Consider the following 72089-nt stretch of genomic DNA (forward strand, 5'->3'; position numbering starts at 1 on the left):
ATTCAAACTATTCCCCTCTAAGTCAAATGCCTCTGTTAGGGCGAGCTTAAAAGCTGGCTCCAATCCTCTGCCAGATAATACAATACTTTTCTCTTGCGATATTGGTTTTGATGTTGATGGACTCTGTGTTACCCCTCCCACTAACTCTGGTCCTCTTACCGGATCTGTAGCTACAACATCAATTAGCTTCTGTACTTCAAGTCATTCTAGACCATCAAACACAATCTTGTAGGAGGAGTGATTTGATACAGGACAGTTGAACACTGCCTGCGTTCGTTTACGTAAGTGCATCTGATTGGGAGCACTAATTTTCAACACATAGGTGCTCATTACGACTTCAGCGGATAAGACTGCTGACCGCCGTGCTGGTGGCCACCAAAAGACCTCCAGCACTGCGGTCATCAGACCACCATATTACGACTGCTGGTGGCTTTCTGCCATTTTCCAGGCAGAAAACCGCCAGCAGTCGTACTGGTGGTCTGGTGGCAGTTGCACCGCCGACACAGCCACGCCAACAAAACACTGCCCTCCATATTTCAATTAGAAAAATGGAGAGGTTATGTTATGTTGATGGGGCGCTTGCAGCGGTGCAAGACCCAGGACCCGTTCCCTCCCGGACAACTACATTGACAACCAGGTAAGGTGACCGTCTGAAAGAGGAGGGTGGGGGGGTGTTGTGTGTGTATGCGTGTGTGAGTGTGTGTATGGATTTGGGGGGGTGTTGCATGTGTGTGCGTGTGAGTGTAAGGGTGTTGTGAGTGTGAGTGTCAGGGTGTGTGTGGATGCGTGAGTGTATGCGGGGAGGTTAGTACAAGGATCAGGGGTGAGGGAGTAAGTACGTGTATGCAGGGGGTTCAGGGGTTACTGGAGGTTTAGGGGTGGGGGTGGGACTGTTGTAAGGGACGGGGGGTTGGGGGCTCTTTGGTGGATGGGGGGATGGGGGAGTCATCTACCAGCAAAAGGAATGCAAATTCCTGTCACAGGTAGCCTTTCCGCCAGTGATTTCATGGTGGTGCTACTGCCATGAAATCCCTGGTGGAAAGGGGACTCATGATACCTCCAGCATTCTTTGGTGCACCTTCGGGTCGGAGATGCTTATCTCTGGCCCCGCAGTCCGACAGCCCTGGCAGAAGGAATGGGAAAGTGGCGGTTTGGCACAGGCCAAACCGCCACACGCGTAATATGGCGGTCCACACCACTGGCACATTGGCGGTGGGACCTCCACCTCGAGTCTGGCAGTCAGAACATTGCCAGACTCATAATGAGGGCCATAATCTTGGGGTTTATAGAAGTAACTCAGTGGGACCTTGAAGATTTGAGAAGACATTTAGTCTAGTAAATTCAACCTCTTCAAATCCATTTCTGCCAGGTTTAGGGAATTTAAGATTCAAGACGACTCAGACTACCAGACAAGATTTTACTTCTCTCTCCACCCAACTCACTCTCTGTACCATTGTGGTATCATTCCAGGAAGGAGCTTGAAGTGCATGAGATTTTTATTTTGGAGGTGTTGTAAAGAGTTGTAACATGGTGCCACTAGGTAATATATATATTTGAGATGAGTCAGAGATTGCAGCCATAGGCAGACATGTGAAGTATTTTCAATAACAAAAAAATAATTACATACTTGTTTGCATTTTTATGATGTCAGACATATGCATATATGTTGTTCATAAATCTACATTACCACAACAGAATCTCTCCATGAGTAGCTAACTCAGACATTAATTATCAGTGCTGCCTGAACTTTTATAAGTTCCACAGCAAAACACAACACATAGGAATAATGCTACCTAGAGGCGAGCCACTGCCACCGTAAGCACACTGCAACTCAGGTTGGATCACAATTGTAGGTCACTGACAGGCACGAGACTGACACCTAATCATCCAGCATCTGTGAGATGAGCCTCACGAGAAATCTTTTTAAAGAGATGTTTAGGTCATCACCTATGTTCCCTCTTGGCTGGTGATCATAGTCCATTTGTTCCAATATCTGTCCATTGTCCTCTTTTGTAGGGTGTAGAGAACTTACGTCTTGGAAGGCTGTCTTTGAGCAGCAATGTGTCCCCATTGTAATGTCCAGGTTACAGCTCTCCTGTACACAAGGTTTTACCATTAGTTTGTTCTTGATGATTTTGGCTTGCTCAGGTGCCCAGTCTTCCAAGACGCCACTGCGGTGCACTTGGGAATATGTCTGTTACCTTCCTACCAAACAGCAAGGATGCTGGTGTGCACTGGGTAACACAGTGAGGTGTGTTTCAATAGGCTCTCAAGAAGTTGTGAATCACCTCCTCTGGGTTTTCCCCGGATCTACCTCGATGCTAAGGGGGAACATTTATTTAATGGGAGCGGTGAGGGACAAAAATAACCTTATCCCACTCTACAACGAGTGGGTGATACTAGGCGATGGCCACTTATGCTGCAGGAGGCCCCACCACATGAATTCCTTGAAGTAAACGTACCTTTAGGTACCAGGTAACATGATCACTGGTAATAAGTGACTCCTGTTACGCCATGGAGTATATGTGTCCCTTAACAATGCAAACAGTACCATAAAATCGTATAAAATTAGATGCACATCACATTACAAATACAAAAATTAATCTTACCCCACAGGAGGTGTCCTTCAAGGATCTTGCAGTGTGTAGGGTTCTTATCAGTGCTATTTGCTCATTTACCATGACTATGCCCTTGTATGCCCCCTTCTTGCTTTTCAGCAGTAGCTGGCTCTTTTCTTTCATGTTTCCTTGCCTCCTTTCCTATGTGTGTCATGTTACCTAAGCTTACTCACAACATCTTACTTAAACCTGTATGCCTTATTGCCTTGCTGCAGTTGATGGGCCCTCATTACCTGGCAGAGAGTGGGAGGTTGGTAGTAGGAATTTATTCTCGCTTCTTTACCTTATAGTGTGACTAGACAATGTCTTCTTACCTTTCAGTCAGGTGTTTAAAGTGGATTCCTGCCGCCCATAAGTTAAAGGAACCCCTCAAGTGCTGCTTACAGAGGGCCTTGCCCAGCCCCAGTCTTTGTACATCTCTGTGCGATGCCCTGACTTGATTAATATTTAGGGATCCCCTCGCCATGTTTTGCAGTTCTGAGGGATGCAATCGTTTTGCTTCATGTGACTGAAAAAAAGGGAGCTGCTCAAGGAGGGGGGGGGGGGGGCGGAGAATAGGGGCAGGACCAACAGGAGTGGGGGGGTGGCCACTGGTGTTTTTTTTAATTCAAGCAGAAGGCATGGGGCTTCAGTCTTGATAAATGGGAGGGCACTACAGGGCGACAGGGGCAGCTGCAGGGAGACAGGTCAGCAAAGTTTAAGACTGGGTGGCCTGGAAGTTGGCCTCTTACACTACTTAAACACACTGCAGCTGCCTCATGAAATCACACCCCAGTAGGCACCTTGACATCAGTCATCCCAGAAAGTCAGCTGAATTCTGGATTTAGCTCTTTTTTTTACAGCAAGCATAGGCAGTGGACCTCCGTTGTTCAGTAGGTGGTTGCAAGTGGGCACTGCTGTGTCTCTCCCTGGCAGTTCACAGGTACTCCATAGTACTGCTCTGCAGAGGTGAGTAGACCAAGTTGTGGTCTGGTTACCCAGGCCCTTCTCCCAAAGGGTTCCAGAGGGCAATCCTTTATTATGGTTGTCTCTGGCATTGTGGTTTGTGGTGCACTTTCTAGTTGGCACATTTACCGGGTGTAGGGCAGTAAGTGAATTTGTCCTGAATTAAATTCAGTAAGAGGTTACAAGAGTTAGTGGAGAGGGCCCCTTTATATTCTCAGGTGCTGGAAGGGCCACCTGGGTGGTCATCTTCGACTTTAGATGGAGAAAGTGTGATTGGTGTCTAGTTATCTGCACAGGGTTTGAATCACTGATGTAAACAATCTGTATCATTGATAATTTTATATGCACTGTTTATGTTTTATCTATGGCCTGAGAAGTGTTTTCGTAAAACCAATAAGATGCGTCTCTTCTAACTTTTGGGTGGGAGGTATTCTTGTGATGGATCTTGTGCTTGGCTTTCACCACTCTTCTCAGAGGCGCCCTCACCTATGCTTGGAGTAGGTGCACTCTCTGTCCCTTTACATGAAAGACGGCTTGCCCGTTTCCCGTTTAGTTAAAAAGATGAGCTGCCGTGCCTTGCAATAAGTTTATTGTTCATGCCCTTTCACTATGAATTAGGTTTGCCCCATGCACCCTCACCTTCCACTGGGTATTTCTCTATTCCCACACTGTTCAGAGGTTGTACCACGTGACTGCTCACCTTGCTTTAGTAGTGCCCCTGGGGGACCCTAACTTACAGTAGATGCACCGCTTACATGCTCCCTACTACTCTCACCAAAGAAAGTCAGTCCTAATGTCTCTTGCCTCAAACAAGGTCTACATTCTTCTCTTGCTATATGTGTGCATGCAAAACTTATCTACCCATCAGCAGTATGGTGTTCACATGCCTTCCACAGCAGCAGGTAAAGTCAATATAAAGGCCTTGTAGCCTTTAACTTTAAAGTGTCATGGGTTCCCTTTAGTATCTAGGTTCTGGACCCTTATTTTAGCTCTAGGCCCATAGCCTGTGCCCTTTAACATGCATACGCATTTTTATTCATTTTATTATATTTTAGCACAGCTTGCATTTTAGCTTGCTGTTTTATATTTTATCAGCTGCCTTTCTGAGAAGGCATAGTTGTTTGTGTTTTATAGTTATCAGTTCTTTGCAAGTACTTTACTCTGTGCCCTGCTTAAGGCTGTCATGTTTTGTATACAATAGTTTACTTAGTATTGTCGCGTCAAGAGTTGCGGAGTTAACCCTCAGTTATAGACATATTATCACATCAGACCTATTCTTAGAACACAACATGTTTTGTTGTATGAGGTGGGTAAAGGGCATTCCAGCAATGGCCATCTAAGGGTGTATACCATTTAGTTGACAGCTTTGCTGATCCTGGCCTTGTCTTTCCAACCAACCGGGAGGATTGCCAGCAGACAACAGACAGACCCACGTCTGTCTTTCAGGTATGGGGTCGGCTCTCTTTCCATAGACCAAGTCAGGCAAAAGGGCTAACACAACTATGCTGTTAGGTTTAGACATTAGGTTGCAGGTAGGAATCACTACATCTTACTAATAGATCAAGATGGTGGGACTGTTTATATTTTTTTACTCTAATGGTCAAAATCATCACTGTATTATGTTTTATCTGTCGAATAATCGCAGCTCATGCTTTTCGTAATCAGATGCAATTGCTTCAATAAATATATTGAAACCTATCTTGCATCTCTTTGTCTGCCTTAGCATGTGTGAGACTTAGCGTAACTGAGAGAAAGGGGTTTGATATTTCCACTACGACTTCCCTGAGAAGTCAGAGTGTCATGTTTCTAGGCTGCCACAAATCACATTTACTTTTGAGGTTTGAGTGAGGTGCTGCTAGCTAGCCAACTAAATCAGGCCGACTGCTTCCAGTCGGTGTGTGACTGACTCAGTCACCCACACTCTATGATGCGGCCACTCTAAACTAAGCTGTCTAACCCCTAAGGTAAGAAACCTTTGACATGGCTCCACCTACATTTGGTCAGGCACAAACTTAACAGACCTCCTGAGTATCTCTCTCTTGCTAGCCAAAGGTACCTTAACTACCTTTACAGCTAAACGTCCGTGGCGTTAGGGAAAAATCCCCCTCAGCTAAATCGGTAGTACCTATCTTACAGGGGTGGCCCCTCCACGGGAGACGAGGAGCATCACCCTACTACACAAATGCCCCCAAAAAAGCACCAGAGCTGGCAAATAAAATGGTAATAAACTTTGTTTTATCACCATTTCATTTTTCAGCACCCCGTTCTGAATGGAGTATCAGAATGGGGTGGGGTGATTTCTGCTCTGCTGATGAGTGACAGGAGCAGGGAGCTGTGCACTTGTTTGAGACGGCCATCCAGACATGCGCACTTTAAACATCTCTAACCCAGCTGTCTCAAGACAGCTGGGTTAGAGAAGGCACATGCATCCAGCGCTCTGGTGAGCTCTGAGAGCAACAATCCTGACGCTGGTTTCATGCTGGTTGCCAGCATGAAACCAGCATCAGGATTTGGTAGCACTGCTTCCTGGCCCCCGCGCCAGAGCCACGAGGACGAGGATGTTGTAACAGAGAGGGAGACCCATTGCATCAGGTAAGTGCTTTTTTGTTTTTTTAAATATTATTATTGTATCTCCCCTGTGCCCCCCTGCTGTAAATACAAACCAGCCACCACTGCTATCTTAGTCTGTAGGTTGTTCAAGCTTGAACCCTAAAAGTATTCCCCTGTTTTGATGTTTCCAACTCTGATCCCTATCTATTGATATGGCGGATGCGAAACCAGTAAATATAACAGTAAACTGTAGAGAACCGTCACACAGTATCTACTTGCTAATGGGCTTACAGATAAGGGTGGCGATGTTATGTTAGTGGTAGAAGCACACGATGCGTACATAACAGAAATGTTTTACTCATGGGTCACTTTTCCTGCAGTCAACACAGATACACATACATTTAATGCATAAAAAGCTGCAACTGTAGCTGCACAGTACAGAGCTTACCATTATTTGGAATACCTGTAACTTATCAAGCATATCAAAATTAATTTGAAGGCGTCCTCCCACATGTAATTCAACATGTTAGGTAAGGTCCCTTAAGCAATGATGGACCTACATGGCCAGCGTTGGCTACATATACAGCACATCTCAATACACAAAATATACCAGTGGCATTCATAAAACTATCTTGTTGCTATATATAGTCGTTTAATACAATTTGTAATGCAGACATTAAATGCAGCTCCAGCAAGGCTGGTCCAGCTGTACCTCAGTTGGCTGTAACAGGGATAAATCTGGCTACTGTCCATACAATAATGAGTAAAGCACCCACCAAAAAAGGGGGGAATTCCGTTTGCACAAAAAACAAATCCGCTCGAGGCAGGGTTTCCCCATATGGGACCGCATGATAAACACTGAATTCTCACAGTGTGCTTGCCTTTTGGATGGTTCCCTCCATAGACGAATGTGCCACTTGGGACTCAGTATTTGCAGCAATTTATACCACCACGCATGGTACTCCGACACTTGCAAATCTTTCAGAAGTGTTAAAACAAACTCAAAATGAACAAGAGGCAACCCCTGCCCTGGATTTTGGGATGAACTATGCCACAGTTTCCTCAATTATTTTAAGTAATTTCAAAGGGAAAGCAGCAGCCTTGGCAATACGCCAGTGGCTCAGAGACGTTCCTCAACAAGATCAAGAACGCAAGCTGCCGAAGATTAATTCTGAAACTTATACCAGTATAGGTCAGGGTAGTCTGGGGTTTAGGCCAAACAAACCACAATTACAAAGTAAGTCTGGTAATGATAATACTAAGCAAGCGCAGGAGGGCACTAAAAAACACTGGGATAAAGAAAAATCTAATAAGGATAAAAGAAAACAAAGAGGAGAATCCCACAGTCGGAGACCTCAGACAAAAGAAACAATCTGAGAAATCATGATAATTTAAAATCTCCTGATTGATATCAGTATACTGATTTGTGCCTATCTTGTTTCTTTCAAGATTCACTCAACCAACTGAGCGAAAGAAGAGGACAGTCATACCACCAAAACGAGTATGTGAAACCAAAAAAGGAGTCTCAGCACTCTTCAGAGATTTTGGTTAAAAAGGAAGAGAAGCTTTCACAACAAAATCTCCAATTCCAAAAGAAAAGGGTTGTGACAATTTTGGCTAAACTTGACACACATTTTGAGAACATTAGTGAAGAACAGGATGAGGGCAGTGACTCTTCTGGATGTGACAGCAACTAAAGACTTCCTTGAAGTTGAAACAGGGGACAGGCTGTCTCTCCACCCGACAGGGTTTATAAAGTAAAAATACAAATTGAGGGAGACATTGAGCGCACCATTAAAGTAATCTTCTGGGGAAGAGTAACACTAAGTTATGACATACTATTTGCAGAAAAAGATTGGCCACCTTATTATGTCCGTATGTTTCCACAAGGGGAAGATGTCACTATGCCTTCTTTCTCAGTCCTTGTTTCTGACATAGTAAAAGAAGCCTACATCCCAATACTGTAGCCAATCACGTGGGGTGGGATTTGGATTCTCCATACCACTTTATTCTGATACGATCCACTCCACAGATACAACATAAATATCCCATTAAACATGTAGCTAAGGCACCAGTGAGGTAAATCCTCTCACATCTTGAGTACAAGGAAGTAATTGAACCCTGTGTATCTCTTATGAATAACCCTTTGTTTTCCATAGATAAGCCAGACCATTCATATTCAATAGTCTTAGATTACAGACACTTAAATAGTCAAACATGCACATTTACGATACAAAATTCACACAGTCCAGCACTAATCAACAACACAGTCTGCAAAAATTACTTTGGATATTTCGAGGTTTTTTTTCAGCCAAAATCTAGCACCTGAAAGTCGGGATCTAATCACATTCTCCGCGTTGGGTTTCCAACTGAGATTTTGACATTTACCTCGGGAGTATAAATACAGAACAATCCAGGATTGTTCTCAACCCATGTGCCATCAGTATTGAATCACATTGATCCCAAGGCATCTTATGTAGATGACATCTGTCTAACAGATGACGACCTCAACACACACCTAGCCAGGGTGGTTTGCATTGTTTTGGGATTGACCAAACAGGGCTACAAAATCAAGAAAACAAAGATTGCTTTTCCAAATGTCCTGTTTTTATGCTATGAACTAGCAAATGAGGGAAAGAGCCTGGCACCACAATTCCTAGAGAAATGTGCACAGTTACAGCCACCAAATACCATTTGAAAACTGCAGTCATTGCTTGGTTTCTTTAATTTTGGCAGAACTTACATTCCAGAATATGCACAGCGCATAAAACCACTTTACAATTAAATTTGTCCAGGCTTCTCAAACAAACACCGGACACCACAACATACACAAATTCTTAGAGCATTACAGATTGATCTGCTTGACATGACAATAAAACAAATTTGGTAATCAGGCTCATTAGGATCACATATGTCACATTCAATGAAGGTATCACTGTACCCATAGCATACAAATCACACCTGTACTTTAACGCAGAACAGCGTTTTGCATCAACAGCAAAAATACTGAAAGCTGTTCACATTACAGTCATAAAGGAGAGGCCATTAGCCCAAGGGAAACGCACTATTGTTGTTACCCCAATTCCAGCCATTGAGGCTGTCACAAAAGCAAGCATTCCGAACGCAAAAGCATTACATCCACATTGGATACAATGGACTACCTCCTTGACTGCCACTGATGTTTATTATGTTTTTGATCCAAAATTGTAGACTCAACATTTTGCCTCTTGATCAATACAGAATCATTATTTACACTGATGGTTCAGCCCAACCAGTTGTAGGTACCAAACACCAATGCTCGGCGGCTTGCACAGCCGTTTGTAGAGTGATGAGGGATGTTAAGTTCCACCCTCAACAAACTTACATGCAGACCCTAAAGGGCTGCATGGCACAGCTTGCAGAGCTCAAAGCTTTGATCTTGGCACTGCAACCCATGGATCCTGAACTTTCTACCCTGATTATGTGTGATTCATATTATTGTGTTCAGTCCTTTAATGAATACTTGCACTGCCGGTGCATTAATGGGTTCAGAGTCTCCAAGGGGAGCACAATAAAACACAAATTCTTGTGGGGGAAGGTGGTAGATCTCAAAGACAAACTGCCATGGGCACATGTATTGGGTCACCAACATGTTGGGATACATGTTTTAGGAAACCAACTGGCAAAAGAAGCTGACAATTCTGCAATGGCTATGGCTTCTGTTGCTGCAATAGCTTGTTCTCATACGAGGTTATATGATGAAACATTGCCTGCCGTGAAAACCTCAGCTGATGGCAAGCCTTTACCAAAGGCATACCCTGCAAAATATTTGTACTACTTAAGTGCCCAGAAAAATGCAACAATATTAGGGGTGGATGATTGTGTGATCCCCAACGAAGACTGTATACTAGATCTGACTAAAGCAGCACAAAAGGAGATGCTTCTTTCCATGCTGATATGGCACCTTCCATCTCAGTTTTGCAGAAATGCTATTGGTGGCCTGGTCTATACAAACAGACCAAGCAGTATGTCCTTCGTTGTGAAATGTTCCAGAAAATTAAAGGGTCCAATGTAAAATGCCCACCGCAGACACCCCTCTAAATTTCCAACAAACCTTTGCAGTGTGTGCATCTGGAACATTGTGGTCCCTGGCAACCAGATGGTGCATCCAAGTGTATTTGTGTTGCTGTTGATTTTATTCTCCAGATTTCTATGGGTGGGGCCACAATGATCAGCTGATGCTTGAACTGTTATTAAAGATTTGCAAGTCTTCATCGGGACTTATGCAGTTGCAGCATTCCACTAGGACCAGGGCCCTGCCTTTGCCTCCAGGGCATTCAGGGACTCCATGGCAACAATGGGTGTTGGGGTGCATTATTCCTCTCCATATTATCCTGAGGGAAACTTGATTGTGGAGTGGAAGAACCAAGACTTAAAGCAATCCTTAACAGCTAGGATAGTAGATTCCAGTCGTAGTTGGCTCCATCACCTGTATGGAGTCCAGACAGCACTGAATAATCTGCCAAGAAGGTCTTTGGGAGGACACACCCCTACCTAGTCCTGTTTGGGATATCCATGTGCTTCCCTGAACTTGATGGCCCTGACCCGGTGGTGGCAGAAACACCTTTTGACATAAATAAACATATCACTATTTTACAGGAAACAATGCTGTGCTGAAAATTCATCAGCACATGCCACCACCTTGGGAATGAGGGATTTGCTACCATCCACAGACTGAATTCCTAAAGTTGGGGATCTGGCCAGTGAAAAGAAAACTGTGAAGAAGGAGTTTGGCCCACCATACCTATGAGCACCGGTTCAAGTCTTGGGACTACATGGTACCAGAACTGTTATACTACCACCGCTGCCTGGTTCCAAAGACAACCGTTTTGTTTCAACTGACAACTTCTAATTGCATCATGTGGCTGATCCTGCAAGTAGACCATGAGGATTCCTGGGTAGTTTCCACACCCTTCTCTCTACCTTCCAGGAGTTACCTCTTCAGGCACTATGAAAGCTGAAATTATTTCTCTTAGGTTCGGAAAGACAGTGAATTAACTTTTTTTTTTATTCCTGTCACCACTTCATCAACAAGAAATGTCCAAAGTATAAATCTGCAATTTCCCAGTGCAACACAAACAGATGGAATTGTTTATGATGAACCATCTATTGCTACACCTACCAGTTCCCTTTCACCTGCACCGTCACCAGTTTTTGCTCCGACTGCTTCTGGTTACTTTGCCAACATTGGAGACTTTTCCTCAAACTCTTCAGCATCAGCTACAGTACCTGTATCAAAAATATGTATGCTTTTCAATTGACTTCAACATAATTACTTGGTTTGTCCATGGTACTATCTGTGGATACTATTGACACTGCTTGCCTTTCTTCGTTGGATTGGTTTTGTTATCTTTTTTATTTTGCTGATACACAGTCATTATCTTCGTGACCACCCTGCTGTTGAACTGGTGGATGAGGTTTTAAAGCCTTATTTATCCTCACAAAGTCAGAAGAGACTTGTTCCTTGTGAACATTTCAGCTGTTCTAGTTCCTGGTGGAATGGTTTGGGAAACAGTACCATTTGATATATTCGGCCCTACAGAGATGATTCCGATTCCACATGTTTTTAAAGAATCAATGAATTATATTATTATACCTGGGTTTGTTTCAGATGACTGGGATGTGAAAACAGTTGACTCTGTGCTTTCCGAGATTGAATATTAGTATTTGAAAGTGAAGATGTTTACATGAACACCACAAATTATGGGGAAATGTTCTGGTATCACCATTATGGACACCATTGTTTTCACTGAGCTGGTACCCCAAGAATAGTTTATAATTACACACAGTGGGAACATTGTCCAGCTCCATCAGTGGGGAGTTCCAAAACATATGTAGAAAAGTGTACTTATTTTGCTGGGCATGATGTTAAAAATGCTGTCTTAATTATTCAAATTGTCCCCGGCAAAAGCAAGGAAAATATTGCTAACCAACAACAAATTGATTCATTTGGTTTCCTTTGTTTGAGAGTTGGCCATAGAAGGCTATGAGTGATGGAAGAAATCAATTGATTTGAAGAGTGTGTGGGGACTGAAAGATTGGCAAATACAAGGCATGGAGGCTTTTTTTAGAGCTTGTCTAATTCAGTTGCAAATTATATTTTTGAATGACACCTTACAACAAACAACTTGCCTGGAGGTAGCAAAAATAAAATAAATGAATGCCCTCGGTATTCCCTCTTTCGCAAAATTTGATAAATGGCAAAAGATTTTAAATATCACGGAAGAAAAGCTCAATGGTTGGGTTCAAAGCGGTACCTTTCGTTCATCACTTTGCGCTCCCAAAGGGTGGTTATTGTGGCCAGTGGACACAAATGTTTGCCACACATGTTTTATTAACTCTTCACAAGGTTTTAGAGCGAGCAGACCTGAGCCTTGTTATGTGATATTGTTACCACATTCAGCGTGGCTAAACTTTGTCAACAATGGTTACAATCTTCCACACTAACAGCTTCTCCTTTCTGAAGATGTGGACTTATAAGACTTCTTGTAGGGCCCGGAATGCCACATTCAAAATGTTTCTTACATGCAATATATAGCTAAATATGGATGTTTTCACAAAAAGAAGCTGCTGCACATTTAATGCAGATAGAAAGCTTTAGTCATTGTCAATAATGGTATGAAAACATTGCCAAACCGCATTTACATATTAAACAATATTGTGTCCTCTGCTATAGACATCGTTCAAAACAACGTCACTTTTACACCATGGACAGAGACGACTTAGGCCCATTATGCAGTTGAGTTTGACATTACAAGTTCTGAAAAATGTCTGCATGCCTTGGAAGCCCATTAACTCTAAGGAGTTATTTGCCACATTAAACCTGACACAATAACAACAGACAATTGCTAACAAGGAAGCTAGTTACATCATGTTTAACATTGAAAAGTTGGAAAGGTTGACTTTTACTGTGGCTGAAATACCAATGTCAGTGTGGTTAATACATGGAGTGATCTCTCTGCCTATATCAACATTCCAATTCACTTTGCTTGAAACATTTTCTTCTAAACAGATTTGAACAGTTAGGAGAAATTTACATTCATGAGGGGTGGGAGCTGCCCTTTGATTACAAATGCCTGAAGCAGAATGCAAGCTCTTTTGTTTAAAAAACATGTGGCTCTCACTTCAGCCCTTGAAACCTATGACCTGCAAGTGGCAAGGCCATCCACAGAGATATATTCCCTTTTAAATATACCTTCCTAAAACATGTTGGTGAATTGGTCAGTCGCATCTTTAGTGCATCTAACACTGCTGGAATTGCAGACTTTTTAAGACTGTAGGTTCTGGATTTGTCAGCACTTTCAAGGCTATGTTGGAGTTATACATTCAGCCAACCACTCACCTTTTTTGAGTGTTTTTTTAGTTTTGGAGGATTCCGAATAACATTGGCATTACTTGACAGTATCTTGCTGTTGCTATTTTTGATACACAGCGGCTGCTCCATCTCAACAAAGAGAAACTATGGAGCACCCACCAGCCCAAATGTGTCATCAACACATGATGCTGTATTCAGGAGCATCAATCTTGGAAGAACTACATAGGATCTGGTCACTGTCATTTTGACTGGTTCTTACCTGCGTGCAGCCCATCTTCTGCGGTTTATGGTCCCCTTTTGAAAATGCACTGGAGGTGTGTTTTGCCTTACAACTTGTACCTTTTTTGGATGTAAATCGAGCGTTCATTGCCGGACTTGCCCATTGAGATTGCAGTTGTTGCGGGATGCCTTCAATGAGCCGCCCTTTGTAGATTTAGTGGCTACTGGTGCTTCCGCATCCAGCACAGAGCGAAATGCTGCCCCCTTGGCCGCAACTGTGGCTGAGACAAGGGATCATGCGTGCTCCTTCCACCTTTTGACTGACGAGCTGGTGATGTTATCATCTGGCGAAGTGGATTCCATTTCCATTGATTTGCTCGATGATTTCATGTGGGATCATGACTATTGTCATTTGAAAAAAAATTAGGTTCGTAAATTGACCTGTTTTCAAATTTGGCCACATAATTTGGACTGGTCTGCATGTCAACTTGGATATTTTTATCTCTTTTATGTATATTTTAGCCTGCTTTTAGGTAGTTAGTATTAGGGAAGTTCATTTTAGGTTTTGGAACCTGCCCTCCTGTACCTTCAATGGGGAAAGTGTTGTGGGGTCCTTTTAGTACCTAGGTTGGGTACCCTTATTTTAGCTCTAGGCCCATAGCCTGTGCCCTTTAATATGAATACACATGTGTATTAATTTTATTGTATTCAAGCAAAGCTTTCTTTTCAGCTTGTTGTTTTATATTTTATCAGCTGTCTTTGTCAGAAGGCATAGTTGTTCATGTTTTACATTTATCAGTCCTTTCCATGCACTTCACTGTGTGCCCTGCTCTAGGATATCGTGTTTTGTACACTTTAGTTTACCTAGTATTGTCACTTCAAGAGTTGCGGAGTCAGTCTTCAACTATAGATATATTATCATGTTAGGCATGTTCTTAGAACACAACATGTTTTGCTATATAGACACCACATAGGCCTAAGGAGGGTAGAGGGCATTCCAGCCTTGGCCGTCTGAGGGTATACACCATTTTGTTGACAGCTTTGCTGATCCTGGCCTTGTCTTTTCTGCCAACCGGAAGGATTGCCAGCAAACAACAGGCAGAACCATGCCAGTCTTTTAGGTATGGGGTTGGGGCGCTTCCCATACACCCGGACAGGCAGAAGGGCTAACACCACTATGCTGTCAGGTTTAGACATTAGGGTGCAGGTAGGAATCACTAGATCTTATGATTAGATCAGGATCGTGGGAACATTTATATTCTTTACTCTAATGGTCACAATCATCAGTGTATTATGTTTCATCTGCCTAATAATCGCAACTCATGCTTTTTGTAATGGGAAGCAATTGCTTCAAAAATATATTGAAACCTATCTTGTATATCTTTGTCTGCGTTAGCATGTATGAAACTTTGTGTAACTGAGAGAAATGTCAGAGTGTCATGTTTCTAGGCTGCCACAAATCACCTTTACTTTCTAGGTTTGGGTGAGGTGCAGCTAGCTAGCTGAAGAAGCCAGGCTGACAGCTTCCAGTCTGTCTGGGACTGACGCAGTCACCCACACTCGGTGGTACTGCCAACCTAAACTAAGCAGTCTTACCCCACGGTAAGAGTCTTATGGCAAACGTAGGTGTACCATGCCCTTTGTCCATGACTGTTAAGCATCCTCTCACGTTCATTACTTCCAGTAGATGTGTCCCTTACCTTCAGTAATTGTACCAAAGCCCCCCTTACACTACTACGGACGTGCTCTAATGCCTTTTAACTCACAACAGGTGTTCCCATTGCCCATTTCTTTTCCAATCAGTGATTCCTATAACCCTGACCTTAGAGCAGATTTGCGATTTACATTGTTGCAGGAGTTGCTTTGTGACAGATGTGCCCTATTCCCCTTACCTTGTACAACGTGTGCCCTATGGAGCATAACAGGTGTGAAGGCATTCCGCTTAACTTATAAGTGTGCTCTCAAACCCCCAAAAGTGCAGTCCGAAAAACACTGGGAAGGCTAGGTGTTCCAATATGTTTCTTTATCATGCAGTAGATGTGTCTCTCATGGCCCTTAGGAAGCTATGTGCCCCTGCTTGTCTCTTTATTGTGAAGTAGGTGTGCCTTTCTTGGTCCTTAGAAAGCTATGTGTTCTCAGATGTCTCTTTATCATGCAGTTACTATGTTTCTCGTGCCTTGTGTCTCTTTATAGCAGTCTATGTCCCCACAACTCTACCTTGTCCCAGGGGTGCCCCACAACCAACAGCCTTTCACTAAATGGGATTACCATGCCCCATGGCTTGCCACAGTAGATGTGTACTTTATATTTGTTACATCGCAATGTGGTGTTCACCATAATGCCTATTTCCTTAGAGTGGATTACTTTGCAATAGACACCCCCACTTAGGTCTTTACCTCGCAGTAGGTGCCCAAGCAGGCCATCTTATACTGTAGTATGTAGTTCCTATGGCCTTTACCTTGCAGAATACATGCTCCAAATAACCCCTTGACTTGCATGCCCCATGCCCCTGCAGCAGATGTGCCCTGATGCCTGTAACTCTTGCAGTGTATTTGCTCAAAATCTCCCTTGCCCTGCAGTAGACCCAAGCTACATCGACTCAAGACCCCCAATCGGGGTGAACATGGTATTGGGTTGCTTGTGTTCTGGTTCAGGGAGGACCTCGCCTGCCATGTAGGGCTGGATCGTTTATTAGAGCAGGGTCAAGACTGATTGTCATGAATCGTATATTCTTGGGGTCAGACCTGCCTTTATTACACTGTTACTTTACAGCTAGGTGTCCACTATATAAGTAAAACTAAATACAATCATATAATCATGTATCATGTAGTCTACCATGGGACCTAATTTAAGGAACCAGACCTTCTCCAGTATTGATGCTTTGGTTTCATCATCCAAATCTGCTAATGGCAGAGTACTTTTCTGAGACCAATATGTAGGCATCACAGCCTCAGAGAAGGGGTCTATCGACGGATACAGCAAGTGTTTTCCTGATATTCATTGGGGTTTTCGAGTTCTTCCTGGGGAATGGTGGTTGGTCTTCTCTTGGCTGTTTCTCTGTTAGTTCTAGTCATGGAATACCATTATTATTTGCAACCATGTATCTTTGGTCTTGGCTTCAATCACGTCATTCAATGTAAAAACTTAACATTAGGCATCTTTGATTGCAAGCCCCACATGTTCTGGAGTGAAGAGTCTTGTAGTTGGCAGAAATGGCAGATTGGTACTGGTGCTACAATTCAAAATTTTATTCCTGTTGCTGAAAATGTATTTATTGATTTGTAGAAAAGGGCAAGATACAGATTTCAAGAACAACATAATCAATGGCTTGTGATCAGTATTGACTTATAAGGGTAGTGCTTAATTTGCCCTTTTTTCGGTGCTGAGCACCGCACTTATTTTTGAGGGGCGGGCTTATTCTTCTGTCTCAAGTATTTGCTGCGAGCAAAAGACCCATATGGGAAAGACCGAAGAAGGGAAAAACGAAAAAGCATCACAAAGGGAGAAAGTAGAAAGCTGCAAGAGTGAGCTGAAGGGGCAGGGAGTGGCTCTGTATGGATTAAGGAGGCCTGAGTTGGCTTCAGGATTATGCCGCCTCAGTATTCCGTGTTCCCATATTTAACTGCAGCAGCTGCGTGTTTAAGAGGAGGGCTTTGGGCACCGGCACGTTTATATTTACAAATTAAGCACTGTATAAGGGGTGTCCTTAAACACGCCTTGCCCATTCATTGAGTCTTTGCAGAAGGTTATTGTGAACCACATGTTAACAGACTGTGGGAAAATCAAAGAGTAATGTGAGCGGGGCTCCTTCTTTTTAAGTTAACTCACAGGTGCAAGCGATCTTATATTTGGCCCAGCATTATGTGCACAACGTCATCGTTGAAACCTTTTAGGTGACACCGCACCAAAGTATTATCTTTTTGATACGAAAGTCTTTTGTGTGACATCCTCGTATGGGGTGTAAAACATGCAGAAAAGCAGGGCAGGACAGTAACGTACAGCAGCCCTGGCAACCTAGTCGGACCAGCCCCTGGGAGTGGGGGTTTGTGGGCTGGGGATGCAAGAGTGAAGAACTGCTGCTTTTGTTACTGGGGTCAATATTGCAGCAATGCTGCACAACCGGCCCCCAGTAACACAACCGGCCTCCACTGCTGCAAAACCGACCCCCACTCTTCCAGCATCCGGGGAAACGCCAGATGCCCGCTATGGTCAGTCCTGCCCTGCAGAAAAGGACTAAGAATGATACACCCCAGTATCAGATTGCTCAATTTACCAGGAACTGACTTTATTTATAATGGGTCCATGGTTAAGCTGAAAAGGTGTCTCTGTCTGTTGCCTCTGTCTTATTAAAAATGTAGGAGGGGGCAGAACACTTCAGTGAAGGTGGGGGTTCCCTAGATTACGACCTTATTCCTTCTGCGCCTTCCGCAGCAGCTTTCCTCTCCTGCCAAAGAAGAGAAAGAAAAACAGCAAAAAGATAAACAAAGGAGCCTTCTGTGGTTCTCTGTTTGTTATTCCACACCCTTGCAGAACCTTGCCTGTGAATGGCACAGGATGGGCGATTGGGGAGTTTCCAGCAGGCTGGGAGTCAAGTGATTTACTCATTATTTATATTTTAATGATTGTATTCGAGGTTTAATAAGGGAGGTGTGCTTTCTAGTCTCGGATAATACAGTTTTATAGCCGTGGGTGGTGTTAATAGTATACTAATGTGAAAAATCAGGAAGGCACTTTTAGATTTTGTACCGACAAAAAAAAGGAAAATTATTCATGCATATAACATTAATATTTAAGCCATATGTGCAGTTTAACTAGTCTTAACAATATTTTAAACAATGCAATAAGTGTTTTGAAGCATCTCAATCACTTGATATCTTTTTTCAACTCTCATTTTCTTCTTGATTTCTTGTGCATTGTATAGTTCCTTACAGTGAAACATTCATGCTTGGAGGTTCTTATGACAGCATTGAGGCCACTAACAGCCCATGGTGTTAACACAAAATACAGTCCTCTCTGAAACATTACACCTTATATTGTGTACACATAGGGTCCGATTTACAAATCCATTTACGACCATAATGCTATATTTATATTCGAAAACTGCTCCACAAATAGATATCTGGCAGTTGTAAAAGATTGCATGACTCAAAACCAGTTCGCCATAAATACATACCATTATGCAGTAGTAAACCCAAAGCAAGAAGTGGGGAGTGGGGAGATCAAGACGTGGTTAACAATTAGTGTGTGTAAACCACACAGACTTGTGAGTTTGTTTGCCACTGACAAACTCTTCTCCTACCTTTGAAATGGACAGAGATTTACTCCATGAAAGGGCTGGAGTGGCTCCCTTATCAGAGAGAGATGGGGAATCAGCACTACCAAACATCTATAAAAGAACTAGTGATTGCTTGGGGTCAAAAGTTTTGCAGAAGTCAGGACCTTGGGCAAACTTATGGGTCAGTTGGTCTAGTGGATAATGATAATAAGATACATTAAAAACACTGCTAACAACAAGAGTTTGGTAGCAGGCCCAATGGGAAAACAGCATGATAATTATTTTGACATTTATAATTATCACCCAGGAGATTATGAACAGTGTGTGGTGTCATGGTGTACATAATCAGCAATTTCAACTCTGCATCATTATATCTAACTTTCCATGGAAAAGGCAAATTTTGCTTTACTTCCAAATTTAAACCCACAAAATATGATGGGAGAAATGCCTGTCTAAATTACTGACAAATGCTCTGGGTAGCATCCCAGCTCACTGACATTCACCAACTGTGCCACTCTAGACAGAGGCCGGCCTTATTCAAAACAGCACTGACTCTGCTCCCATTGACAGTCCACAAGGGTACACAAGCAATCCCAGACCGGTTTCAGCCTTATTAGGCCTTGTCTGTGAGATATAGCTTGGATATTGTGGCACAGTGAGAAAAGGATCCACATCAGGGCATACCCTTGACAACTTGGGGCTACATCAACTATACAAAAAGTGATGGGAGGAATGCTTGCAAATAGTCAAAGCCAATGGTAATCGCTCTGTGTAGCATTCCATACCTATCGCTACACCCTACTGAAGAGGCAAAATAGTCTGAAACTGGTCTGGGATTGCCTGTGTTCCAGTTCAGAGGGCACCTGGCCTTGCATTTTGGCCAGCCTGGTTCTATTGGAGCAGGACCATGGCTGGTTTGCATACGGCTGGTTCCTGTCTGAGGTGGCATGGTGGGCAAAAAAAAAACAATGACTACGATGAGAACTTGAGTAATTATCAGAGACTGAGATTAATTCAAGCATTTCACCCATCACTGTTTTGTATTGCTTCTAACTTTATTTAAAGATCCTGCACAAATCCTTCCGAAGGAATAGAGTTAGTGGCAAAATGTTGGGATTTCAAGTTCAATGCTGATCTGTTTGTTGGGATAATAACAGTGGCAGTTGAAAATGTGTGTTTCTACTTTAATTCCAATAGTAAAATTTGTTATTTGCTACAAAGAAAACACCAAAATGAAATACATCAAACATGATAAAAGCATGAACTAGAGCTTTGCTTTCAGATGGGCCTTTCCTTGGTGTGGTGACTTCGCTAAAATGAATCAGTGGAGGTTGCTTATAAAAAAAGAAATGCTGTTGGACATGGGAGATTTTTGTACCACTGTCTATCACAGACGTGCAAACCTGCACATTTTCTCACTATTCTTAGGTTTTCCCAGGCCAGGACTGGCCACTGTGGCTTTTCTGTTAATGCAGCCAAACTTTGGAAGATTCTACCACTGAATCTCAGATCTTGTGATTAGTTGCTACCTCTTCAGAAAGCTTGGAACGCCTGGCTTTACTCTAACTGATCTGCTCTCTGCCTTTCTGCATTATTTCTAATAATTCTTCAGTGCAAGGACAACTTCCAAGTAATTGTGTGCTCTGCAAATTGCATTACAAAGGTGAGAAGGCCATGCATTGAAGGCAGGGTCTGCTAGGCACAGCTGTGAACTTCGCAGAAGGGGCAAGGACAGATGTTGGGCACAGGGCTTGGCAAATTCCTTGCCCTGTGCCCAACCCTACTAGAAGCAGTGAAGGTTTGGTACCTTTGGCCAGGCTCTTGTCCCTATCCCTACTGTTCATTGTGGAATGCCGGGAGATGGGAGCAGAGCTTGGCCAATGCTAATAATACCCAACCACTTTTAGTGCTTGATACCCATTTTGAGGGTCGATGGTGGGGCAACTATGTTGCCTAACACTAGTTGGTTGGTGCTGTACATAATGAATAAATGAATGGCTTTATGCATGGCTCAAGAAGCTGCGAGAATGTGATCTTTTCCAATGTGCTTCAAGGTCATTCAGTCATGATCGCCCTATGCATCTGGCCCTGATGCAGCTTGAAGAGCTCTTCACCTAGCGCCAGCTCTTCTCGTCACGTACAACTCGTACTTCAATGCCAAGATACCCTCCCAGGACAGTCATGGCTATACAAATACGCATAAGATAGGATACGATCAGATAACATAAAATAACATAGCATAACAGAACATATTCTGGCATGGTGCCCACCAGTGCTTAATTTGTAAATAAAAACGTGCTGATGCCCAAAGCCCTCCTTTTAAATACGCGGGGCTGCTGCAATTAAATGTAGGAGCACGGAATACTGAGGCGGCGTAATCCTGAAGCCATCTCAGGCCCCTTTAATCCATTTACATCCACTCCCTGCCCCTTCAGCTCACTCTAGCAGCTTTCTACTTTCTCCCTTTGTGACCCCTTTTCGTTTTTCCTTTCCTCCATCTTTCCCATATGTGTCTTTTGCTCGCAGCACATGCTTTAGGCAGAAGAATAAGCCCCGGCTCTCAAAATGAAGTGTCGGTGCTCAGCACCGGAAACAAGAAGCACAAATTAAGCACTGGTGCCCACCAATAATTTGGTGCAACTGGCTCCCAAGCTGCTATCTTTAACCCATTTACAGGGTTGCTTCCGTTCCGCCATAGAGGAAAGTATTTTCCCGGGAGGCAGCCTTCTTCTTCCTTGACCATGGGTACCTCCGTGTGCCGAGGCTGTGTCTTTCCTTGACACAGGGCTGCTCACTTGTCAGCACTCCCCGGGATGCTTTCTTTTCTTCAGGCGCGAGCTGCTTCCTCTCCACCAGGCTGCAGGAATGTGGAAATTCCCGGTCAAACGGCCATTGTCTTTCAACCTTTAAATTGCGTAATGTGGGAAATATTTTGTATGCCAGTCTTTGGCGAGGCCGCCAAGCAAAACAAGAAACATTCTTCATTTCATCCCATTAATAGTGGACAGATGAGGCTCTGCAGTGCACCTCTCCAGCGGCGCTGGTACCATCTTAGAGAGGGCTTTCTGTAATCCTGAGGATATATGGTGCAACGTAAAACAAGCAATGATGGCAAACAAGTACTGGAGACGGGGGGACGATGGGGGTGAGGGGTGTAGGGGTTTACAGCCGCAGCATCCCCCGCTGCTTTACCCTGCAGAACGGCCCTCAGCACGCAGTGTGACCCTTCACCTTGCAGTGCACCCACCACCCTGCAGTGGAGCCCACCTGTGCATCCTACTATACAATGCACCATGCATGCAGTCCCATGCACTCTGCACTGTACCCCCACCCGCCCTGTCAGCTCCCACACTCTAGAGTGCACCTCCATTCAGCCCTTGCTCCTCTGCAAATGTCTTTGATTGGTGTAAAATGCTGAAGGGTTGTCTTTCCTCTCCGAGAATGTCCCTCCTGCAAAGGGCCCTGGGGAATCTCTGCTCTTCAGGATATTCTTGGAAACCTCCCTCTTCTTCTGTAGGGTACCCTATAGTATCCATCTTTGAGGGTGTAGTGGAGCATCCCACCTACTGGAGAGAGCCAACCCTGGGTTACTGGGCTTCTGTTATGTCCCTGGGAGTCTTTTAATTCTGATGTCCTGCGGCCACATTACCATTGGGCCCCTTACAGAGCACCGAGGGTCCAGAGCACCTGGACCCTCGCTATAGCGGGGAAGCTGACCCGAGCTTACTCGCTCAAGTGGTGTGGGCCAGAAGGACAAATCTCTCGAAGATCAAGAAAGGCACCCGATACTGAGGGGGTTATTCTAACTTTGGAGGAGTGTTAATCCATCCCAAAAGTGACGGTAAAGTGACGGATATACCACCAGCCGTATTACGAGTTCCATAGGATATAATGGACTCGTAATACGGCTGGTGGTAAATCCGTCACTTTTCCGTCACTTTTGGGACGGATTAACACCTCCTCCAAAGTTAGAATAACCCCCTGAGTGTTGAATCCAGCTAGACATCAATGTTTGTCAGAGTTGAAGTTGCCAATGCAATCTGTAGAATTACATCGGAAAATATCATATTAAGGATTAAGGGCCAGATGTAGGTAGGTTTCATTTTGCGAGTTGCAAATTGCGAGTCCCAGCGACTCGCAATTTGCAACTCGCAAAATGAAATGCAGAAAGGTGTCTCAGACACCTTCTGCGTCTCGCTATAGGGTCGCAAAGACCCACCTCATGAATATTAATGAGGTGGGTCGCAGTTTGCGACCCCATAGCGAGTCTAGGCACTCACAGGGATGGTGGCCTGCTGGAGACAGCAGACCATCATGTCTGTGACTGATTTTAAATAAAGCAGTTTTTTTTTCTTTTTGCAGCCCGTTTTCCTTAAAGGAAAACGAGCTGCAAAACGAAAAACATCCGAAACCATTTAGTTTCGGTGTTTTCAGAGTAGGCAGTGGTTCATAGGACCACTGCCTGCTCTGAAAAAATATTTTTTTTTGTATTCACAAAGGGGAAGGGGTCTCATGGGGCCCCCTTCTCTTTTGCGAATGAGTTACCATCCACTTCAAGTGGATGGTAACTGCAAGTTGGTTTGCGACCGCTTTCGCGGTCACAAATCAACTCTACATCGCGATGCGGTCGCAAATAGGAAGGGAACACCCCTTCCTATTTGCGAGTCGGAATCACATTTTGCGAGTCGGTACCGACTCGCAAAATGTGTCTCTGCATCGCGGAAGGCCTTTTGCGCCTCGCAAACTGCGTTTTTCGCTGTTTGCGAGGCGCAAAAGGCTACCTACATCTGGCCCTAACTTACTCCCACCCAGAGCATCACACTATTGCCTTCTTCCGGCCTCTCGATTTTGTTCTTACCCTGACTTCTCGTCCTTCACCTTTTGCCTCATCCCATACAGACCCATACCAAACTGACAATGGCACTCAGACAATTCCTTTCCATCCTTCCGTCCTCCCATCCAGGCTCACATTTTGGATGGTGCTACTGCCTGTTGTTGCCGGATTGCTTAGTAGCAATTAAATATTCAGACTGCAGAGTACAATATACACATGTGAGGTTAAGAAAGAAAATCTATGCATTGTAAAAACAATTAAAACTATAAAAGTAGCTGCCTGCGCCGCTTCCGGGCTAGTTTGCGGCTTTTAATACCTGTCCTTATGCAATGGTTGGAATACTGAGCATATTTAAAATGACCCCTCAGCCTTTTACTCCCCGAATCAGGAATCAAAATGCTGTACATTGTTCTGTTCTCCTTTTAGAACACTTTTTCAGCCCCAAGCCAGCTACCCTGCCCAGAAGAGATAAAATAATTTGATTTTAGTTTTGTCCTTGCTTATGGTAGGGTGCGGCTGCAGTTATTGGGCAAATTTGGCACATCTCACCAGGACCCATTGTAGGAAGTTGGCTCTGTATATACTATCTAAAAGTGAGAGATAGTGTGCAGAGTCCAACGGTTCCCCTTAGAGGCTGATAGTGGCAAAATTAGATAATACTAATGCTCTATTTTGCGGTAGTGTGGTTGAGCAGTAGGCTTATCAGAGGGTAGTGTTAAGCATTTGTTGTACACACAGGCAATAAACGAGAACACACACTCAAAGACTTAACTCCTGGCCAATAGGTTTTTATATAGAAAAATATTCTTTTCTTAATTAATTTTAGAACCACAAGATTCAGAATTCAAGTAAGTGCATAAATTGTAAGGTACTTGGCACAGGTAAACATGGAATTTTGAATTAAAATAGTAATGTACATAGTTCTGGCAAAAATGGCAATAAGCTATTTTAAAAGGGGACACTGCAAAAATCAACAGTTTCTGGGGGAGGTAAGTACAAGTTAGATTATCAGGTAAGTAAAGCACTTACAAGTTGAGTCTCCGAGGCATTGGCAGCCCACCGTTGGGGGTTCAAGTTAACCCCAAACACCCAGCACCAGCAACACAAGGCCGGTCACATGCAGAGGTCAAAGTAGGGCCCAAATAACATAGGCACATATGGAGACTAGGGGTGCTCAGGTTCTAGTCTGCTAGCCGTTAAGTATCTGCGTCCTCGGGAAGAAGACCAGGGGGGGAGTTTGTAGAGACCTGGGGGTGTCACAAACAGGCACACAAAATACACCCTCAGTGGCACAGGTGCAGCCGGGTGCAGTGTGTGAAGTAGGTGTCGGGTTTTAGGTTGAAATCAATGGAGAGACCCAGGGGTCACTCTGGCGATGCAGGCAGGGCACAGGAGGGCTTCTCGGGCCAGACACTGACTGGCCAAGGATGAGGGCCACCTGCTGGTCACTCCTGCACCGGTAGTTGGTTTCTCTCGGGCCTAGGGGCTGCGGGTACAGTGTTTCTTCCAGGCATTGGGTTCTTTGTTACCGGGCAGTCGCGGTCAGGGGGAGCCTCTGGATTCTCTCTGCAGGCGTTGCTGTGGGGGTGCAGGGAGGTCGTCTCATGATGTCCACATCATAGGAGTTGCCTGGGGGTCTTCTCTGCAGTGTTGGTTCTTCTGGACACGAGCCGGGGGCGTCGGGTGCATAGTGTTGGGGACTCACGCTTACGGAGTGAGGCTGCAGTCCCTTTAAAGATAGTTTCTTTGTTGCTGTTTGGACAGAGCCGCTGTTCACTGGTGTTTCTTGGTCCTTTGGTTGCAGGGCAGTCCTCTGAGTCCTCAGAGGTCGCTGGTCCCGCTGGATGCGTCACTGTGCAGGTTCTTTGAGTCTGGAGACAGGCCGGTAGGGATGGGGACAAGTCAGTTGTCGTCTCCGTCGTCTCTGCGGGGCTTCCAGGTCAGCAGTCCTTCTTGTTGTTGTAGGTCATCAGGAATCTGTTTTCCTGGGTTCAGGGTGTGTTTAGGTCTGGAGGGCAGTAGCCAATGGCTACTGTCCTTGAGGGTGGCTACAACCTCTTTGTGCCTCCTCCCTGTGGGGAGGGGGACACATCCCTAATCCTAATGCAGGGAATCCTCCAAAGCAAGATAAGGATTTCCTAAGGCAGGGGTCACCTCAGCTCTGGACACCTTAGGGGCTGTCCTGGCTGGAGGGTGACTCCTCCTTGTTTTTCTCATTATCTCCTCTGGACTTGCCGCCAAAAGTGGGGGCTGTGTCCGGGGAGGCGGGCATCTCCACTAGCTGGAGTGCCCTGGGGTGCTGTAACACCAGGCTTGAGCCTTTGAGGCTCAAGCCTGGTGTTACAGTTCCTGCAGGGGGAGGTGTGAAGCACCTCCACCCAGTACAGGCTTTGTTCCTGGCCACAGAGTGCACAAAGGCACTCACCCCATGTGGCCAGAAACCCGTCTGGATGTGGCAGGCTGGCAGAAACTGGTCAGGCTAGTGCTAGTAGTTGGGCTGGTATACAGGGGGCATCTCTAAGATGCCCTCTGTGTGCATTTCTCAATAAATCCCACACTGGCATCAGTGTGGATTTATTGTGCTGGGAATTTTGATACCAAACTTCCCAGTATTCAGTGTAGCCATTATGGAACTGTGGAGTTCGTGTTTGACAAACTCCCAGACCATATACTCTTTATGGCTACCCTGCACTTACAATGACTAAGAATTGGCTTAGACACTGTAGGGGCGTAGTGCTCATGCAACTATGCCCTCTCCTGTGGTATAGTGTACCCTACCTTAGGGCTGTGAGGCCTGCTGGAGGGGTGACTTACCTATGCCACAGGCAGTGGGTTGTGGGCATGGCACTCTGAGAGGAGTGCCATGCAGACTTAGGCCTTCATTATGGACTTGGCGGTCTGGGCTGCCATGCCGGCGGTGGTGGGAAATCCTGCCAGCCGCCATAGGCGGCCCTCCTCCACCGCCAGGCAGTGCTACTGCCCCTCGGATAATGATCCCATTTCCACCAGCCTTTCCCTGGCGGGTTTCCACACCAGGGAAAGGCTGGCGGAAGGAGTGCTCTGGGGCCCTTTGGGGGACCCTGCACTGCCCATGCACTTTGCATGGGCAGTGCAGGGGGCCCCTGTGCAGTGCCCCATCGCGCAGGTTACTGCCCGATTTACGGGCAGTGATCTGCGCGACGGGTGCAGCTGCACCCGCTGCACAGAGGCATTGATGGCGGCTCTATGTGGAGCCGCCAGCAATGTCCCGGCCAGGCATTCTGCTGGGCCGGCGGGTGGAAACAATGTTTCTGCCCGCCAGCCCAGTAGAATGTTTATTATATAGCCTGCAGGGTTCCAGGGGGGCTGGCGGTCACTAGAAAGACCGCCAGCATGAACACAGCGCACACACAAGTTGTAAGGCAGTGTGCATGTGCCGAATGAGGGGTCCCCAGGGTGGCATAATACATGCTGCAGCTCTTAGAGACATTCCCTGGCCATAGGCTCCTTGCTACCAGGAATACCATTTACAAGGGACTTATCTGTGTGCCAGGGTTGTACCAATTGTGGAGAAAAAGGTACAGTTTAGGGAAAGAACACTGGTGCTTGGGCCTGGTTAGCAGGGTCCCGGCACACTTTCAATCATAACTAGCATCAAAAAAAGGCAAAAGGTTAGGGGGTAACCATGCCAACAGTAGTATTTTCCTACACCCATTTTCCCAGTTCTCTTTCCAATCCCTGTGTTTTTCATCATTGTAGTCAAGGTCCTGTGGACCTCCAGGTTTGACAAGCTGGCTCCCTCTTTGATTGCATCTCTAAATCAGTCCATTCCCAAAATAAGTTCCTGAAAAGGTATTTCTGCAGTGTCAGAACTGCTAAGTTACGAGCAAACATTCAACTATTAAGGTATCAGGGTCATCTCAGAATCAAACTCCCTCTGCCATTCATCACCCTAGTAACTTTATCAAAAAATCATGAGGAATCGCAAACCTATCACCACATCCTAGGATGCCTGTGGTGCTACAGCCATTAGCTACCCATTTTCGCTAGATTTGTCAATGTGTCATTACTGGCAGAAGTCCCCAAGATGTGTAAGATGTGCCATTATTACACATCTCCTCTTGAAACCTGCTGCTAATCCAAACATGCATGCCAACTACAGACCACTTAGTGCCCCCCACTATAGCTTAAATCCTAGAAGCTATAGTTATCACACACATTCAGTTTATTTGTAAGGGAATAACCTACTCAATGACTTTCTGTCAGTTTTCTGCCTTGTTAAGTCACTAAAACACTCTTATTAAACACCAGGGAAGTACGTCTCCCAGCTAGGGAAAATGGTCCAAGCTATGTGTTGATCCTCCTATGCTTGCTGCAGCTTTTGACCTAGTTGCACACTGCATTTTCCTATTTACTTTTCAGCTAAGAGGTTTTGTACCCTAATGGTTGAGATTGTTTCTTGTTAACTGCACCTATCAGGTGATGCGTGACCCATTCACACCTAAAACCACCAGTATCACCTTCAGTGTTCTTCAAGGTTCATCCATCTTGACTGTTCTCTTCAACACATACATGGACCTTTTCACAGAAATCTCCAATAGCCACAACCACATATCTGCCCATGATACTCAAACGCACATCAAGACCCAAAAGAACCAGAAAATGGAAGGGAAATGCATCAATTTCTCTATAATTGGCTGTCCTTGAACAGCACCAAAACTGAGATCCTACTTTTTGGCCCAGATACTCTGTCCTTAAGTGAAGTAAATCACTTAACTCTGTCAATAAGTGAAGTAAAGATTTACTATACTTAACACCACATATATGTACTTTGACTTTACATATATATCTTAAAGTACATAAATGTGGAATCAAGTATAGTACATCTATACTAACATACAAATACTTACTTTCCTTTATATTGTGGTAGTCAATATTTTCACCACAGTATATTTTGGCAGGACTGTATTTTTCTTCTCGATAATCTGGCATGCACCATCTCCCAGGTAAATATTTGAGTTAACTAGTAAACAGCACAAAACTTTGATCGATGGCTTATGTTTAACTTGAAGAGCTTCGATCACATCACTCAGTATTAAAGTAATTCCACTGTCTGCTCCTCAAATAAAGGATCGAATTTAAAACCATTTGCCTGGTGCATTATGCCTTGCATGGTACAACCCCCGTCTACCTTGCCAAAATTTTAATTTTATACAAGTGAACCCCTGTATATGATCACCTCTCTACACTGTGTTTGACTTTTTCTTTCGAAATTGAAATGGTTTAAGAGCAGATTTCTGCACCAACAAGGTACCTTCCTCTGGAACTTTCTACCATTGCATCTTCATGACGAAACCAACATCAGATCCTTCTACAAACAACTTTATGTTTGCTTCTTCTGACAAGCATTTACTAACCTTGATTGTCCAACAGATCCTGCGCTACCCTAGCTTGCCATTCTTGCTCTATGTAGCTATCTCACAAAAGCACCTTACAATAACAACAAAATAAAGTAATGCAACTGGTAGTCCATTTATTAGTGATCACAAGCCCTCCTCTACCTTGCACTTGACTGCCTACTAGTTACATCTGGATTTGAATTTAACATCTTGCATCAAGGACTCAAAGCTCTCTATGATCTGCATATCCTCACATGCATCTCTTCTTTGGGGAATCGTCTCCTCTTTCCCTCATGGAATGAAGATACTGATTGATTGTCTCCTTTTTTAGAGTGGCTTACAATTGATGTCGCATCCCTTAATTTCAGATCAGACACCTCTAAAATCCTGTGAAGAGGCAGCTTTTCAAGCAGGAATCTCTCAGGACCACAAGGAAGTGACACGGATCAGCACCATCAGGTGGCTGAGTCCATAGAATAATTATAAAAAGGTCAGAGTCACTTAGACCGCCAAGTAGAGACCTGAGTGTACCAGTAGCAGCTTTCCCTCTGGGCAAGGAGGCTACTGGACCATTTTAACTTCTTACTGAACACTGAATGCTGGCAGGACTGCCTGCAGCCCTCACGCACTCTCTGAATGATGGCCCAAGGCAGACTTTGTGCTTCTCCAAGGTCCTGTTCTTCAATGCAGTCTCAATCAGTAATACTATTGGCTACATTCAAGAGACTTTCCTTCCCTGATAGAGCCAACTAAGGCAGTGATTCTTCCACACATCCTCCAAGCCGAGACCGTCCAATGAGGCACCTGTACGGACATGATGGACGGCTGTGATGGAATTGCACTGCAAAAAGGACACACCAGCAAGCACAAGCTTTTTACAAAACATATAAAACGTTTTATTAAATATTAATACAATACATTTATATCCTCTTAAATAAAACATTATTTAAAATACAGCACATTATCTTTGTAAAACTATTTGCAATTTAACATATAAAAACTGACTGTCAAAAATAAAGTTCAAGGGATGGCACAAAATGAATTTCCCATCAAGAGAGATTTTTACTCTATATATAAAAGGGCAAATGCTAAAAAAAACTTAAAGGACACAAGACCAGCTTGTGCATGTACAATACTAAGTGATTCATTTGTGTGCAAGAAATGTCTGGTATAGGGCACAGGTCAGGAGGATAAGTTGGGGTGGAACGTGCATGGAGAATGAATGTGGGCAAAATGGGTGGATAGTCCAGAGGGTAGATAATATGATGAACGGATGGTGAGAACCAGGAATCGGCTTCTAGTGAAAAGAAGGTGGGGAGGTAGGTGGGTCGGTGGTCGGATATGAGGAGGAATGGGATAATGTGCGAGTGGTTGGATGGCTCACAGGTGGATAAATAGACAAATGGGCAAAATAAATGTGTGGAGAGTCCGTTGATGGGTTTAGTGAAGGCCCGTTAAAGGGAAGGGCCAGTGGATGGGCAGCTGGGTGGACTGTGATAGATGACAGGAAGAGTGGGTAAATTCAAAGTTGGCTGGATGAATGAGTTGAGGAACCGGTTGTTGGGTCGCTGGACATGGGAGCTGGTATTTGAGGAAAATAACACAATAGAGGTAATGGTGAAACTGCTGTGCTGAGTGTGGTGTGAGGCTGGTGAGGTTTCAGGGATGGGGCTAATCAAGTGCTGGAGAGATTGAATGAGAGGTTAGTTGTTAAAGCAGAGTGCTGGTTACCTCATTAGTGTGCCTTGCCTGTGCATCTCAAGCTCAGTATATTAAGTTATTTTTAGAAACATAAAATGTTCCTCTACAACAAGGGGACCTCCTTGGGCATTCCTATGAAACATTTGAATAAAACATGTCGCTCCAATAAGCCTGCATGGAGGAATGCAACATTCCCATCAGTCTCACCTCCCAGCCCATCTTTTGTTCATGCAGATGTTACGCTCTCACTAATGCTGAGAAAGAGGTGATCTCTCAAGTTTGTGTGAAGCAAATATACTTCAATAGCATTATCATTCCTCAGCAACTCGACCAACTCTTCCTACAATGTTATGAATTAACGCTTATTTTCCTGTAGCAAGTCCTGTGTAGTATGTAGATTTCTAAGGGCAGCACTCGTCCAATGCAGCATATCCTGTTGAAGAATGGGAAACACTCTAATTCGCTTTAAATACTACTATAGCATAGAGTTATTCTGTCAGATATTAGGGTAGTATGGATTCTGGTAAAATGTTAAGCAACTTCAAGTTATTCGACCAATACGATTTCTATGGGCAGCTCTTCCTAGATTAGAGGTCAAGAGTGGCTCATACATATTTTCCTTTTGAAAGTGGTGGCATGAAGGGGCTTCACATGAACACCACTGAAGCACAAGGTACCACTGATCCAGCTGAGACGAAGGGACAAAACCACTCTAGTTCTGGCCCTTTTGATGGGGAAGAAGACACCCTAATTAATAACTCTAATTGGGAGGAACCCATTATAGTGCCGACACATTTACGAAGCTAGGCAACGGGAGGACTGACGTGTGGGGGGAAAACCAATAGTACATTGACTCTTTTGAAAGAGGGAACCACAATGCCGCTGACCATTCTAATGGAGAGGACCACACAAGCACTGACCCTCTAAATGAAAGGACTCACAATTCCACTGACCCTTTTGATAGGACACATGGTAGCACGGATGCTTCTGAGAGAACTCACTGAGCCACTGACCCTCCTGATCCAGAGGACCCACGGTACCTTTGATACTACTGAGAAGACCTGCAGAACAACTGACCCTTCTGATAGACAAGATGCATGATAACACTGACCCTTCTGACGGAGAGAACACATGGTAACACTAACACTTATGACGGAGAAGATCCACTGTACCATTGACCCTTCTGATAAAGAGGACTCACTGTACCACTGATCCTTCTGATGGACAAGATTCACAGTCCCACCTACCCTTCTGAAGGAGAGGATCTATGGTACTGCTGGCAATTACAGCTCATATATGTAAAGGTTTCTTTGTCAGTAGGTGGACACGGAGGTTTGTGGGGGTCCTATTCATCTTCGTTATTGGAAATTAAATGTTGATGGAGAGAAGATGCAGCAAAATAGGGCTCAGCATGTGTGTGTCACATCTTGACAGGACTAGTTCTGTGGGTGATCAGGGGTCAAAGGGTCTGTCTTACCATGCATCCTTCCCCCAACAAAACATTGTATGTTACTGGGCCCTCTTCAAAGACAAGGGCAGGGTATTCTACAGCCCTAGTATGAAGTCTTGATTTCAGAAAGATCCGGATGGAGAAGGGTCGTTGCCGTCAGGGTGACTTCCTCAAGGTGAGAGGGACTTGAGTTGTCTGCATTGACAGGTGAGGAGAGCTGCCACTAGTTGCCAGTACATCCGGTCTCACACTGTAAGCTCGCACCTCCCCCGCTTCCCTCAGCACCTAAAATCAGTGTTACTTTTTTTAATTCACTTTCTAGTCACGTAATTGTATTTTTCCCGACTTTTTCATTTCCTGCAGTAGCCACCTTCCTACGGGACTAAAACAGTTTGAACAGTAAGCTGTTTCTAGCTCTACTTTCTCCTTTACACCTTCCTTTCTGTAGTTTCCATTCTATGCGTACCTTCCAAAAAAGTGCAATATATTTCACCCATGCATCCAATCATAAAACCTCTAGAAATCAGTGTCAACAGAATAACGCCCAGGGGTGCGTATACGCAGCCAATTCTGTGGGGCAGCGAACCTCAGTACTCCAAACGAAACACGACATACGCAGTCAATCTACTGTAACAAATATCCCAGGGTGTTCAGACGTGCGTCCACCCTGCGGTCCGTGATCGGCCAGTAGATTCCCAGAGTTATCCGCATCGGTTCAACATACACAACCAGTCTGTGTGGCCCTTGATTTCCCAGGATAGTGCAATATACGCAGACGGTCTGCAGCTGTTGAGTATGGGGGACGGTTGGTCGCGCACGCTTTTCCCCAGCGCGCTCCACTGTGGGCAAGTCGTGCGCCTGCGCCTTGTAGTGTGACGCGGCACGACTGACTTGGCAGCTACAGCACGGTCTGGAATTCTAGCACATTGCCTGGGCAAGTCTCTCCAAGCTGAAACACCAGGGTGACATTTTTTCACCCTCTGAGAAGATATAAATAACATACAGTTCCGATGGCGCTGCACTGCGACTGGGGTACAGAAAGTCCTTGGGCCCAGAAGCGGACAGTTCCAGGGAGCAGGCCAATGACCTGACAGTCATTTGGAGGGAAGCTTCTAAAGAGGTCTGTCCAGAGTAGTCCTGGGGCTAGTGGGGCATGGTCTTTCCCTGGGAAACGAGGCAAGGCCACTGCCCTCGAACAGGCTCACAGCTCCATTGTGGTGTTCCGCCCAAAGACACATTGCTGATTCTGCTCGTAGGCCCTCCCAAAATGTGTATGGGATTGGGAGGGCGGTAACACTATGGCAGGTTGATCTCAAAGTGACTTCCCCATTCAGTGTCCCAGGTCGGGCTGCATCAAGGTGCCGGCTCTCATCTCGAAGGAGTGGTTGCCATCGCGACCGTCGTTGTTCTGAGCACGAGCCGTGAGATGGCAGCTGCAAGGAAGGGAAGATAGAGCGGGTTAGAGCAACTTTTTTACACGACCAGGCACTTCGTATAATAATAAGCAAACACCAAAAGACATGCGTAGAGTGAGCAAAATCTTTGAAGTAAAGAAGGGGTTTATAAGTAGAGGGGGAAGTCCCTGGCATAGGCGGTAGTGGCTGCAGTCAGTCTGTGCAACTCGTTGCTCTGTTTCCAACCCTTTCTATTATGTTGTTATTGTTTATGCTGGGTTCTGGCGCTGAACTGTGTTCTAGCTCATTATGCTGGTTCTGGCCTTTTATGCTGCCCTGCTGAAATGGGGTGCACGTCCTTCTGCTGCGGGAGAGTGGCAAAGCGAGCCCTAAGACAGTTTTGGGTAGAGATAACCAGAGGACGAACATAGAAACTGAAGACGTTCTCTGATCTAAGAGGAAGGATAAAGGAGGTGCTGGAGGCCTCTGGTGTCCAGGGGGTGGGCAGGACGGGAGGTGCTGGAGGGCTCCACTAGCCTCCTGGACCTGAAACAGGAGGTACTGGAAGGATTACATAACCGGGGCAGACGCTGGACCTTTAGTGGTTTGGAAGTCGCCACTGGACTCACTCTCAATCATAGACTCGCTCGTCCCTCCCCCTCCCTTACCACACATGGACTGGCTCATTCACAAGCTCATAGCTTACCTCAATCCTCCTCCATCTCCAGCCGGACCATCTGCAGCATGTTCAGAGGCCTAAGGGGACAAAAGGACAAAGGTCTTAAGTCCGCAGCTTACCCCAAACAAGGAAGAAGTACTGAATCCAAAGTCTGTGCCTGACGGTGGCCTGCGCCCAGGAGCTCAATATTCCCACAAAAGGCATTAGGAATGGCAACTTATTCCTCCATCTTTAACTTACCGCCCACCTCCCTCCTCTCTACCTTCACTTCTATTTCCTTCTTATCTTTATGTCCATCGCGTTCTTTCTACGTTCACCTGCATGTCCTCCCTTTGTGGCGCAGTCTCCAGCTCTACCCTCTATACCACCTTTCGCCCATATGCTCCCTTTTTCTACCCTCACATCTGTCTTGATCCTTTCCTCTCTCCATCCCACACTGCCCCATTTACATTTCCCTCTCCCTGTCTCTCCTGGCCCACCTCAACCTCTCTATCTACACCCCATGCCCACCGCCTTAGTTTCCACCTCGACCCCCACCACCCTATTGTGATCATACCTTATTTTCACTCCATGCCTCCTTCTCTCCGCCTGATCAGCCTCTATGTTTGCTTCTGCTCCCCTGTCTCCATTCCAACTGCACCTCCACTCCCTGCTTCCTTTATCTGGCCTCCTCACCCCTGTCTCTGTTCCGCCTCGCTGCATAAATGTCCACCTCCAAACCTGTCTCCAACCAGCCCAGCCTATAACTTCCGGTTACCCAGTGCTTAATTTGTACATAAAAAAGGGCCCAAAGCTCTCCTCTGAGACAAGGGGCTGCTGCAATTAAATGTGCGAGCACGGAATACTGAGGCAGTGTAATCCTGAAGCCATCCCGGGCCTCTTTAATCCATTTCAGTACACTCCCGGCCCCTACATCTCACTCTTGCAGCTTTCTGCTTTCTCCCTTTATGGCGCTTTTTCGTTTTTCTCTTCCTCCTCGTTCCCATACGTGCCTTTCGGTTGCAGTAAATGTCTGGGTCAGAAAAATAAGTCCTGGCCCTCAAAAATAAGTGGTGGAGCCCCGCATGTAAACCACGGGCTCAAATTAAGCACTGCGTTTACCCTCTGTGCTTCCATCTTCCTTCTAGTTTCATCGTGTCCTCCTTCTCCCCCTCTACAGCTCTGTTTTTTCTCTCCTCTCTTCTTCTGTCTCCACCTTCCTCTTCTCACCCTGTCTCCACCCACCTCTCGGTTTTATACTCCCACCTGTCTGCCTTAGTCTGCCCCACTTTCGGTCTCTGTCCCTATTAGTCTGTCTCTCTCACTGTCTCCCCCGCACAGTCTCGGCATCTACCTCCTGCTCTCTACACCATCTCCTCCTGTCCCATTTTCATTACCAACCTTCTATCAATTACCATCTTCTTTCATTCTTCCCATACTGTCTAGATCTCAATCTTACTGCTACTCAACCACACCATAGCCCCTCGGAGTCCGCTTCCATAATTTTCCTTGCAAGCTCCATCTTCCTCCTTCTCACCGCAGACTCCACCTGTCTCTGTCAGCCTCTCATCCCACCAAGTCTTTGTTTCTCTCTCTCTCCACTCTTCTTTTGTCATCCCCCCTTTCTGCACTACTCTTCATCTCTGTCTCCATTTTGTCTTTTCTTTCCACCACTAGCTCCATTCCAACGCCTTTTTCCCACGTCCCGGTGGTGTAACAATAGCCCCTGCAGCCCCTGTTGTGCAGAGTGGGGGGAGCCCGGAGCTCTGGGGGCCCCTGAGGCACTGGGAACAGGCCCCTGAGCTCCTGAACGGGTCTGGAGCATGGGGACAGGGTCAGCTTTAGGGCGGACGTGTACTGACTGGTGCAGGCGCAGTGTTTACAAATAACTTATGGGCTTAGAAGCACTGAACTTCCTTGTGGATTCAGCAGTTTTCAGGCAACAATAAAAACATCAAGATAACTGGTGATTAATGTTACTGCTGGTGAGAGATCTGAATTTTGTCTAGTGGTAGTTTTTACTCATCAAAAGGTAACGCAGCGGGATAATGTGCCTGCTGCAAAGAACGTGTTCCATGCAGATCACAAAACTGAGTGAACTTTGAGTAGTGCTTCAAAAAAGAAAACAAAATGTATGTGACAGAGGGGCTATGGAAAGGTGAGGGTCAGTGCTGGAGAGTGGGAGTAATAGAATTCGTGAAGAAGGAGGTAATGGAGGGTCAGGGGTGTCAAAAAAGACTGTTGCACCAGGCGCCACCAGCGGTAAAGCCGTACCTGCGTGGGGGCCCAACCTTCATGTATTTTGCAGGTGGGACCTCACGTTTCATTACACCATAGCTACATCTCTGTCTATTGCACATAAATATCTCCGGTAACGAGTTCCCTACGCAAGGCCGCATAGACACTGTTCAAGTGTAACTCTTCTCACCTCTCCTCCTGTGGCACTGTTCTGATGGTTGCTCTCTGTAGCTCTCGTCTTAAAATCTGTTTGGGAAAGAAAAAAAATATATTTTGTGCCACTTAAGTCTTAAAAGTCCTCTACGGATGCTTCAACCACACCAGATGTACACTATGTATAAGAACATATATTAATGCAGAAAATCAGACACAGAGATCCGAAGAACTGCTACATGAAAATCACTGGAAAACCAGATGCTTGTAAAAGATAGAAATCCAGGGTGGACAGTCACACATATCCCAGCATCACATGGAAAGTCAACTGGTGCAGTTTTACTTTAATGGGGAAGCTGGTACAGTTGAAGTCAGCACTGAAAGATAGAACCCCGGGCATACAGAAATAAACAACTAGAAAAGAATTGAGATCTGGAAATATAGCAATCATAGAGAAACAGGATACAGTTTGAGTCAGCACTTTTGGGACCCGGACACATAGATCTCCACTGCACTAATCTCTAGTGGAAAGAGAATAACAACCCCAGTATAAGGAGCAGCACATTTAGACGGGCGTCATTATGGACCTCCTCGCGGAAAATCAAAACATTCTATACCTGCATTGGCCACTTCCGGTGTCTGCACACTGGTCCAATTACTTCCAGGTTGTGAAGTGTCACTAGTCAAAAGCACCTGATTAAAACTCATGACAGGGTCAGTATGGCCTTTTGTTCAAATTCTCAGTCTGCTACCAGTGAACCAGGCTCACAAACTTATGTTCTCGCACCCACCCGGACCATTTATGTAATTACATTCGTGAGTTTTGATTCAATGAATCATGTTGATTTCCTGATGGTTGTTTTACATGGGTTAGAGGTGTTTTAATGGTGTCCCTTTAGTGCTATTTGTTGGTACAAGTAGGAGTAGTGCTTACTCAAATGCTATCCATGACCAAGAAGAATTATCTAGTCCTGCATTTTCCACAGATGCAGGTGGGGGTGTTTTTCGCAGGGCAGCTGTCCCATGGGTGACTGATGTGGTTTATGGAGTAGGAGCACTGAGTCGGCATCAGTGTTTTTGTATTGATGGCGGGTCATAGCAGCGCTTCATCAAGTGGCCAGAGGGCACTTTGGGGTGGTTTTGGCAGTTGGCACAATTGTGTACACCAGTGACTTCGGTTTCACGACGAGATGGTGCAATCCAGTGTGATTTTGTGCTTGTTATGTTATACTGCTGTTAGCACTGCTGCCAGAAAAGATTTTCTCCAACTCATGGCTTACGTGTTTACAGTGTGTAAAATAAAAATGAACCTCCGAACTACCCTACAAAAATCAAGCAGTGCTGTCTTTCTCTTTGACGCGGGCGAGGAATCTGCAAGTAGGCATGCCTTCAATGTCTAAGGTTTCAGCCTACAGGGCCAGGGCAATGATTCCAAAAACCTGTGATGCAGAGACATACACACACAGTCTAACATTTATTTGGAAACCAGGCGCACCCAGATCTATCACTAAAAGATGCCCAGGCCCACCACGCCTTCTAACAGCCTACAAAGAAGCAACATGTGTAATTTAACAGAAAGGAGATTCACTCGAAGCCATCAGTAAAAATTATTTTACAATGTAAAATCTAGCACGCGTGGGGTAATGGGAAAAACCCACAGCCAGCACCATGATGTTGCCAAGGACAGACCCCAACAACCTTTGAAAAACAATGTGTGCCATGGAGAAGTAGTAACTGGGTAACTACCAATCCAGCACTGTAGAATGTATAGACACAGAGAACCTAACGACCTGTGAAGAATACACAAACACTGCTTTAACATGCGGTGGAATCCAGATACACATTATCTACCACAACCAGGAACCAAGACGCATATCTCAGCGACCTGCAAATACCAGACATAGATAATTTAAAATGCAAGTGGAAACCTGATACTTCCAAAACGAACACAACCTGCAAGGAGCTGATATGTGCAACAGAACAATCACTGGCAAAGCCTTTATAGCCACTTAAAAAAGGCACCTCTAAGAAGAAACCCCAAGAATCTGCAGAGAAAAGCGTTGACTGTTGTATTTGACAATCTCGAATGTGATGGTTTTTGGGAGTTGTGATGTTGCACCTCTCAATGAGGTTCATAGTGGAGTTTCACAGCCACTAGGATTGGGATTTTCTTGGTGCATTCATTTCCCAGCTGCAGGAAATGTTCAACCCTACATGTAATGGTTTCTGGTGTGTATCAAAGCCACTGGGTGTGGTTGGTTATGCTGTATCACTGCCCCAGAGAGAGAACATGCTGTTAAATTATTTTCTGGCTTTTGTGTTCCTGCCAAACGTTTCTGCAATGGTAGGGGCTAACTTTTCAAATTAGCTAAACCCTAATATAAAACACCTACAGTAACGGGAGTGTCCCTTCTAAAATTCTTCACAAGAATTTATACAAGGACAGGTTTCACCTCCGAAGAGCGCATGCCTCAGCTCACAAGAGAACATGCTTCCGATCACATCAAAAGGTGCTTTACGTCATGAGACTATGCCCCATCACTCACCAGAGGACATGATATCAGGTACCTGACAATAGGAAATGCTTCAACTAACAAATTTCCCATTACATTTCAAGCCCATCTCTCGACTACCACCCTGACAAATTTGTATGAGGAAATGGCCTAGTAACCTTAGAAATACTTATTAAATAATGAATGATCTGTTGGATAGCAGCCAGCCAGTCTTCGTCCCAAGTCATGCCACAAAGACAACCCTGGTGAATACGAAAGAGACTGCGGCATTTGACTGGATCATATGGAGGTCCTGAATTAGTAGACAAGCTCAAACAAGGTGGACTACAGCAAATGCATGGAGAAATAGGATGAAGCACTTGGCTTCCAAGGGCCGGTTCAAACTTGGCTTGCATCTTTTTCAAATAGCATACAATACAGGTGAGGCTGGAATCTGGTTTTAATCCCAACTACAGAAATGTGGGGTACCACAATGTTTGGCAGAGTAAATGATGCTCCACAATGATAAATGTGACCAATGGCCTTGGGTATCTGGTGGTGGTGCTAGCTCCAGCTCCCATTTCCTGACAAAGTGACAAACCACAAGCCAGTACAAACAAGGTTTCCAGATAAATGGGGATAGCATAGAGCTGGAGAGAACAGGAGGTGGCCCTCAAAGGTGCATGATTGCCTTCAGGACATTGTATAGAGGAAGAAAGTAGTCTTTGGCTGAATTGGGCTAGGCAATAGATCCTGTATCTGGTTATAGGTGTCCTAACAGCAACACTGATCATGTGTCCAGCCTGATCACGTGTCCAGCCTTTTTAAAGTAAACTACATGGGCAGCACCAGCAGTGAAACAACAAGATCTAAAAGGAAAGGCCAACATAGGGTGATGTAAAATATTATAACTATTGATTTAGAGTAGCCAAAATATCTTGCCATTCTTGGATGTCAAACATAAGGCAATTTTCCTGCTTGTACTACACCAATCCCATAAGCAAAGGCTTACTATATACAAATAGTCCACAAAATACAGCTGCTACTTTGATTATTGGCTTTTAGAGATATACCCTTGTCAAGTCAATGTTGATTTGATTGCATTTGTCAAAAGTCAGAAATAGGAGCAAAGAAAAACCTCTGGTAGTCTCAAGCTATGAAAGTCCTTGCTGGCAGTAGTTAAAAAGAAGCAAGATCACTTTCTGCCTCAAAAAGAGTTAAAACAAGATCCTTTATGAAGGTCTATTAACTTTGGCAATGATCTGTGACTGTACACCTCGCTTTGCCTTGAAGCAGTACCTATTCCTTAAAGCAGCCATTTGTATGCATTATGGAAGGTATACAAATCTTGATTGACATTGAGACTCCTCACCTCAGCAGAGGACAAGCCTGACCTTATGCCACACCCAAGGACAGTTTCTCTCATTAATTGGACAATGGCGACAGTATCTCAACATTTACACAGTGGAGACAGCTACTCTCAACAACACTACAGTAACAAACTACTCACAAAACCAAGGGAGAGGAGGCAGCATTAAAAGAGTAACTTACCTGGTTTTGATGCCTGTAGTAGAGAAGTCCACTCAGTGCCAAAAGGAGCCCCACAATGCACGGCACCACCAGGTACACATGGGCCCGCCCGATAGACGCTTCGTCTTCTGGAATTGGAGGCTTGTCTGGTCCTGGGCCATAGAGAGGGAGTAGGTTAGAGTCATGATGTGGGCCAGCAGAACTTTCCCCTCTTTCATCAGATTGCTGGATCCCTTCCCCTCTACCCTGAAACACACCAGGGGCTGCTGGCCTCAGCAGTGCATGCTGAATGCCCACAACCATCTCTGGCCTCGGAGTTGCCTTGGTGGACTCTGACGTACGAAGGACGGTGCTGGACCTGCTAGACTTGGGAGTGTCTGGCACTTCCCTACCCTGTTTGTCAGTTACAGACAATGGAATCTGTGCACTTCCAGTGGTACTGTCCAGGAAGGATGGCCTGTGAACGACAGAATTTTCACTCACAAACTTGCTTGCCTTTGTACTACCAAAGGGGCTTTCCTTGGATGGTAATGGATTAGAAGAAGTTTCTTCAGTTACAGAAACGGAGGCCTCTGTACTGACAAGGCTGTCCATAGGAACAGATGTTCTATGAAGGTCATCATCGTTCATTGCCAGCACTGTGGCAGTGACAGAGAGGCCATTTTTCTTCTCAATCGATGTTTCCTGATGTAAATCTTTGGTGTTGCCTATGACGTTATCCTCAGTTGATGGTTGCTGAGGGTCAGCCTCTACATGCACTGACTCAGAGTCCTCTATGGAGATAGTGGTCGTATATTCAGTGGCTAATTGGTGAAGTACAGTCCCTTCACTCACATACATGGGGGTCTCTGACCTGCCAATGGTCATGTCATCAGTGGATTGTTGCTGAAGGGCGGCCTCTTTAGTGTATGTTGCATGGGCCTCTGTGCTGACAGTGGCCCTGTCCTCAGTAGATGAGTGATGAAAGAGGACCTCTTCACTCACTGACACAGGAGCCTCCGAGCTGAAAATAGTCCTGTCCTCTGTAGATGACTGAGATGCTGCTGCCTTTTCACTCACTGACACAGTAAGCTCTCTGCTGTCAAAGCTCCAGTCCTCTGTTGATGTCTTCTCAGTGATAGCCTCTTTAGTTACAGCACTTCTGGGCCTTGCACTAGGCCCAACCAAGGTGGTGGAGGAACCAGATATGAAGTCTTCTGCCTGGGTATGAAACATATGACCACGTCCGACACCAAGAGCTAAAGAAGAATCATCAGTCCCTTGGGATCCATGGTCCTCCTGCACCTTCTTGTTTGAACCGGATACTGACTGATGATATGAGACAAGTGTAGAAGCTGTTTGAATCTCTGCACTCAGGAGCCCAGACCTGTGGGCTTCCAATAAGGATACATGTTCCGGCTCTGCCGTGGATGCAGACATAATTATTGTGGATGTCATATGACTCTCTAGGACATCGGGGGCCTTCAGGCTCTCAGGGCTCCTAGGGATGTTCTGCGTAGTTCGGGCTACCCTGACCCCTCCCTCTTTGCTGACTGTAGGCAAGTGAAGGGTGGGTATCTTCTCCTTCATACCTGTAGAGTCCTTGCTATGCTGCTGTGGTGAATCAGGTTTCACAGGCATGAGGAGAGAGCCAGTGGGTCCAGACATGAGGCAGCTGCAGGTGCATTGTGTTGGTCCTGAAACAATCAGACAGAAAGCCATAGAGTCACTTGCCCCATATGTCAGAAGAAGGAACAGACTTGCAGTATTATCATGAAGGAAAAACAGGAAGCCAGCAGAACACGTAACAGACCATGGCTAATGGTTTACACTGCTAAGGGAAGGCAGCAGGCTATGCTAGCAGGAATGGAGACAAGATGTTCAGCCGGTGAAGGGGGAAAGATAGAGAAAGAGGCAGAAGGACAATAAGAGTGACAGGGTGATCGACAGAAAAGGGGAGATTAAAAGAGAAAGGAAGAGAATACAGGGACAGAAGAACACATGCATGCTGCTGCTGTCTGACCACCTACCTAGGTGAATTGGAAAGTATAATCCAAACTGTTGAAAAACTTCACTCGGTCATTTTTCCAGCATGTATACTATTCAAACCATACTTCATGATAGACATGGGCACCATTACTTGGATAGAAAGACCCTACATGTCTGGTGTCAGCCATGCAACCCAAGGATCCAGAAGCTCAAAGAAGCAGGTCTCATAGAGTCTAAGAACATGTTACATTCTGGCTGAAAGTCAGTACTTTACGCCAGTCTAGAGAGAGCCTACTGGCCACAGAGGCTAGATATATGTCATTCTAATGAAAGAACTTTCCCTCTTAAGTATCTGAATGTGTCACTCACAGAGGTGCCCCAATACATGTGATAGTAATTACATATAGTTGTCAGAGCCCATGATCAAGTGAGTGGGATCCTCGATAGATGGGGATTCTCCAGACTTGTGGAGATGCCCATCGACGTGTGATCAGAATCCTGGACATGTAACGCCACACCAATTGAGGCTCCAACAGACATGGGAAGGTGCCTCTAGACATGGAACGGTGCCCCTGGACAAGTGATTCAGGATCCTGGAAATGTGACAGTGATGCTACATCAAATGGAGGTGCCCACAGACATGTGAGGGTACATCTGAACTTGCTCTGTGGACAAGCTATGAAGGGCCCAGAGGTAACTGGTGACACTTGTGGGTCAGACCTTAGATGGAGCAGAGAAGAGCGGCAGTAAGAGAGAGAAATTGCTCTTACCTGTTGTGGTGGTAGCTTCAGGCTCCTCTTCATCGTCGAAGTCCTCAAGGTCCTCACATGTGTCGTAAGGGTCAGCACATTCCACATGCTTTTTGACCAAGAGATCCTTAGTAATAGTGAAGATATCCTTCACCATCATTAGCATGTCCCTGGAATTCATTGAATATTTTCGGGAACATCTCTGGAGAAAGGAAAGGACAATATTCACCACAGTGAATTTCCAGAACAGGTAAGAGAGCACATAATCTTATAGAAGCACAACAAAGCAGTTGTCAGGTGTGCATGCTGCCTCGCACAAGAACAGTCAAGCAGGGAGATTCACAAACCATTACTCAAGTACAACAGAGCAGGGTTAGAAAATGAAGCACAAAATTGTTTCATTGGCTATGAATATTTTGCGATCTGGTTAGTGTGTAGGGAGGGGACTGGGACTGCCACTGTGAGATAGTCTGTTAATTATTTCTTTATTGTCAGCATAAATGTGCCATAATACATCAAACTAGATAATACAATAAAAATATACAACCATTAAAAGATCCTTGAAAACAAATAGCAGCACTCTTCACAATTCTAGTGCTCACTCTCTCCTTTCTCACCAGTATCTCGGCTGCTCACCTCTGGGTCTCCTATGGAGCGTTCATCTCTGCGAAGGCAGTGCTCTGAAAGAAGACTGTCGTATAATTTTTTCAGCTCGCTGGAGTGGTTAAAGTTGGTGGAGCTCGAGGTATAGCTTGCAGTCTGTCTTTTCAGAATCCTCCCTACCCAGGGAATGGCTCGAAGAACATAACATGCCTTCTGCTGGTCATCTGCGTGCTGAGCAAAAAAAAAAAGGCATCAACTGTATGCTTAGCATATCTGCCCTGTCTCAACAAGACAAATCCATCATGAATGACTCGAAGCCTCACTAAGACACAAATATACTCTCAACTGCAAGATCAGACCACTCTTAGGAAGATGAGACCACCCTTATCCTGGCAAGTCTGCACTCATCTAAATAAGTCGGCTTCCATCAACACAACACCACATTCAATAAGAAGAAACCAACCTTAAAATGACAAGGCCACCCTCAATATCAAAATGCTGCTCGTATTAGCACTAGTCCACACTCAGTAAGAAGAGACCAACCCCAACAACACAATATCACCCTCAACATTCCTCAAAAACGTCTGACCACTCTCAACAACAAAAGCTTCACCCCACAACACCAGACCACCATCAAGAACAGGATCAGACCGCTCTCAAGAAGACGAGAACAGCCTTTATCTGAAGAGTCAGCACTCAACAAAACAAGCTGGCATTGAACAACAGGTGACCATGCTCAACAAGAGCTGACAAACGTCAAAGAACTAGATTACCCTCATCAACACAATGTTGCTCTCATCAGCAAGAGGAGACTGCCTTCAACAACGAAATCCTTTTCTAAATAGGGCAAACTTTCCCTCAACAGCTTAAAACATAATTAACAGTATCAAAACACATCCAACAAATCAAGGATACTCTCAAAACAAGAACAGGGCACTTCTAAGAAAAGAAAAGTCACTCTAAAAATATGAGATGGTAGAAACCACCCTACACAACTAGGACCAGTCTCCACAATAGAAAGACCACCACCTCATCAGGAAGAGGCAAGGCATCACATGATGAGCCCACTCTTACCTACATAAGACATGGTCATCCATAAACATCACAAAAAAAGCTCAACAAAGGGGGCATACCTCACACTTAATGTGAGGTAGACCCAAATTACTCACAGCAAGTCTGGCCTGTTCACAAAACTGAAGAATACACACAGGTGCACTATATCAGGGGAGGGTATGAACGAGAACAACCTGGTGGTCTCATAGAACTCCATAGTGCACTATGCCAGGAAACTCCTCCGTATTAATAAAGCGCCTCCTCTTATTTCATCCAGACCCAGCATCCAGCCAGAATCTTAGAAGTCACTTACCATGTTTGGCAAATCCACGAAGCTGAAGGTGACATTGCAGGAGGTCTGTGGCTGGTTGCCAATCTAAAAGAGAAGCAAACTGACATGTTATTCTCATCCTCCACAAGGACATGTGATCAGTTGGGTGCAGATGCCGAAAGCAAAGAGTTTCGTCAAGCAAGACGAAAGTGAGGTTGTTTTTGAGTCATTCAAGAACACAAGTGAAACTTGAAATGTTAATGTGTAATTAAATACAATGGTAGCATTAAATCAATTACTCTATAAAGTGATATTAGGAAAAATAACTATGAAAATGGTCATAAAAAATAGTAGCGCTAAATAACAGTGGAATTTACAGTAGCAGATATGAGTTCCATTTAGTTCCTACATTCTTTGAAATTTGCCTTCCCCCTGTGCCCAGTACCCTCCTTCTTCAACAGGCGGCACTACTTTAACCTCTCGTACATAATCAGCTAACTCCCTGCCCCCCTAAAGACAGCCCTGAGTCTGATGTTTCCTCACATGCACTGGGCACAGCCCCTGAGATAGCCTCAGCTTTCCCTCTGAAGGGCCCATGACTCCTGTGGTCAGCTCAGATTACCAAATGCATTCTTCGTGGCTCCTCGGGTGACCTCATATCTGCGGGCTGGCAGAGCTGGGGCCACAAGAAGCCTGTAGGTACCAAGTACCTGGACTCCTTTCATCTGAGAGGTAGAGTACTAGTACCTCTCAGCAGGGCGGAAATACTCTTAATGGGTGAGTATCTGCACTTCTGAGGGGCAGAGAGGTACTCGGGAGAGAGTACGTGCACTCACGCACTGCGCTGATGTAGCCATGTGACGCCGGGGCGCACTCACCAGATCTTCCATGAAGGCCAGATGCGTGGGGGTGATTATGTTACCACAGTTACTTCCAGATGCTGAAAGCACTAAGTTCAGAATACAGGTGATACGGAGGAGTGCAGGCAGCCCCATCTGCACCTGTGGAGAAAAAACATAAAACCGTCAGCCTGGTGGTTGGTACAGGAGGCCGGCGAGTGGTGTCACCTCTTGCACCCAGTGTCCGCATCCCTGCTCACTTGTCGCTCCCTGCATCCCTGCTCACTTATCACTCCCTGCACAGAGTGTCCGCATCCCTGCTCACTTGTCACTCCCTGCACCCGGTGTCTGCACCACTGCTCACTTGTCGCTCCCTGCACCCAGTGTCCGCGTCCCTGCTCCTGCACCCAGTGTCTGTATCCCTGCTCACTCCCTGCACCCAGTGTCTGCATCCCTGCTCACTTATCACTCCCTGCACAGAGTGTCCGCATCCCTGCTCACTTGTCACTCCCTGCACCCGGTGTCTGCACCACTGCTCACTTGTCGCTCCCTGTACCCAGTGTCCGCATCCCAGCTCCTGCACCCAGTGTCTGCCTCCCTGCTCACTTGTCACTCCCTGCACCCAGTGTCTGCATCCCTGCTCACTTGTCACTCCCTGCACCCATGTCCGCACCCCTGCTCACTTGTCGCTCCCTGCACCAAGTGTCAGCATCCCTGCTCACTTGTCGGTCCCTGCACCCAGTGTCCGCATCCCTGCTCACTTGTCACTCCCTGCACCCGGTGTCCGCATCCCTGCTCACTTGTCGCTGCCTGCACCCAGTGTCCGCATCCCTGCTCACTTGTCGGTCCCTGCACCCAAAAGTCTGCATCCCTGCTCCTGCACCCCGTGTCTGCATCCCTGCTCACTTGTCGCTCCATGCGCCCAGTGTCTGCATCCATGCTCACTTGTTGCTCCCTGCACCCAGTGTCCACATCCCTGATCACTTGTCGCTCCCTGCACCCAGTGTCCACATCCCAGCTCACTTGTCGCTCCCTGCACCGTGTCCACACCCCTGCTAACTTGTTGCTCCCTGCACCCAGTGCCTGCACCACTGCTCAGTTGTCGCTCCCTGCACCCAGTGTCCGCATCTCTGCTCACTTGTCACTCCCTGCACCCACTGTCTGCACCCCTGCTCACTTGTCACTCCCTGTACTTAGTGTTCGCACCCCTGCTCACTTGTTGCTCCCTGCACCCAGTGTCCGCATCCCTGCTCACTTGTCGCTCCCTGCACCCAGTGTCTGCACCCCTGTTCACTTGTTGAACCCTGCACCCGGTGCATGCACCCCTGCTCACTTGTCGCTCCCTGCACCCAGTGTCTGCACCACTGCTCACTTGTCACTCCCTGCACCCAGTGTCTGCATCCCTGCTCCTGCACCAACTGTCTGCATCCCTGCTCCTGCACCCACTGTCTGCATCCCTGCTCACTTGTCACTCCCTGCACCCAGTGTCTGCATCCCTGCTCACTTGTCGCTCCCTGCACCCAGTGTCCGCATCTCTGCTCACTTGTCACTCCCTGCAACCAGTGTCCACATCCCTGCTCATTTGTCACTCCCTGCACCCAGTGTCCGCATCCCTGCTCACTTGTCACTCCCTGCTCCCAGTGTCCGCACCCTTGCTCACTTGTCACTTCCTGCACCCAGTGTCTGCACCCCTGCTCACTTGTCGCTCCCTGCACCCAGTGTCTGCATCCCTGCTCCTGCACCCCGTGCCTGCATCCCTGCTCACTTGTCGCTCCCTGCACCCAGTGTCCACACCCCTGCTCACTTGTCGTTCCCTGCACCCAGTGTCCGCATCCCTGCTCACTTGTCGCTCCCTGCACCCAGCGTCTGCATCCCTGCTCACTTGTCGCTCCCTGCACCCAGTGTCTGTCCCCCTGCTCACTTGTCACTTCCTACACCCAGTGTCTGCACCCCTGCTCACTTGTCACTTCCTGCACCCAGTGTCTGCACCCCTGCTCACTTGTCGCTCCCTGCACCCAGTGTCCGCACCCTTGCTCACTTGTCAATTCCTGCACCCAGTGTCCGCACCCCTGCTCACTTGTCGCTCCCTGCACCCAGAGTCTGCATCCCTACTCACTTGTCGCTCCCTGCACCCAGTGTCTGCTCCCCTGCTCACTTGTCGCTCCCTGCACCCAGTGTCTGCCCCCCTGCTCACTTGTCGCTCCCTGCACCCAGTCCTCTTCTGCCCTCCCTTAACACCAACTTCCTTCTGTACACCAGGCAACATCAGTATGAACACCCACGCTCCCTGCACCTCAACAATCAAGTACCCGCACCCCCACTTCTCCCTTCCCTGCAGCCCTCCCTGAAGTCACAATGATTTTGCTCTGAGAACGTCCTAAGCTGCTCCCAGCCCAGGCGCACCACGTGACAGGCCTGAGTGGCGGGAGCCCAGTCTTGGCTTGCAGGTAACTGAAGTATTTGTGCACTGCGGGGGCGTGAGGAAGCCTGCCTCTCCCCAGGGGCCTAGCTGAGGCTTCCTGGCACTTAACTCTCAAAGCACACTGGAGCTCAGCCGCTGCGCCTATGGCACACCCCGTGCGAGGCATGGACGGGTCACCGTGCCTAGCGAGACAGGCATACAACCAACCTAGTACAGTGCCGTCACTGCATGCTGGCAGAATCCCATCGCGCTCATCACTGAACCTCGGCACGGCGCATCCCTGCCTACTGGCACGGTGCCTCACAGCTCCAACGGGCGCATAACTCCCAGCGCAGCATGTGGCACACTACCCGCCTGGCACAGTACCAGCCTGTTCTTCAGAAAAACATGTAACAATATAATCCGGCAAACATTGGCACAATACCAGCACCTCGGTGTTCACGGGCACAAAATCTGTACATCTCACTTCGTGGCACAAATCCTAGCGCACACCCTGGCACAATGGCATCCAAAAACCCTAAAGCAGTGTGAGCGCGAGTTATCTGTATTGCTCTTTGGTTTTGCTTCGTTCAGTTGACCCTATGAAAGTGAAGTCAAGTAGGTGATTTGATTGCTGTCTTTTCTTCAAAGCACTTAGATGCCTACCTGGGACCCAGGGCCACTTAGACCTGGCTTGCACAACATAAATCTCCTATCAGACAACAAAAAACGGAAGAATGTAGTGGGTTCCATGAGATGCCTAGGACTACGATAGTAATGCAGCATTGCATTCATAATAAAAAGCATTGTTCGATATTTGATCGATAGGTAGTTAGTTGTCATGCAGTTGGTTTAATCCAGCAGACTAAAGAAAGTGCAAGAGGGCGAGAGGCTGAGTCATCCCTTGAAGCGTTCACTGATGAAGAAAGGTGAGCCTGGAGTGAGCGGATTATTCAGATTCTGACCTCGATGCTTGGACAGAAACAAGGGCAAGGTTTACCTAATGAGCACTGATGTCACTGGAGGATAACACTGTGCATGTGAGCAACTGAGAAATGTGTGGAAGCAAAGTGGAGTGCAGTATAATATACTGCCCTCAGGTCCCAAAGAGAGCACAGTCTTTAAAGCTAGGACAGTTCTCACAAAAAATGAACTAACATACATCTAACAGGAGAAGGAAAGAAAATGTGGGTCTAGAATGCAAATAGCCAGGCTTGCCAGGGCTTAGGTTAGTCTGTGGTGTCCTTCACATGGTCAGTGTGGAGTTACAGTGCCACAGAAAGTCCACACATGTTTAGACTTTCCCCGTCGCCTTCTTCCTCTGACAGGTTTCCTTCTATGCTTCCTCACATTCTTTCATTTCTGCTCTCAGCTCCAGTGTCAATGTCTTCACCTGCAGGGTTTCCGCCACCATTCCGGTTTGACGGGTTTCTTGTCTTCCACTGTAAGGTCAGACTACTTATTTTTCCTCCTTCCAGTTCTGTGTTTGTAGACAATCTCCTTAGTTCCCTTTAAGCAGTCTACCAATTGTATTTCTTTCTCTTTTTTGCTGCACACACATTGGCGGTGCCCAGTCGCCCCACAACCCCTCGGAAGATCTTCCTTGTCTTCCTTATACTTTCTGACACAATCCCCTACATTGGCCCACATCTGTATCCCTAGACTAAGGAAGCCAAGTCAAATCTTCAGGAACTTGACCCCATGAGACATTTCCCTCAGATGTTTCCATTTTCTGATAAGACTCTTTCTAGAAACAGATACTTTGGTTTAGAATCGGATATGCTTAGGACCAGGATGTTGCCTCTTCGCAGGGTGATTGGTGAAATCGGACGGTGTCACCTACCGAGTGAGAATACTGTAGCAGGGTGTCTGCCTGGCCATGAGCTGCGGTGTGCACCACAGTGTGTGCTGTGGTGAATCACCAAGAGGCAGCTAGGTCTGTTGTATGCTCTGGGAATGCTGAAACCTCCTCAGTCGCTCGCACTCCCTCGCTCGCAGCGCACGGCTCCTGACCAACCCACCAGCACCTCTGAGAACTTCTCCACACTTGGCACAGCCTCTGTGTCTTACTTAATCACAGACTTCACCCTTGGTGACCTCCGCGTGTTCCTACTCTCAGCTTTTTTACTTTCTTTCTCGTGCTCCGTCTCTCCACTCTTTGTTCAGCACTGTAACACCCTCGGATTTGACGCCCACTTTGTACCATGAAGGAGTGGTTCATGGAGGTGTCTCCTGGTCTCCTGTAATTCTATCTGATGGGCGGCGCAATCTGGCCACTGCGTCGTTTAGTAAATGTTTGGGTCTGTTAAACGGAAGAATAGGCACTATGGACCTTTCTTCTCAGTGATGTACTCTGTTCCTTACCAGCTAGAGGGCTGCTTTGCGCGACTCTCCGTGCCAAGCACAGATAAAGGCCTCCGGGACAAGCCACACTGCTGACCACGTGCCCGACACGTGGAAGCGGACACTCCGAGGTGTGTGACTGAGAATACTTCTCCCACTCTGTGGTAAAGCGCTCGACGGCCCTCTGGCCATGTTTGCAGTACAGAAAAATGCAAAAATAAACAAACACAATAATAAACTATGAGTCCAAGCTCATCCGACCCAGAAACCCACACGCTGTCTCCGGAGATTAAAGGTGACGCCTCCAGCCTCTCTCCAGCTCAAGTGCTTCAGTGCCTCACGGCTGCTTTCACTTTCAGCTCTGTCCAGGGGGGCGCTGCTGGCTTAAACTGTTCACTGCGCTCTGGCACACGCTTGCATGCCAAGGGATGGAGATATTTCAGGCCATTTGTTGCTAAAAGAGCTTGGAGATGAGGAAATAACCACCGGCTTGGTGTACCTAGGTCAGCCAGGCCTTGTCGGCTGCCTAGGTTTAATATCTGCCCTTCAGCTCGCCCCTATCATAGGATGGTAAATGCATGTAGCGACCATGACTCTTTCTTGCAACTTTCTCTCGGTTTCTTTTTAAACCCATGCTTATAACTACGCAGCTGTATTTAATTCAGCTCGGTATGTTACGCACGGCCACGCATCCTGCTGCTCCGTTTGTTAGAGCACAGCCAGCCTTGTAGGTTAGGGCACACCCATGTGGTCTTCATTTCTGAATACTACAGCATAGCCTTCTATGCATAGTACAGCTGTGTGTCGTATACCCAGGGCCACTGGCATTATGCAGGAGGGTTGAGTAAATTATGCGGCAAGAAAAGGCACATTATGCGGCATAATGCAACATTTTTTGATAGTACTACTTCATTTTTAAACTTAACACTGCCTGGGCATTAGTTGTACCTCATTAGTACGAGTTTAAAACCCAAATATAGCAATAACCTACAGAAAGGTGACCACTCAACCATTTCAAAATGCCTTCCAATGCGCCGCAAGGCATATTGCTGCGCTTTTACTGAGTTTTGAACGCTTGAGCTAGAAAGATTTTACGCAAGGCATATTGCTGCGCTTTTACTGAGTTTTGAACCGCTTGAGCTAGAAAGATTTTTTGTTAACATCTGTAGATTATGCGCACATGATGGATTATATGGGAAATGTGGCAAAACTTCAGTTATGCGAAATTCGCCGTTGCTGCACAATTGCATAATTACAGTGTATGCGACAGCCATATATACTGCATCTCTGTATATTCACAGATACACGCACAATGCAGTACTCTGCATTACAACATAACCACCCTTCGGTTTTAGAGCAAAGGCCATTATGCATGACACCGGTCTTCGTGTTACAGCACAGCCACCCATGTATTCGGCATCTCTGTATATTACACAGATACACGCATAATGGAGCTCTCTTTATTACAGCATAAACCATCCTTTTGTATTACAGCAAAGGCCATTATACATGACACTGGTCTTCGTGTTACAGCACAGCCACCCATGCATACTGCGGCTCTGTGTGTTACACAGATACACGCATAATGCAGTTCTCTACATTACTACGTAACCACCCTTCGATGTGTTCTGCATCTGAGTATGTTAGAAGGATACAAGCATAATGCCGTTATTTATGTTACAACATAACCATCCTTTGATATTACAGCAAGGGCCATTATGCATGACAGCGGTCTTCGTGTTACAGCACAGTCACAGTCATATTATATTACACAGCTACACACACAATGCAGTTCTCTATATTACAATATAACCATCCTTTGATATTACAGCAAAAGCTATTGTGCATGACACTGGTCTCCGTGTTACAGCACGGCTACCCATGCATACTGCAGCTCTACGGATTACACAGATACATGCGGATTACACAGATACACGCATAATGCAGTTCTCTAAATTACAACATTACTACCCTTCGGTATTACAGCAAAGGCCATGTATACCGCATCCCAGTATATTACAAGGATACACGTATAATGCCATTCTTTATATTACAACATAACAACCCTTTGAAATTACAGCAAATGCCATTATGCATGACAGCGGCCTTAATGTTACGGCACAGCCCCCCATGCATACTGCAGCTTTGAGTATTACTGCTCAACTTAATACACCCAAGTTCAGTATCTAAAGATCCAAGTATACCACAACTCCCTATAGTAAGACGTCCGTGTTTTGCAGTCTGTATGTCTCGGCATAGCCATGCATACTGCTGTGCTGTAGTGCAGCTATGCACACTACACATCTGTATGTTAGTCTTGCAGAATGAGTCACTGTGCATTGCAGGTGCTCGGGTATTCTCCAATTCTTTACCTTAATGCACAGCCTTCCCTGCATATTGTTAGCTTTTGGTATCACTGCGCAGCCATGCATATTACAGTCTGTATATCAAAGCACAGAACTGTGTATTACAGAACACGAGTTACATATTACATCGTGAGGTGTATATCCTATATACCACCAAAGATAGGAAAATAAACTGAAGCGAAACACCAAAGCATGAAGCAATATCTTACAGCAAAAGCTTCATGTGACAGTGAAAAGCGGTACATCATGGCAAGAGCTGGCACATCACTGCAACTCGCGAGATGTCGCATGGAAGTGTGGCATATCATAGCAGCAGGTGGTGCATGATAGAATACTTCTGAGAAGAGCTGCATGATTGTGCTTGTATATGTGTGTGCGTGTATATATATATATATATACACACACACACATATATATCACAGCAACAAGTGACATATCCTAGAAAAGTATAGTATAGTACACCAACAATTCCTAAATCGCAGGAAACAACCCTATGTCATAGTGCCAATGTTTTCAGACATATACACATCTGCAATACAATGCAGATGCGTACATGTCTGAAAACATTCCTTACACAAAAGCAGTGGTTTCAATTTGGAAATATCAAACTGGAGGTCTAGTCTCAGTCAAATTTCTTTGCCACTGGCTAATTAGTCTAACTAAGCATGACAGTGCGTTTCAATAATGACGAGCCAAACCATACTGCTACGTTTTACCATTGTCCTTTGTTAAATTAGCTCCCTCTTGTGGGAGGTAAACACCCCTGAAGATTCCAATTGCAACCAGGATCCATTATTTGCTGAATGTTGCAGGCAGAAGCTTCAAAAATCTCTAGATTTAACAGAAGGCATTTAAAAACAATGAAAATAATTATTTCCTTTTTACTGGAGTTAATCAATCAGTATGGCCCAGTAGTTTATTTATTGTTTTAAATGAATAAGTGCCAATTAAAAAAAAAACATTTTATTTATGTATTTAGGTATTTTATAAAGCGTCAGTTGTCATCCTGCATTCCAAGTGCACCTAGATAAATATGCAACTTAAAAGATGAATAAGGGTGACCTGTCGAAGGGAGCCAGCTGTGGTTATTGTTGACGTTGCCAGGCCACTTGGCCTTCGGTGTTTTTGTTTACTATTGTCTAGACTTCATCGATGGCAGTGTTGGACTTTACCACACAATCACCCATTGTGTACCCTGCAGATATGCCAAAAAAAAGCGGTATATCGGAGCACGCAGTATATCGCAAGAAAAGGCGTACAACATTCAACAAGTAACATGATACCGTATCAAGCGATATGTGACAGACAAGAGCGGTATATGACGTCATACAGCGGCATATCATAGCAACAAGCAGCATATCACAGCAAGATGTGACATCCCAAGTCCGTAAGCACTATATCACGGAAGCCAGTGTACATCACAAGCACGAAGAGTGCATATCACATGAAAAAGTGCTAGGTTTCAATAACAAGTGATGTAGCGCAGAAAAGAGCATTATGTCACAGCAGCGAACAATATGTTAGAGCACAGTGTGAGATATCTCCGAGAATACTGTTAAACTGCAGAAAGAGTCGCGTGTCAGAGAAGCAAGTGGTGCGTATAACGAGCAGAGCTATATATCAAAGCGAAAAGAAGAGAAGAGGCCGTACAATCACAGAAACACCGCTATATCACACAAAAGGTGGTATATCCCAGGCAGGCAATGCCCCGTCAACAACCGGCACACCGCAGTACCGTGTTACAGCACAGATCCTGGTATTACAACATATATCTCTATCAATGCAGCACAGATCAACGGTATTCCAACACAGGTCTGCGCGTCACCACAACACATATTCCTTTCAACACATATCCATATGCTGTACTACAGTGCAGATCCCGAGTATTAAAGCATAGGGCGCATATTACAGCACACGTGACAACTTTACAACCTATGTCCCTTAATTACAGTACACGTGGGTGTTCTGTTGCACAGGTAGTGTTATTACACCAGACATCCCTATAAAGCAGTTCAGATCACTGCGCTGCAGCACGGATCACTACTTTGCAAGATAGATTGCGTTGTTACAGCGCGGATATATGTGCAGCTGGAGCACCGATTTGAACATCTCTGCACAGTACTCCATATTACAGTACGGACCTCAAGGTCACTACAGACTTCCTTTACTCTGCACGGGATCGCAGTACAGACGCGAAGGACACTTACTAACGCCCTGCCCCATGCAGCCCATCCGGACTCACCTTTGGGGGGCTCCTCCGCCGGTCCTGGGTGTTGTGGTCCATGAAGAAAGTGTGCAAGGGGCTCCGGAGGGTCCTGATTTCTGGGTTCCGAGTAGACGGTTTGCTTGTGGCTCCGGGTTGTGGGGGGTGTGACAGAGTCCTTTTGTGAGGTTTTCCGGGTTTGGGGCGCTCCTGAGGGTTCTGCAGGGCTGACGGTTTAACAGTGTGTGCTGGTGGGTCCGTGAGAGCCCTGCTTGTTGGACAGTTCCGAAGGGGTCTCGGTGTTATGTGCTCGGGGGTCCTTGTTTCCTTGGAGGGGCTCCGGTAAGTTCGGGGGATCCGGCTGCAGTGCTCACACTGAGCTCCGCGCTCCGCCTTATAAACTCTCAGCCTGAGCATGTGTTTTCCGAGAAACGGGCTGCAGCCCGCCCCTCTGCCTCTCGCGCCTCCTTTCTCATCCTCGCTAAGTTTCACCCTCCTCCTATCCTCTTGTCCCAGTCTCCCATCCTTCGAACCACTCTTGTTACACGTTGGGTTCTTCCAACCCAGTCTTTCAAGCCCCCCTCCATGACTCACTCCACCCCCCCCCCTCCCCTAAGGAGTACTTCATTGGCATGAGACGTCGGGCAGGTAGCGCGAGAGCCCATTCGTCTCACATTTGGGGTTCATTACGCCAGGGGCTCGAGCGGTGACACGTCGGTCCCGGGCTGCTGGTTCTCTCAGGGACACGCGCGGACACATGTTACACAGCCAGATGTTTCCAGCGTCTCCTGTTTCAGAGAGATGTCATAGAATAATACAGTTGTTCCGACAAACAAATCTTCCTTTTTCTTGCAGACGTGTTGGGAATTTGAGTTTTGGAATATTGTCTTCGTGTGCCCCCGGAGTAGTGCAGGGTAAAACTGCGGCACCCCACTTCCCCAGGCAACAATAACAGCAGGTTCGCACTCCTCCAGGGTCTTGGTTTGATCTGCATTGGAGTTCTTGAAGTTTGTGATGTGCTTCAGGCGCTCGCCAAGGCTGGTGTCTTGTGCAGGATGTCTCCCAGTATGTGATGCATTTCAGTCTTAAGGCATATATGCATATGGGCCCGTTGACACCTAATGTTCAGTGATATTCCATCAATGTTATTTCGTATGCAGATGACAGGCAGCTTATTTTTTTCTTGGGGAAAAAAGAGCGACATGACCCAGCAAGCTTTCAGAACTTGTTTAGTGCCCGTGGTTGTATGAATGACGCAGCGTTGTGTGAAGTGCATCTCAGATAACACCAAAGTGCTGCTTTTGGATAGGCCGCAGAGAGGTGGTGAAAAGATTGGTGGCTGACCGAACTGGGAACCCCTCCTGAGCCGACGGTGGCAGCTAAGAATCGGGCGTAAAAATCGAGAAGGGGCTCTGTTTTCGTCCTCAGATTGGGTCTATGGCTGGAACCTTGAGTGCCACGCACCAGTATCAGGGGCTCGCCTCATAATCAGGGGCTCACCTCAGCAGCAAGGCTCACTCAGCTCAGCAACTCCCATCCGCTCCCCTCAGCATGAAGTGCTCACCTCCGCTGCAGGGGCTCGCCTCAGCGTCAGGGGGTCGCCTCAGCATCAGGGGCTCGCCTCAGCATCAGGGGCTCACTGGTGCTGACCTTAGCATCAGAAGCTTGTGTCAGCATGAAGCGCTCACCTCAGATTCGGGGGTTCGCCTCAGGAACAAGGGGTCGCCTCAGCATCAGGGGCTCACTGGTGCTGACCTCAGCGTCAGGGGCTCGCCTCAGGCGCTCATCTCAGAAGCAGGGATTCGCTTTGGCATCAGGGGCTCGCCGAAGCAGCAGGGGCTTGCCTCAACATCAGAGGCTCGCCTTAGCAATAAGCGCTCGCCTCAGCATTAGAGTCTCGCCTCAGCAGCAGGGACTCAGCTGAAGTGGATTGTCAGACAAGAGGGAGGACCTGTACGAGGCAGGTCATTAAGCATTTACAAAGAGAATTGTAATCTACGATATAATCTGTTGTCTTTTTTATTTTGTATTGTGAAGTGAACCAGAACATTACCGGAATGGAACACCTTACACACGGCCTTTGTTTTACTCCCACAATAATTAACTGAGTGGGAGTTCTGTATCGGCTGCTCTAGCCCGGGTTTAACTTGTATCTCCGCGGGCCCTGTGCCGCTTAGGTAGCTTGGCCTGTGAATGCGCCTGCTGCCGAGCTGTGTCTCGGACCCGGAGTGTGGCAGGTTCCAGTCTTGGAAGGTAACGTGTCCGGGTAACGTGTCTGCTGCGAGATGTGTTTTCCAGTCAAGTCCCCACGGTCCAAGCCCTGTAGCACCGATGTGGATGGTAAGTGGTACGGTGCCTAGTCTGAGGATATGCTTGTAGCGTGCAGTACGCAGGCTCCAGTCCAAGGTATATGTTTCAGTAGGCGAGCTTGCTGCAGAAATCAGCACGCTCCCCGCAGACAAAATGTTTACATTCCTGCGTGTTTGAATTCGTTTTTCGCTATTGTTAGTCCTCAAAGATACCTATGAACATGATAGCAATGTCAGCTGCTTGCGAACAGGACATTTGTACCGCTGCTGGATATTTAATATAATTACGCCCCCACCCCACTTCACTCACCAAAAATAGAAATAGGTACCACCGAACATTAATCAAAATAGTATATAAGAAAAATCTAGTAAGTTGAAATTGTGTTAAACACCTTTATAAGGAGGGCCTGGGGCACACTGCCTACTCTTCCTAGTAAACATACATTGGCAAAGCTAATGTGTCTGGTTTTTAGCAAGCCTGCTGATTTGCAAACTCTGTTTAGGCTTTATGAACAGTGAAAATACTACAATCTAAAGGTGGCATGCATATTTCCCCGAAATAAATAGTAAAGCTCCCCATCATAAAAATACATGAAACAAAACATCGAAGCAAATACAGAATTGGAAATTGCCACAGCAAATTTTATACTGAAGTGACTACTTTCTAAGTGGATAAGTGGATGTGCTTATGTGCACATGCGGAATTCCGTCAGTCACAGTGAAGAGAATCAATGGCTGAAGTGCTCTGACACCCACTGCCCCATGCTGTAGGCTGCAGTGGGCAGAAGCAAAATGTGAATAACATTCGAACAGAGCAATGGATGAGGAGGGCTTGCCGAACTCCGCTGTCTGTATGTGTTGCTATCATGATTTTTTTTCCGGAAAACATGTGACTGCCAAGAGGGTCTGCTTTAGGGCTGGTGGTGCCCTGTGCGACAGTTTATTTTGGCGCCCCCCCACGACCTCCCTCCTCGGTTTCAGTCACTACCACCAGGCAAATGTGCCCCTCATCTCTCCATTGCTCCCCTTTCACATACATTCATGTGTTTTAAAGCACTTGTGAAGGCTGGCTTTACTAATCCACTCAGCTATCTACGTAAAATATAGGGGTAAAGTTAAGATCCCCTAGCGCCATTCTAACACCACATTAGCGTTATTTTTATAACGCTGATATGGCGTTAGAAGGCCAAAAACGCTGTGCTATATTTACAAAGTGGCCCAATGCATGAATTGAGCCACTTTGTATCCCTTTACGTTACATTATGCTTGCGCCAGGCATAATGTATGCAAAGGTGGCATTCCCCAATTGGGGGGAGGGGCAAAAAAATGGAGCAAAGAAATCTGACAGATTTCTTTGCGTCATCATTTTTTTTTCAGCACTTTTAACGCCTGCTCAGATGTTAAAAGGGGCCTTCCGTTGGTTACAATGGGCCTCTGGGTGCTTTGCAGGATTAGCATCAACATTTTTTATACTAATCCTGCAAAGTGCCGGACTAGTCCCCCAACTACCGCCATGGTGCACCATATTTTAAAAACAGCGCACACGTGGTGGCATTGGGGGCGCGCTAAGGGGTGCAAGAAAAGTGGCGCAGCACTGTGTGCATAGGGGCATATTTAAGAAGAGTCCCTAGTGCCATTTTAACATCACATTAGTGTCATTTTTTTTTTTTACCTGATGTGGCGTTAGAAGGCCAAAAACGCTGCGCCATATTTACAAAGTGGTGCAATGCATACATTGTGCCACGTTGCAACCCTTTGCGCTACTTTATGCCTTCACCAGGCATAATGTATGGAAAGGGGACATCCCCCCATTAGGGGTTCCAAAAAAATGATGCAAAGAAATCTGACAGATTTCTTTGTGTCATTTTGTTCTGGCACTTTTAACACCTGCTCAGAGCAGGCATTAAAAGGAGGCTTCCATTGGTTACAATGGGCCTCTGGGTGCTTTGCAAGATTAGCGCCAACATTTTTGACGCTAATCCTGCAAAGTGCGGGACTAGCGTAAGAAATTCTGATGCTATTCTCCTAACTACTGCCATGGTGTGCCGTATTTTAAACAACACATGGTGGTGTTAGGGGGGCACTAAGGAGTTCAAGAAAAGTGGCGCTGCTTTTCTTAAATATGCCCCATAGTTCTGTTTTCTGCAGCAGGCATATTAACCCTTTATGCTACTTTATGTTGAGTCAAAGCTGCCACTAGGCAAAGCTCCCATCTCTCTCCCTAGCAGGAACATTAATCACAAGAGGTATCTTGACATTTTGTTTCCTGAAGTCTGGACACACAAGGAACTTTCGGAAGTTATTGCTAAACACAGTGCCCCCCTGAGGTCAGCGCCGGTGCGGTCGCACCGCTCGCACCGCCCAAAAGCCGGCCCTGACTGCCAAACATTTGGCGCTGTGTCCAGGCAATGTGTAAGGTACAGGGCAGTGTGGGGGTAAGAGAGTGCCCCATACTTTTGTTCTGTGTTTTCCCACTCAGAAGTTTTACAGAACGCCAATGCACTCCTTCCTTTCACCTAACTCCCACTCACAGCAAATGTGGTTTGAAATTGTGCATCTAGAAGCCTCCAACTAGCTGACCACAACATAATTAAATCCTTTTTTCAGTGCATACGGGAACGGAACATAGTTTTAAGAGTTTTAAAATTACTGAACGTTACGGAGTCCAGTGTGTGTTAGCGTACAAGTAACTACACCTGAGGTGATATTTATTCCAGGTAACGTCAAATACACAGTCCCTGAACCAGGCTATCAAACCGAGCGTGCACCCTTGAGGGGGTTTTCCCCCCCACACCCGAAAAACACATTTCCTCAATGGCAGCACGATATTTGTTGAGGAATCGGGTTTCAATGGAAACCACTAGCAGGACATGACAACACAGGACTGATGGCAATGAAAAACCTGTGCCCATTGGCGAGCCGTGACTCGTAAGTGGCAGGGCTGCCTGGACGTGCCTAAAACAGAGGCAGACATGCAACATGGGACCGAGAGGGACTGAAGATTGACACTTACGCGCTTTGCAAATGTGAAAGACATCTATAAATCTCAAAAGATCCCAACTCCCACTGAATATGTCATTCAAGCTTAACAGCAGGGCAGATGCAGCGAGATGCACATGCGCCTCAAGCGCATTCTGGCACAACAGGTAGGTTATTCTTCCATGGTCTCAATAAACAACTTTCCACATTGTCCTGGTGAACGTGGTCCATCAGTCCTAACATTACTTGTTCTGGGCAACATAAGTCTCTGAAATAGGTATTCTCATGAATCAGTGACCACTTCTGATGGACCATTATTCGGTCTAGGTTTCCATCTGCACATCACCAGCAGTAGACACATCCAAGGCTATACATGTGCTAGTTACATTCCCACTGTGAACCTCAGTGCAATTGACAAAGGAAATGGGCCTTGATGTACTCACCCCTGAACTCATTGATAATGGGGATATTGGTAACTCTGGGAGTGGGAGAATATGACCCTCATGAGATGGTCTCTAAGGATCCCCTAAGAAGTAGGGAATGCAACTATGGGTCTGATTCTCCTGGTAATTCCGGATTTTGGTCCGATTTTTCACATGAAAACTCCAGTTGTTTTCATGATCCAAAATCGCTGAGTGAAAGTTATAGATTTTCCGTGTTCCTGAATGTCTCATAATTTTGATGGGGCTACTGACTGCCTTTTTGACCCATCAGAATTAAGTGGCCACTTGTGATGAGGGCCTATGTCTTCTTAAATTACATGGAGGCAAATCCCATTGAGTGCACCCAAACCAACTATTTGAGTTTTCCCATTCTATCAATATTGACTCTTCCTAATTGTTAATCCAATACAAAAGCTTAAGAAAAGGTAAATGAAGTACAACACAGGCCAAATGTAGTGTCTGTTCCTCTCCCAGGCTGTGTTGACTCTCCCATGTCAACTGAGTCCTGGGTCTAAACTGACTTTCTCAGACCATGTATGAGGAGCTTTTTTATTACAGCTTTTATTCAAGAGTTTATTTTCGCCAAAGAACACACATATCATAGCAGTTGATTACGAATATTAAAGGATAAAAATACAATTAGTAAAATATTAGAAAAACATCATGAATAATTCAGAAAAATCTTAAACCTGTAAACTAAAAGCAAACAAAATTTTACAAAAGACCCAAAACTAATAAAAAATATACCTTTACCAAAGATGACTACAAATGTGCACACAACATACGAAGAAGGGACGAAGGGATGACAACAAGATGCCAAGAGAAGGGTATGTGGGTGGGATTAGAGAGGTGCTAGGTTAAGCATAGTAAGAATGAAAGTGAAAGTTAAAAATCAAGAAAGTATTGCAAGACATCTGAAACGAAATGAAGCAAAGTAATGTTGAAACTAACTAGAAAAGATATCCCCAACGCCAGTAAGTTTGTTTTGAAACTCATTTACTGGAAATGAAAGGAAAGAAACAAGCATTGGCAAAGTCAATAGGCTGGTCCTATGTGAGAACTTTTAGCTTTGCCAATGCCTTTTAGCCATGTTGTACAGCAATGTGGCTGCTGTTCAGCATGGCTTAAAGATAGCGGTGTGGAGTAGAGTAGAGTGATGTAGAACAGAGTGGCATAGTGGAGAGTGGAGTAGAGTGGCATAGAATGGAGAGGCATAGAGTGGCATGGCCTAGAGTAGCATAGATTGGAGTGGGCTGTCAAAGAGTACAGTGGCACAGAGTAGAGTTGTGTAGTGTGCTGTAGAGTGGTCTTGCATAGAGTAGTGTGCCATATAATAGTGTGGCATACAGTACAATGACAGAGTAGAGTAGCATAAGCTAGAGTGGCATACAGTAGAGTGGTGTAGAGTAAAGTGATGCAGAGTAGAGCAGCCTAGACTGGAGTGGCATAGACTCAGGTGGTGTAGAGTGGAGTGGCACCGAGCAGAGTGGCACGAAGTGGCATAGAGTAGAGTGGCATAGAGTAGAGCAATGTAGAGTAGAGCGGCATAGAGAAGAGTGTTGTAGAATAGAGTGGAGTGGTGTAGAGTGACATAAAGCAGTGTGGCATTGAGTGGAGTGGTACAGAGAGGGGTTGTGTGGAGTGGACTGGAGTGGAGTGACATAGAGTGGAGTGGGGGGCTGCGGAGCAGCATGGAGTAGTATATAGTAGAGTGACCTAGAGTAGAATGGCACAGGGTGGTGTAGATTAGAGTGACATAAAGTGGGGTGGAGTGGAGTGGTGTGGTGTGGTGTGGTGTGGAGTAGAGTGGGGTGGGGTGGGGTGGCGTAGAGCAGTATAGAGTAGAGTGCAGTTGAGTAGAGTGCAGTGGCATAAAGTGGGGTGGAGTGGTGTGGAGTAGAGTGGGGTAGAGTGGAGTGGCGTAGAGTGGAGTGGAGTAGTGTACAGTAGAGAGGTATAGAGTAGAGTGGCGTAGAGTGGCATTGTGTGGAATGGTATGGAGTGGATAGAGTGGAGTGGAGTAGAGTAGAGTGGATTGGCATAGAGTGTAGTAAAGTGGTGAAAAGCAGAGTAGAGTGGTGTGGAGTGGCATAGATTGGAGTGGCATACAGTAGAGTTGAGTCACATAGAGTGGAGAGGCAAACAGTAGAGTGGAGTGGCATAGAGTAGAGTGGCATGGCATAGAGTAGAGTGGCATAGAATGGTGTAGAGTAGAGTTGCATAGAGTGGCGTGCATAGAGTGGTGTAGAGTGGCGTAGAGCGGAGTGGTATAGAGTGGCACAGCATGGTGTAGAGTATTTTGGAGTGGAGTAGAGTTGAGTGGCATAGAGTAGTTTATTTGTGGGTGTAAGTAACTAAAGTGCCAATAGAGATGGCAGATATGGTGAAAGCAAAGTGAATAAGCCATTTTAAAAGTAGTACAGCACATTGCATGTCCAGGAATAATACTGAAACATATATAAAAGAAAAAAGATAGAGCAAAAAATGAGGAAAAACAAAGATGAGGAAGAACCAGTGCTTAATTTTAGCTGGTGGTTTCCGGTGCTGGGCACCAGCACTTATTTTTGAGGGCCAGCACTTATTTCTCTGCATCAGGCAATTACTGCGAGTAAAAGAAACATATGGGAAAGGCGGAGGAAGATAAAAACAGAAAAGTGCACAAAGGGAGAAAGCACAAAGCTGAAAGAGTGAGCTGCAGGGGCAGGGAGTGACTGTAAATGGATTAAAGAGGCCAGAGATGGCTTCAGGATTATGCTGCCTCAGTCTTCTGTGCTGGCACATTTAAATGCAGCATCCGTCTGTTTCAGAGGAGAGCTATGGGCACCGGTTCATTTTTAGTTACAAATTAACCACTGGGAAGAACACATGTACTTTGTCCATGCTCAAGGGAGGAGCTAGCACAACAAAGGTTGGGAAGTCTATGGGAGTTAAGGAATTGAAAAATTGAAAATGAGAGTGACAACGAAAAAATCTAATGATATGCTGTGTGTGGGCTGTAAACTCACTGAACTGTAACCAATGCGTCTCGAAGCACAGTGCATGCGCTCAGCAGGTGAGTCTTAAGGATGAGTCAATAACTCAGAGAAATGACTCATTCATTAAAGCCACAAGACTGTGGCTCTGGCTGGCACCCAAGCCAACCTGTAGGGGTTACTGGATGCGGGGTTTCTCATCACTGATTCCTCCACACCTGTTCATCCCGTTATATATCATTCACTGCTCCATTATTCCATCCAGCCTCAGAAGTGGCTTGAGGTGAAAGAAGTGGACACATTTCCTGGGCAAAGTGCCTTTTAGTTTGAGTCTGATCCGTCAGCGTCAGGACGCTTCATATGAAAAAGCAGCAGTTGTACTTTATAAATACACTTTCATTCATTCATTCAGCGATCCCAAAGGTGAGTCTCAGGAGTCATTAAGCATTTCTGTCAAACCACTCTACCAGTTCCTACGGCTCTGAATCAACCACTTAGGCAAGCCCGGTTGGCACTGGAGTGCTGCAGAAGGAGATGACAAGGATACATTGACAAGTCATCAAAAGGATGTGTTTTCTCACTCTTACTAACCGGGAGGTGAGATTCCACCATCCTTTGGTCTTGTGGAAGTTCATTCCGAATGATGAAGGCATGGAAACCATAGGCTTGCCTTTCCTTACACATCCTTCTTGCTCTCAGAACTGGTATCAGGCTTTTGAAGCAGAATCTAAGAAACCTCTCTGGTTGACAATGTTGGAACCGTTCATATAGATAGTCTAGGAAAGTACTGCAACAGATTTACGCATAAGGGCCAGAGCTTTAAATTTCACTCCTACAATTATCGGGAGCTGGAACCAAATACGTTTTGGGAAAATATGTTCTCCTTTCGGAACGTTTGTCACAAGTCAAGCATCTGTTTTTAAAATAACGTGAAGCGTGTCTTTGGATAGGGTGCTGGGGGCTCCCCTCAATGCGGTGTCCCGCCTATATTCGACCCTCTTTCTCAATAGCACTCCCCACACTGGAGCAACTCTGGAGACAAGTCACGGACGATATGTCCTGATGGGGAGGGGTGACCATGGAAACAGGGGGCTCCCGGGATGGAATGTGGCAACGCATTTCTCATTATGTTTGTATTCTGGGGGACAGGCCGGTTCTTGCCTGAGGGGTCATTGTGACTAAAGTGGTGCTACGCAAGAGAGGAAAAGTAAGCTGCCATGTAAACATGCCTCACGTTTAGAGAGCTGTATTGTTGCGGTCGGGTGCCCGCTTTCCACCCATCTGGACTAAAATCAATAAAGAGGTGTTTAATTTTTTTTTATTTGGTTGATCCTATCAATAGAGCGGTTATAGTCTACTTTCAAGCCCACCACTTTTGGGAGATGATTGTGGGATCAGTCTTAACCTTTACAGAGTAACTTAACATGGAAATTGGCAGTGGAATCTACAGTCTTTGACTTGGCTCCTCAGGAAAGAGAAGAGACAGATTTTCCTTCTTCAAAAGCACAGTACATGCCCTTCATTTTTCCAAGAGTGTTCCTGTACCGATACTCAATAGCTCTGGATTGTCTTTGCTAAGACAAAGCCAGTTTTTGTACATCTGTAGCTGTCTGACATCAACTTGTGACCAACATCAGGTTTGTTAATGAGAGGAAATCACCGGAGTATTAGTGGCATCAATATGGATCTTTATACCTCTGCTTACTCTCGCTTTAAGTGGTTGTTTAAGATGAAATCCATGCTTCTCCTCTCTCGACATTGCCACATTTTTAATCCTTTTAATGGCTACAGCATATTATATCCGTCTCTGAGGCAGTCCATACATCTAAACACATTAACAAGGCCTTCCTTCCTCTGTCTAGCAATTCATTAGATTGTGGCTTGAACATCAAGCAGGGCAATCTCCGTACCCCCACTGAATGAATCAGACATCAGTAAACGTGTTCTAATGGCGTGGGCCACCTAGGAAGTAGAATTTCAACACTTGTCTAAATGTAGACAAAATGGACAAATGCCTGAATTCTGCGGTCAGGGAATTACACAACATGGACCCAGGACACAGAAAGCACTCCCACCCTTAGAATGAAGCTTGCAGTGGGGGTGAAAAGTAACATCTCAGCCTGGCTCCAAAGATTTTTGACCAGGAGTTTATATTAATTTTGTTCGGCATCAGGGAAGGTGCAAGCGTGTGAATGTATTTGATCATAAAGGCCCCAATTTTCAAACAGATACAATCCTGCACTGGGCACCAGTGCAGATATCTCCTGTCATGAGGCGCAGTGCATTTTCTCCGAGGCCCCACCACTAAAGCTCTGTAACGAGATGATGGCGAGGATGAAAACAAGAATGCATGAACCAGAGGCAATTGGGCCCATATTTATACTTTTTTAGCGCCGCATGTGCGTCATTTTGTGACGCAAAAGCAGCGCAAATGTGGCGCTAAAACAGTATAAATATGGGCCTGGGTCTCCTAAAACCCACTAGTCTATTTTACCTTATTTTTTTAGCAAAATGGTGATTATACCATTTTAATGGAGTTGAGACTCCTACAGATAAGTCCATGAAATGGGCGATGACCGGCACAAAATCAGGTGTGAGTTCCTTCCAAAGGCCATCTGGGGTGGGCCTACAATGGACTCTGTGGCTTTTAACGATCATAGGATGGGTTCAGTGGCTTAACGCAAAATAATGGGGCCCTCCTGCAGAATGAGATGAGGGGCCCCACATTCACGGATATGAATTGGTATTGGGCTCAATGAGGCCTCCTGAAGGATTGGACCCCCCCAAAAGGTTGGTGGCCCCCTGCACCACAGGAGCCTGCATTATGCCCCTGCCGTGGACAAACAGAGAAATAGAGTACCTTTCCACTGGGCCTCTGCCTATCATCTACTCCGGTGGGACTTGTGGTTTGCTTTCTACAGACATTTTTAGCTTTGTAGTACAGCACAGGAAACACTGTTTTACCAATAGTTGTTTTGTTGGGCTTATCATAGTAGTCTCAGTTGCTAGTGTTTTCATTTATGTTGGGTTTCTGTCACACAAAGCTGTGCATCAAGGCACAGTGGTTCCACTTCTGGAGCAAGGACAATGGAAGATGTGTATGACGATAAAAAACATGCCGTGCTGGCTATAATAATTCAATGCAAAAACATTTCAACATGTAAAAAAAAACACAGACACACAATACCATTAGATCAATACATGAAAATTAAGTAATAAAATATACACTGACGAAAAGTGCTCTGAGGGTTGGGCGTAGGCAATGAAGGGAAAGATTCTGAGAGGCAAAATATGAGTCTAAATCAATTCAGCTTGTGGCAAAAAATATTAGCAACAAAATGCAACTGTGAATTACGTGTTGCAAATCTATTTCTTTCTGTTGGAGGAAGCAGAGTGACTTTCCTGAGCATTTAACTGTGTCTCATTCAATGCCATTGCGTGCACTCTGCCAGGCATGCAGTGGCATAGCTTAGTGGCTGAGTGGGGCCCTTCCAAAACAAGGAACCTCGCCCGTCCATTCCTCCACCACCAAAGGGATTGTGGGGGCCTCCGTTACGCCCCTGAATGTGGTCCATGCCTGTCAATGAAATTGGATTTGGGAAAAACCTTGATTAGTTGCAGTGGAATAGCATTGTACGAGAAGGGACATTTGACAACCATATCTCACCCGACTTAATGTGTCTATGTTGTCCAGTAAAGAAACCTAAATGTCTTTGCACATCTTGTCAGATGTGTCATCTTGTCAGTGGGAGGAACCCGTGCACAGCAGTGTACAGGATCTGTTATTGTGTTATTTATCAGTATTTGTATTTTTTGATCTTGAGTAGGTTGGCTGCTTTGTCTTACAATTTGTCATGTTTACAAGATTTTCCCTATTGGGGAGGGAACCCGATAGCTATTGGCTCAATACATTTTCATTCTCTAAAATTATTTAAAATATGAGAGTTGCTATTTTTTAATCATGTTTAATTAAAATGGATGTTAGAAGCGTGAAGTTTCAAAATATGTTGATGGTACTAATGTTCTTCCTTGCAGTCTACCCTTTGGAAGATATTATCCACATTGACTATTGTCACCATCTTGCCATGGTTGGATGAATACCTAGTTTGAATTACCCTCAAACATAGCTCTTGTTTTGTGCTACTACTACACAAATTAAGAACTCGTCCATGGTGTCACCGATTCATTCACAACAAGGCTGGGGTATAAACTGTCAATCCTTGAGAAGTTAGCCTAACTTCCTACTTCTATGTTTCAGTTTTTGCTGCTCTCTTGCTTCTCTTTGAACCAGACACAGATATTGTTCTGGTAGTTTGTTCCTAGGCTGGTCTTCTGTAGAGTTAGCTACAGACACAACAGAGTACTTAACTACGTCTCAATAACCCCTCCTCTCGACAAAAGACTGGCCTAAACCCTCACAATACTGATACAGTGGCCCCTTCTCTCAAGTTACTCTTATAAACATAGGGAAGTTGGGACTGAGGTCTCCCTCCTGTTCTCTTAGAAAACCGACCTCCCCATTGGAGCTGACTGAGGTATACTTACATTCTAATATGTTATATATTACCGCCCAACTTGGGGCCCAAAGAAATTTTATCTTTAGACCTGAGGTCAAGATCTTTGTAAGTCAAAAAAGCCAACAATCCTCTGGAAGGTTAGTATTTGATCTGATGTTTGGTGTTTGGCTCAGGAATACTGTCTGGCTCACATTTACAAAAGTTACCGCCAGTTAAAAACGTCATTATTCTATTATTGATAAAGCTGCAAAAAGACTTGCTTATATTGTTAGTAACTCCAATGTTCCCATGGGGCCAATAGAAGAGAAGTGTTGCATTTGTAATCTGTGTATTACATAGTTTCATTTCTGCTTTGCCCAATCTACATGGTCACTATTGTATCCGTTCTGAAGAGTAGTTTGATTTGGCTTATTAATGGCTTGTTTTAATGTCTTCCGTTTGGTAGTTGTTTGTCTGTGTGGACATGCTGGGCTTTGTTAATCCCCCTCTGGAGAGTCAGTTTCATGAGGAATGTGTCTGTGTTTGTGTATGTTCGTCAGTCGGTCTGGGATGTAGCCGACCTTCCGGGATAGTTAGGCCCCCCTTGGTGCTTGTTTTCAGTGGTCTTCTTTTTCCACGATGATTTGGTCAGTCAGTTAAATGCCGTGTTTTCCTTGCTACTTTAGGTAGATTTATGATCCCCAAGTACGTTGAATCTACAGGGTCCTTGTAGTTTAGGTAAGATTAATGCTTTCGTTTTCTTGCAGTTGTTTCTGAACCATGTACCCAACCGGTCGTTGTGTTTTCCGTCCTTTTAATCTTTTGTGGCGTTAAGCGATGCTTGCTCGGAGGAGGATGTTTTTGACAGCCCTGTTATCTTTTTTGTCATTGTCTGGGGTTTGATTCCTGTTATCAGTGAAGGTGCTGCTGGCCAAGTATCTAGCTTCACGGCTATGAAATGGAGACATCCTTTCCTCGCCAGACGTTTTGAAGGGGGGGCTCTTGTTCTTATCCTATCCCACTCTGCCCTCCACTATCACCGTCTCTATCTCAGTCTGTCTTCTTTTGTCTCTCTCTTTTCTGGTCTGTTATTGATGACCCTATCTGCCCCACCCCCCCTCTCTCTCTCACTCTTACGTTTTTACGTTTTAAAAAAATATATAGAACAAACTCAACTCAAAGGTATCGGAGCGCTTTACACAAGCACCCAATTACATTACACAAGGTCACATTATTTTTTTTTTAAGGCACGGAGAGATTAAGAGGGTCATTCTGACCCTGGCGGCCGGTGGCCGCCAGGGCCACCGACCACGGGAGCACCGCCGACAGGCTGGCGGTGCTCCAATGAGCATTCTGACCGCGGCGGTTCAGCCGCGGTCAGAAGCGGAAAGTCAGCGGTCTCCCGCTGACTTTCCGCTGCTCATTGGAATCCTCCATGGCTGCGGAGCGCGCTCCGCAGCCATGAGGATTCTGACCCCCCCTACCGCCATCCAGTTCATGGCGGGAAAGCCGCCATGAACAGGATGGCGGTAGGGGGGGTCGCGGGGCCCCTGGGGGCCCCTGCCGTGCCCATGCCAATGGCATGGGCACGGCAGGGGCCCCCGTAAGAGGGCCCCAAAATGTATTTCACTGTCTGCCTTGCAGACAGTGAAATACGCGACGGGTGCAGTAGCACCCGTCGCACCTTCCCACTCCGCCGGCTCGATTACGAGCCGGCATCCTCGTGGGAAGGTCGTTTTCCCCTGGGCTGGCGGGCGGTTTAACTGGAACCGCCCGCCAGCCCAGGGGAAAACTCGTAATACCCGCCGCGGTCTTTTGACCGCGGCGCGGTAATTTGGAGGGCGGGATCCTGGCGGGCGGCCTCCGCCGCCCGCCAGGGTCATAATGAGGCCCTAAGTGATTTGTCCACAATCCTGGGATGGTGAACCTTTACCAAGACTTGAACTGTGTTCCCCAGTTCCAAAGTTGGTAGCTCTGGCCATTACATTCCATCCTCTCCTCATTACATGAGAGCCTCTCCCTCTGTCTCTCCCTTTGCCTCCCTTCATTTATTCTCTTTCTCACCCTCTTCTTCACTGTTCACGCCTTAGCTTGCTGTTACAATACAGTCTCTTCCTATTCCAGTCGCCTTCCCTTTCTCCCTCACCCTATAAGCGCTCTTTCCCAGCACTCCACCCTCACACCGTTTACCCCTACCCTTACCTGACTTTCCCCACTCCCTATTTGCTCTTCTTCCTCGTGCTCCTACACTCACACTCAGGAGTCTCATCTTCCCTAATTTCTACACCCTCTAGTCAACAGAAGCCCCTAAGGCAACACTTTAATTCCCACCTCCCGCCTTTCCACACTCTCTTGGCCTACCATCCACTGCCCACCACCCCAAACACCGGTTTCTCTGCCGCGTCTGTGGCTTCCCGGACCTGAAAATCTTGGTGTGGGTTATTAATGAAGCAGATGCCTATTCTCATTTCGTCACCCATCACAAAGACGACTTCCGCCCAGCGCTGTTTCCACTCTGGGGGTGACTCAGCGGATTAAACGCAGCCTCTGAAGATTGGTGAAGCCCCCTGGCCTCTTGTTGCATGTTCACAGGCAGGACCTCCAGTGTCAATCCCTCCTTTTCTTTCGGCCTTCATTTTATGTCAATCACACATAATTGCTTGTTTCCTCTCACTGACATTGTTTTCCTTCTCTTCTCAACCTTGGTGCTAAGAACTGTAACATAACTGGGGCGAGGAGGCGCAATGAGGAGCAAGGCATCATGCTTTTCCCATTGAGAGCAGAAACTTTGCTTGTGCTAGCAGTGTGCATGCATTGCATGTTTAGGCCAAAGACTACCAGACAGCACAGCTGCCTAGTTTTCTAAAGACATCTTGGGGATATTAAGAACGTTGACCTACGAATGCATCCCGCCCCTTGCTTGTGGTTTATTACTTTCTACTCAATGGCTTCATTTGCCTTAGGCTGCCCAGCTTGAGTTTGACACTCCTGCTGCTCAAATCTTGTTTACTGTTCTTCCACAAACTCGCTTTTTGTAAACATGCCTTTAAATCTTGTTCTTATTTTGTCACATTTGCAGTGCATTCAAAGACAGAGTTCAAATGCTAAGCTCTGACTTTTGATGGAGCATCATGTTTACTTTTCTTTCTTTGGTTTCAAAGTGAGAGAATGTAGGTGACAATCCTGCTGAGAACCCGTGTAGGAAGAGAGGGTGTAGGATGTCTTTTTATTCTATCACACAACAAAAAAATACCTCACTCCACTCTACCCCACTCCAATCCACAACTCCACTGGAATCTATCCCA

The 72089-nt window shown here is 45.9% G+C and overlaps 1 protein-coding gene across 1 annotated transcript; it reads right to left on the reverse strand.

The window, feature by feature from the left end:
- Nucleotides 1-30045: 30045 nt before the first annotated feature.
- CSF1 (colony stimulating factor 1) lies at nucleotides 30046-56131 on the reverse strand. Its single transcript, XM_069238343.1, has 9 exons — nucleotides 55625-56131; nucleotides 46312-46434; nucleotides 45476-45538; nucleotides 44143-44340; nucleotides 43528-43708; nucleotides 40811-42465; nucleotides 36805-36860; nucleotides 34425-34474; nucleotides 30046-33757 (listed from the first exon to the last, which is right to left on the reverse strand). Exons 1-8 carry the CDS (start codon nucleotides 56000-56002, stop codon nucleotides 34426-34428), a joined length of 2703 nt encoding a protein of 900 aa, XP_069094444.1. The 5' UTR covers nucleotides 56003-56131; the 3' UTR covers nucleotides 30046-33757; nucleotide 34425.
- Between the last annotated feature and the right edge of the window lie 15958 nt (nucleotides 56132-72089).

This window comes from Pleurodeles waltl, chromosome 6 (genome assembly GCF_031143425.1).
Source record: "Pleurodeles waltl isolate 20211129_DDA chromosome 6, aPleWal1.hap1.20221129, whole genome shotgun sequence".
Taxonomy (NCBI): domain Eukaryota; kingdom Metazoa; phylum Chordata; class Amphibia; order Caudata; family Salamandridae; genus Pleurodeles; species Pleurodeles waltl.

Coding starts and splice junctions, on each gene's coding strand:
- CSF1 (XM_069238343.1), bottom strand. CDS start 56,002: ATGCTCAGGCTGAGAGTTTATAAGGCGGAGCGCGGAGCTCAGTGTGAG. Junction 45,539..46,311: donor TGGCCTTCATGGAAGATCTG/GTGAGTGCGCCC, acceptor CTTCTCTTTTAG/ATTGGCAACCAGCCACAGAC. Junction 34,475..36,804: donor ACAGTGCCACAGGAGGAGAG/GTGAGAAGAGTT, acceptor TTGTCCCCTTAG/GCCTCTGAACATGCTGCAGA.